The sequence below is a fragment of the Orcinus orca genome, chromosome 4 (genome assembly GCF_937001465.1).
Source record: "Orcinus orca chromosome 4, mOrcOrc1.1, whole genome shotgun sequence".
NCBI lineage: Eukaryota > Metazoa > Chordata > Mammalia > Artiodactyla > Delphinidae > Orcinus > Orcinus orca.
The window spans coordinates 54,511,591-54,583,679 of record NC_064562.1 but is presented as its reverse complement, the minus strand read 5'-3'; positions in this window follow the sequence as shown (position 1 = coordinate 54,583,679).

Here is a 72,089-nt window from a genome sequence, read left to right as displayed (position 1 = left end):
TAAGTCACACAGAAAAAGAAACACCACAAGATATCACTACTACACGGAATGTGAACTTGGTTACACAGGAACTGAATTACAAAACAGAACAGGGTCTCAAATGTAGAAAACCAACTTATGCTTTCTTAAGGGGAAAGGTGAGTTGGGGTGCTGCATAAAACCAGAGATTGAAATTAGCACAGATACCGTTCCATATGCCAAATATGTAATAGACAAGAGCTACTCCTTGCTCAACGAAGTGGACTCAACACCCCATATTAAACGCCTAAGAATATACCTGACTAGTAAGAATCTTAAAACCTATGGATTTATATGTCTCCGAAAGAGAATCAAGTGTGTGTACAGCGGCATAAACGCAGAAGTGATAGGATCGGTGAGGCTCGGTGAGCAAATGCAGACCCTTTGAAGTCATATTGCATGGTACCCATTCCATGTGTCTCAACTCTCCAAGTTTAAGGGATTCTTCCTTCAGCTAAAACATGCATGTGGAACCCAGAGTATGATGCACCGTGTGATCGGGAAACGTGTTCAAATATGTCTCAGTTTTTGTCCCCTGGTCCTCGGGTGCAAAATTCCAGACGCTTTACTAACACTCTCCCCACTTGGAGAGTCAGTGCCTTTAACGTCCTGTTTAGCCCAGTTTGCAATTTCTGCGGAAAATGAACAGGAATAGGGAGAACCCATGAGAGACTAGGTGGAGGTGTCTGGACGGGCAAATTTAACTCTCATTTCCCACCAGGTAGAGGAATTAACCAAAGGCTCAGCGTGCCATGCCGGAACCACACTAGGGCCTGAAGCAATACTGTGGTGTTTCGGCCAGCTCACAAGAAAGCGAGTTGAAGAAAGGCGCTCAGGGGCAGTGTCATTCACAAACCTGCAGAGTTATAAATGACAGCTATCGTCCAAAAATATATTGAAGTAAGGCTGCCAAGAGGACTTGAAATCAGGGCAGAATTGCAGGAAACCGATTTCAGGAGGTAGACTGGAATTGCATGTAGAGCATAGGAAAAGAGGCAGAACGTCCACATGATGCACTTGGCCAAAAAGGGCGTATGCGTTTTTTCCTGAATATATTCAGGAAAAAACGCATACGCCCTTTTTGGCCAACCAAGCAAGCTTGCAAAGGAAATCTGCACAACAGTGAAGTCTCACTGCCCCCCGGTCAAAGGGCCATCTGAAAAAAGTGTAAAATCCAGAAAGGCAGGACAGGCCATGGTGAACTGGGAGCCTTGTTATGCTGATGGGCGGGATGTTAATTGCCAACAGCCACTCTGGAGAAGTGTATGGTGTTTCCTGTAATATCCAAAAAACAAAGCAACAGAGCCTAGGGCACTTCCACTTATGGTCCTATAGCTTAGGGAAATTAAAATCAAAAAGACACAGCCACCCCAAAGTTTGGGACGGCTCTGTTTACAAGAACCTCATTTACAGTACTAGTTCAATATCGCAGAAAGCGAAAAATGGATAAAGAAGTTGTGGTACTTACGTACAATGCAATATCACTCAGCAATGAAATCTATGCCATCAGGCCCGTAGCAGCATAAGGAGTGGATTCAGGTACGATGATTCTAAGTGAATAAGTCACACAGAAAAAGAAACATCATAAGATATCACTAATACACGGAATGTAAACTTGGCTACACAGGAACTGAATTACAAAACAGAACAGGGTCTCAAATGTAGAAAACCAACTTATGCTTGCTTAAGGGGAAAGGTGAGTTGGGGTGCTGCATAAAACCAGAGATTGAAATTAGCACAGATACCGTTCCATAAGCCAAATATGTAATAGACAAGAGCTACTCCTTGCTCAACGAAGTGGACTCAACACCCCATATTAAACGCCTAAGAATATACCTGACTAGTAAGAATCTTAAAACCTATGGATTTATATGTCTCCGAAAGAGAATCAAGTGTGTGTACAGCGGCATAAAAGCAGCACTGATAGGATTGGTGAGGTTCGGAGAGCAAATGCAGACCCTTTGAAGTCATATTGCATGGTACCCATTGCATGGGTCTCAACTCTCCAGGTTTAAGGGATTCTTCCTTCAGCTAAAACATGCATGTGGAACCCAGAGTATGATCCACCGTGTGATCGGGAAACGTGTTCAAATGTGTCTCAGTTTTTGTCCACTGGTCCTCGGGTGAAAAATTCCAGACACTTTACTAACACTCTCCCCACTTGGAGAGTCAGTGCCTTTAAACTCCTGTTTGGCCCAGTTTGCAATTTCTGCGGAAAATCAACAGGAATAGGGAGAGCCAATGAGAGACTAGCTGGAGGTGTCTGGACGGGCAAATTTAACTCTCATTTCCCACCAGGTAGAGGAATTAACCAAAGGCGCGGCGTGCCATGCTGGAACCACAATAGGGCCTGAAGCAATCCTGTGGTGCTGCGGCCAGCTCACAAGAAAGCGAGTTGAAGAAAGGCGCTCAGGGGCACTGTCATTCACAAACCTGCAGAGTTATAATTGACAGCTATCTCCCAAAAATATATAGAAGTAAGGCTGCCAAGAGGACTTGAAAGCGGGGCAGAATTGCAGGAAACCGATTTCGGGAGGTGGACTGGAATTGCATGTAGAGCATTGGAAAAGAGGCAGAACGTCCACAATGATGCACTTGGCCAAAAAGGGCGTATGTGTTTTTTCCTGAATATATTCACGAAAAAACTCATACGCACTTTTTGGCCAACCAAGCAAGCTTGCAAAGGAAATCTGCACTACAATGAAGTCTCACTGCCCCCTGGTCAAAGGGGCCATCTGAAAAAAGTGTAAAATCCAGAAAGGCAGGACAGGCCATGGAGAACTGTGAGCCTTGTTATGCTGATGAGCGGGATGTAAATTGCCAACAGCCACTCTGAGGAAGTGTATGGTGTTTCCTGAAACATCTAAAAAACAAAGCAACAGAGCCTAGGGCACTTCCACTTATGGTCCTATAGCTTATGGAAATTAAAATAAAAAAGAAACAGCCACCCCAAAGTTTGGGATGGCTCTTTTTACAAGAACCTCATTTATGGTACAAGTTCAATATCACAGAAAGCAAAAAATGGATAAAGAAGTTGTGGTACTTACGTACAATGCAATATCACTCAGCAATGAAATCTATGTCATCAGGCCCGTAGCAGCATAATGAGTGGATTCAGGTACGATGATTCTAAGTGAAATAAGTCACACAGAAAAAGAAACATCATAAGATATAACTACTACACGGAATGTAAACTTGGCTACACAGTAACTGAATTACAAAACAGAACAGGGTCTCAAATGTAGAAAACCAACTTATGCTTGCTGAAGGGGAAAGGTGAGTTGGGGTGCTGCATAAAACCAGAGATTGAAATTAGCACAGATACCGTTCCATAAGCCAAATATGTAATAGACAAGAGCTACTCCTTGCTCAACGAAGTGGACTCAACACCCCATATTAAACGCCTAAGAATATACCTGACTAGTAACAATCTTAAAACCTATGGACTGATATGTCTCTGAAAGAGAATCAAGCATGTGTACAGCGGCATAAACGCAGCAGTGATAGGATTGGTGAGGTTCGGTGAGCAAATGCAGACCCTTTGAAGTCATATGGCATGGTACCCATTCCATGGGTCTCAACTCTCCTGTTTTAAGGGATTCTTCCTTCAGCTAAAACATGCATGTGGAACCCAGAGTATGATCCACCGTGTGATCGGGAAACGTGTTGAAATGTGTCTCAGTTTTTGTCCCCTGGTACTCGGGTGCAAAATTCCAGACGCTTTACTAACACTCTCCCCACTTGGAGAGTCAGTGCCTTTAACCTCCTGTTTGGCCAAGTTTGCACTTCTGCGGAAAATGAACAGAAATAGGGAGAACACATGAGAGACAAGGTGGAGGTGTCTGGACGGGCAAATTTATCTCTCATTTCCCACCAGGAAGAGGAATTAACCAAAGGCTCAGCGTGCCATGCCGGAACCACACTAGGGCCTGAAGCAATCCTGCGGTGTTGCGGCCAGCTCACAAGAAAGCGAGTTGAAGAAAGGAGCTCAGGGGCACTGTCATTCACAAACCTGCAGAGTTATAAATGACGGCTATCGTCCAAAAATATATTGAAGTAAGGCTGCCAAGAGGACTTGAAAGCGGGGCAGAATTGCAGGAAACCGATTTCAGGAGGTAGACTGGAATTGCATGTAAAGCATAGGAAAAGAGGCAGAACGTAAACAATGATGCACTTGGCCAAAAAGGGCGTATGTGTTTTCTCCTGAATATATTCAGAAAAACTGCATACGCCCTTTTTGGCCAACCAAGCAAGCTTGCAAAGGAAATCTGCACTACAATGATGTCTCACTGCCCCCCGGTCAAAAGGGCCATCTGAAAAAAGTGTAAAATCCAGAAAGGCAGGACAGGCCATGGAGAACTGGGAGCCTTGTTATGCTGATGGGTGGGATGTAAATTGCCAACAGCCACTCTGGAGAAGTGTATGGTGTTTCCTGAAACATCCAAAAAACAAAGCAACAGAGCCTAGGGCACTTCCACTTATGGTCCTATAGCTTAGGGAAATTAAAATCAAAAAGACACAGCTACCCCAAAGTTTGGGACGGCTCTGTTTACAAGAACCTCGTTTACGGTACAAGTTCAATATCACAGAAAGCGAAAAATGGACAAAGAAGTTGTGGTACATACGTACAATGCAATATCACTCAGCAATGAAATCTATGTCATCAGGCCCGTAGCAGCATAATGAGTGGATTCAGGTACGATGATTCTAAGTGAAATAAGTCACACAGAAAAAGAAACATCATAAGATATCACTAGTACACGAAATGTAAACTTGGCTACACAAGAACTGAATTACAAAACAGAACAGGGTCTCAAATGTAGAAAACCAACTTATGCTTGCTTAAGGGGAAAGGTGAATTGTGGTGCTGCATAAAACCAGAGATTGAAATTAGCACAGATACCGTTCCATAAGCCAAATATGTAATAGACAAGAGCTACTCCTTGCTCAACGAAGTGGACTCAACACCCCATATTAAACGCCTAAGAATATAGCTGACTAGTAAGAATCTTAAAACCTATGGATTTATATGTCTCCGAAAGAGAATCAAGCGTGTGTACAGCGGCATAAACGCAGCAGTGATAGGATTGTTGAGGTTCGGTGAGCAAATGCAGACCCTTTGAAGTCATATTGCATGGTACCCATTCCATGGGTCTCAACTCTCCAGGTTTAAGGGATTCTTCCTTCAGCTAAAACATGCATGTGGATCCCAGAGTATGATCCACCGTGTGATCGGCAAACGTGTTCAAATGTGTCTCAGTTTTCGTCCCCTGGTCCTCAGGAGCAACATTCCAGACACTTTACTAACACTCTCCCCACTTGGAGAGTCAGCGCCTTTAACCTCCTGTTTGGTCCAGTTTGCACTTCTGCGGAAAATGAACAGAAATAGGGAGAACACATGAGAGACAAGGTGGAGGTGTCTGGACGGGCAAATTTATCTCTCATTTTCCACCAGGAAGAGGAATTAACCAAAGGCTCAGCGTGCCATGCCGGAACCACACTAGGGCCTGAAGCAATCCTGCGGTGTTGCGGCCAGCTCACAAGAAAGCGAGTTGAAGAAAGGAGCTCAGGGGCACTGTCATTCACAAACCTGCAGAGTTATAAATGACAGCTATCGTCCAAAAATATATTGAAGTAAGGCTGCCAAGAGGACTTGAAAGCGGGGCAGAATTGCAGGAAACCAATTTCAGGAGGTAGACTGGAATTGCATGTAAAGCATAGGAAAAGAGGCAGAACGTAAACAATGATGCACTTGGCCAAAAAGGGCGTATGCGTTTTTTCCTGAATATATTCAGAAAAAACGCATACGCCCTTTTTGGCCAACCAAGCAAGCTTGCAAAGAAAATCTGCACTACAATGATGTCTCAGTGCCCCCCGGTCAAAAGGGCCATCTGAAAAAAGTGTAAAATCCAGAAAGGCAGGACAGGCCATGGAGAACTGGGAGCCTTGTTATGCTGATGGGCGGGATGTAAATTGCCAACAGCCACTCTGGAGAAGTGTATGGTGTTTCCTGAAACATCCAAAAAACAAAGCAACAGAGCCTAGGGCACTTCCACTTATGGTCCTATAGCTTAGGGAAATTAAAATCAAAAAGACACAGCCACCCCAATGTTTGGGACGGCTCTGTTTACAAGAACCTCGTTTACGGTACAAGTTCAATATCACAGAAAGCGAAAAATGGACAAAGAAGTTGTGGTACTTACGTACAATGCAATATCACTCAGCAATGAAATCTATGTCATCAGGCCCGTAGCAGCATAATGAGTGGATTCAGGTACGATGATTCTAAGTGAAATAAGTCACACAGAAAATGAAACATCATAAGATATCACTACTACATGGAATGTAAACTTGGCTACACAGGAACTGAATTACAAAACAGAACAGGGTCTCAAATGTAGAACACCAACTTATGCTTGCTTAAGGGGAAAGGTGAGTTGAGGTGCTGCATAAAACCAGACATTGAATTTAGCACAGATACCGTTCCATAAGCCAAATATGTAATAGACAAGAGCTACTTCTTGCTCAACGAAGTGGACTCAACACCCCATATTAAACGCCTAAGAATATACCTGACTAGTAAGAATCTTAAAAACCTATGGATTGATATGTCTCCGAAAGAGAATCAAGTGTGTGTACAGCGGCATAAAAGCAGCACTGATAGGATTGGTGAGGTTCGGAGAGCAAATGCAGACCCTTTGAAGTCATATTGCATGGTACCCATTGCATGGGTCTCAACTCTCCAGGTTTAAGGGATTCTTCCTTCAGCTAAAACATGCATGTGGAACCCAGAGTATGATCCACCGTGTGATCGGGAAACGTGTTCAAATGTGTCTCAGTTTTTGTCCACTGGTCCTCGGGTGAAAAATTCCAGACACTTTACTAACACTCTCCCCACTTGGAGAGTCAGTGCCTTTAAACTCCTGTTTGGCCCAGTTTGCAATTTCTGCGGAAAATCAACAGGAATAGGGAGAGCCAATGAGAGACTAGCTGGAGGTGTCTGGACGGGCAAATTTAACTCTCATTTCCCACCAGGTAGAGGAATTAACCAAAGGCGCGGCGTGCCATGCTGGAACCACAATAGGGCCTGAAGCAATCCTGTGGTGCTGCGGCCAGCTCACAAGAAAGCGAGTTGAAGAAAGGCGCTCAGGGGCACTGTCATTCACAAACCTGCAGAGTTATAATTGACAGCTATCTCCCAAAAATATATAGAAGTAAGGCTGCCAAGAGGACTTGAAAGCGGGGCAGAATTGCAGGAAACCGATTTCGGGAGGTGGACTGGAATTGCATGTAGAGCATTGGAAAAGAGGCAGAACGTCCACAATGATGCACTTGGCCAAAAAGGGCGTATGTGTTTTTTCCTGAATATATTCACGAAAAAATTCATACGCACTTTTTGGCCAACCAAGCAAGCTTGCAAAGGAAATCTGCACTACAATGAAGTCTCACTGCCCCCTGGGCAAAGGGGCCATCTGAAAAAAGTGTAAAATCCAGAAAGGCAGGACAGGCCATGGAGAACTGTGAGCCTTGTTATGCTGATGAGCAGGATGTAAATTGCCAACAGCCACTCTGAGGAAGTGTATGGTGTTTCCTGAAACATCTAAAAAACAAAGCAACAGAGCCTAGGGCACTTCCACTTATGGTCCTATAGCTTATGGAAATTAAAATAAAAAAGAAACAGCCACCCCAAAGTTTGGGACGGCTCTTTTTACAAGAACCTCATTTATGGTACAAGTTCAATATCACAGAAAGCAAAAAATGGATAAAGAAGTTGTGGTACTTACGTACAATGCAATATCACTCAGCAATGAAATCTATGTCATCAGGCCCGTAGCAGCATAATGAGTGGATTCAGGTACGATGATTCTAAGTGAAATAAGTCACACAGAAAAAGAAACATCATAAGATATAACTACTACACGGAATGTAAACTTGGCTACACAGTAACTGAATTACAAAACAGAACAGGGTCTCAAATGTAGAAAACCAACTTATGCTTGCTGAAGGGGAAAGGTGAGTTGGGGTGCTGCATAAAACCAGAGATTGAAATTAGCACAGATACCGTTCCATAAGCCAAATATGTAATAGACAAGAGCTACTCCTTGCTCAACGAAGTGGACTCAACACCCCATATTAAACGCCTAAGAATATACCTGACTAGTAACAATCTTAAAACCTATGGACTGATATGTCTCTGAAAGACAATCAAGCATGTGTACAGCGGCATAAACGCAGCAGTGATAGGATTGTTGAGGTTCGGTGAGCAAATGCAGACCCTTTGAAGTCATATTGCATGGTACCCATTCCATGGGTCTCAACTCTCCAGGTTTAAGGGATTCTTCCTTCAGCTAAAACATGCATGTGGATCCCAGAGTATGATCCACCGTGTGATCGGCAAACGTGTTCAAATGTGTCTCAGTTTTCGTCCCCTGGTCCTCAGGAGCAACATTCCAGACACTTTACTAACACTCTCCCCACTTGGAGAGTCAGCGCCTTTAACCTCCTGTTTGGTCCAGTTTGCACTTCTGCGGAAAATGAACAGAAATAGGGAGAACACATGAGAGACAAGGTGGAGGTGTCTGGACGGGCAAATTTATCTCTCATTTTCCACCAGGAAGAGGAATTAACCAAAGGCTCAGCGTGCCATGCCGGAACCACACTAGGGCCTGAAGCAATCCTGCGGTGTTGCGGCCAGCTCACAAGAAAGCGAGTTGAAGAAAGGAGCTCAGGGGCACTGTCATTCACAAACCTGCAGAGTTATAAATGACAGCTATCGTCCAAAAATATATTGAAGTAAGGCTGCCAAGAGGACTTGAAAGCGGGGCAGAATTGCAGGAAACCAATTTCAGGAGGTAGACTGGAATTGCATGTAAAGCATAGGAAAAGAGGCAGAACGTAAACAATGATGCACTTGGCCAAAAAGGGCGTATGCGTTTTTTCCTGAATATATTCAGAAAAAACGCATACGCCCTTTTTGGCCAACCAAGCAAGCTTGCAAAGAAAATCTGCACTACAATGATGTCTCAGTGCCCCCCGGTCAAAAGGGCCATCTGAAAAAAGTGTAAAATCCAGAAAGGCAGGACAGGCCATGGAGAACTGGGAGCCTTGTTATGCTGATGGGCGGGATGTAAATTGCCAACAGCCACTCTGGAGAAGTGTATGGTGTTTCCTGAAACATCCAAAAAACAAAGCAACAGAGCCTAGGGCACTTCCACTTATGGTCCTATAGCTTAGGGAAATTAAAATCAAAAAGACACAGCCACCCCAATGTTGGGGACGGCTCTGTTTACAAGAACCTCGTTTACGGTACAAGTTCAATATCACAGAAAGCGAAAAATGGACAAAGAAGTTGTGGTACTTACGTACAATGCAATATCACTCAGCAATGAAATCTATGTCATCAGGCCCGTAGCAGCATAATGAGTGGATTCAGGTACGATGATTCTAAGTGAAATAAGTCACACAGAAAATGAAACATCATAAGATATCACTACTACATGGAATGTAAACTTGGCTACACAGGAACTGAATTACAAAACAGAACAGGGTCTCAAATGTAGAACACCAACTTATGCTTGCTTAAGGGGAAAGGTGAGTTGAGGTGCTGCATAAAACCAGACATTGAATTTAGCACAGATACCGTTCCATAAGCCAAATATGTAATAGACAAGAGCTACTTCTTGCTCAACGAAGTGGACTCAACACCCCATATTAAACGCCTAAGAATATACCTGACTAGTAAGAATCTTAAAAACCTATGGATTGATATGTCTCCGAAAGAGAATCAAGTGTGTGTACAGCGGCATAAAAGCAGCACTGATAGGATTGGTGAGGTTCGGAGAGCAAATGCAGACCCTTTGAAGTCATATTGCATGGTACCCATTGCATGGGTCTCAACTCTCCAGGTTTAAGGGATTCTTCCTTCAGCTAAAACATGCATGTGGAACCCAGAGTATGATCCACCGTGTGATCGGGAAACGTGTTCAAATGTGTCTCAGTTTTTGTCCACTGGTCCTCGGGTGAAAAATTCCAGACACTTTACTAACACTCTCCCCACTTGGAGAGTCAGTGCCTTTAAACTCCTGTTTGGCCCAGTTTGCAATTTCTGCGGAAAATCAACAGGAATAGGGAGAGCCAATGAGAGACTAGCTGGAGGTGTCTGGACGGGCAAATTTAACTCTCATTTCCCACCAGGTAGAGGAATTAACCAAAGGCGCGGCGTGCCATGCTGGAACCACAATAGGGCCTGAAGCAATCCTGTGGTGCTGCGGCCAGCTCACAAGAAAGCGAGTTGAAGAAAGGCGCTCAGGGGCACTGTCATTCACAAACCTGCAGAGTTATAATTGACAGCTATCTCCCAAAAATATATAGAAGTAAGGCTGCCAAGAGGACTTGAAAGCGGGGCAGAATTGCAGGAAACCGATTTCGGGAGGTGGACTGGAATTGCATGTAGAGCATTGGAAAAGAGGCAGAACGTCCACAATGATGCACTTGGCCAAAAAGGGCGTATGTGTTTTTTCCTGAATATATTCACGAAAAAATTCATACGCACTTTTTGGCCAACCAAGCAAGCTTGCAAAGGAAATCTGCACTACAATGAAGTCTCACTGCCCCCTGGTCAAAGGGGCCATCTGAAAAAAGTGTAAAATCCAGAAAGGCAGGACAGGCCATGGAGAACTGTGAGCCTTGTTATGCTGATGAGCGGGATGTAAATTGCCAACAGCCACTCTGAGGAAGTGTATGGTGTTTCCTGAAACATCTAAAAAACAAAGCAACAGAGCCTAGGGCACTTCCACTTATGGTCCTATAGCTTATGGAAATTAAAATAAAAAAGAAACAGCCACCCCAAAGTTTGGGACGGCTCTTTTTACAAGAACCTCATTTATGGTACAAGTTCAATATCACAGAAAGCAAAAAATGGATAAAGAAGTTGTGGTACTTACGTACAATGCAATATCACTCAGCAATGAAATCTATGTCATCAGGCCCGTAGCAGCATAATGAGTGGATTCAGGTACGATGATTCTAAGTGAAATAAGTCACACAGAAAAAGAAACATCATAAGATATAACTACTACACGGAATGTAAACTTGGCTACACAGTAACTGAATTACAAAACAGAACAGGGTCTCAAATGTAGAAAACCAACTTATGCTTGCTGAAGGGGAAAGGTGAGTTGGGGTGCTGCATAAAACCAGAGATTGAAATTAGCACAGATACCGTTCCATAAGCCAAATATGTAATAGACAAGAGCTACTCCTTGCTCAACGAAGTGGACTCAACACCCCATATTAAACGCCTAAGAATATACCTGACTAGTAACAATCTTAAAACCTATGGACTGATATGTCTCTGAAAGACAATCAAGCATGTGTACAGCGGCATAAACGCAGCAGTGATAGGATTGGTGAGGTTCGGTGAGCAAATGCAGACCCTTTGAAGTCATATGGCATGGTACCCATTCCATGGGTCTCAACTCTCCTGTTTTAAGGGATTCTTCCTTCAGCTAAAACATGCATGTGGAACCCAGAGTATGATCCACCGTGTGATCGGGAAACGTGTTGAAATGTGTCTCAGTTTTTGTCCCCTGGTACTCGGGTGCAAAATTCCAGACGCTTTACTAACACTCTCCCCACTTGGAGAGTCAGTGCCTTTAACCTCCTGTTTGGCCAAGTTTGCACTTCTGCGGAAAATGAACAGAAATAGGGAGAACACATGAGAGACAAGGTGGAGGTGTCTGGACGGGCAAATTTATCTCTCATTTCCCACCAGGAAGAGGAATTAACCAAAGGCTCAGCGTGCCATGCCGGAACCACACTAGGGCCTGAAGCAATCCTGCGGTGTTGTGGCCAGCTCACAAGAAAGCGAGTTGAAGAAAGGAGCTCAGGGGCACTGTCATTCACAAACCTGCAGAGTTATAAATGACGGCTATCGTCCAAAAATATATTGAAGTAAGGCTGCCAAGAGGACTTGAAAGCGGGGCAGAATTGCAGGAAACCGATTTCAGGAGGTAGACTGGAATTGCATGTAAAGCATAGGAAAAGAGGCAGAACGTAAACAATGATGCACTTGGCCAAAAAGGGCGTATGTGTTTTCTCCTGAATATATTCAGAAAAACTGCATACGCCCTTTTTGGCCAACCAAGCAAGCTTGCAAAGGAAATCTGCACTACAATGATGTCTCACTGCCCCCCGGTCAAAAGGGCCATCTGAAAAAAGTGTAAAATCCAGAAAGGCAGGACAGGCCATGGAGAACTGGGAGCCTTGTTATGCTGATGGGTGGGATGTAAATTGCCAACAGCCACTCTGGAGAAGTGTATGGTGTTTCCTGAAACATCCAAAAAACAAAGCAACAGAGCCTAGGGCACTTCCACTTATGGTCCTATAGCTTAGGGAAATTAAAATCAAAAAGACACAGCTACCCCAAAGTTTGGGACGGCTCTGTTTACAAGAACCTCGTTTACGGTACAAGTTCAATATCACAGAAAGCGAAAAATGGACAAAGAAGTTGTGGTACATACGTACAATGCAATATCACTCAGCAATGAAATCTATGTCATCAGGCCCGTAGCAGCATAATGAGTGGATTCAGGTACGATGATTCTAAGTGAAATAAGTCACACAGAAAAAGAAACATCATAAGATATCACTAGTACACGAAATGTAAACTTGGCTACACAAGAACTGAATTACAAAACAGAACAGGGTCTCAAATGTAGAAAACCAACTTATGCTTGCTTAAGGGGAAAGGTGAATTGTGGTGCTGCATAAAACCAGAGATTGAAATTAGCACAGATACCGTTCCATAAGCCAAATATGTAATAGACAAGAGCTACTCCTTGCTCAACGAAGTGGACTCAACACCCCATATTAAACGCCTAAGAATATAGCTGACTAGTAAGAATCTTAAAACCTATGGATTTATATGTCTCCGAAAGAGAATCAAGCGTGTGTACAGCGGCATAAACGCAGCAGTGATAGGATTGTTGAGGTTCGGTGAGCAAATGCAGACCCTTTGAAGTCATATTGCATGGTACCCATTCCATGGGTCTCAACTCTCCAGGTTTAAGGGATTCTTCCTTCAGCTAAAACATGCATGTGGATCCCAGAGTATGATCCACCGTGTGATCGGCAAACGTGTTCAAATGTGTCTCAGTTTTCGTCCCCTGGTCCTCAGGAGCAACATTCCAGACACTTTACTAACACTCTCCCCACTTGGAGAGTCAGCGCCTTTAACCTCCTGTTTGGTCCAGTTTGCACTTCTGCGGAAAATGAACAGAAATAGGGAGAACACATGAGAGACAAGGTGGAGGTGTCTGGACGGGCAAATTTATCTCTCATTTTCCACCAGGAAGAGGAATTAACCAAAGGCTCAGCGTGCCATGCCGGAACCACACTAGGGCCTGAAGCAATCCTGCGGTGTTGCGGCCAGCTCACAAGAAAGCGAGTTGAAGAAAGGAGCTCAGGGGCACTGTCATTCACAAACCTGCAGAGTTATAAATGACAGCTATCGTCCAAAAATATATTGAAGTAAGGCTGCCAAGAGGACTTGAAAGCGGGCCAGAATTGCAGGAAACCAATTTCAGGAGGTAGACTGGAATTGCATGTAAAGCATAGGAAAAGAGGCAGAACGTAAACAATGATGCACTTGGCCAAAAAGGGCGTATGCGTTTTTTCCTGAATATATTCAGAAAAAACGCATACGCCCTTTTTGGCCAACCAAGCAAGCTTGCAAAGAAAATCTGCACTACAATGATGTCTCAGTGCCCCCCGGTCAAAAGGGCCATCTGAAAAAAGTGTAAAATCCAGAAAGGCAGGACAGGCCATGGAGAACTGGGAGCCTTGTTATGCTGATGGGCGGGATGTAAATTGCCAACAGCCACTCTGGAGAAGTGTATGGTGTTTCCTGAAACATCCAAAAAACAAAGCAACAGAGCCTAGGGCACTTCCACTTATGGTCCTATAGCTTAGGGAAATTAAAATCAAAAAGACACAGCCACCCCAATGTTTGGGACGGCTCTGTTTACAAGAACCTCGTTTACGGTACAAGTTCAATATCACAGAAAGCGAAAAATGGACAAAGAAGTTGTGGTACTTACGTACAATGCAATATCACTCAGCAATGAAATCTATGTCATCAGGCCCGTAGCAGCATAATGAGTGGATTCAGGTACGATGATTCTAAGTGAAATAAGTCACACAGAAAATGAAACATCATAAGATATCACTACTACATGGAATGTAAACTTGGCTACACAGGAACTGAATTACAAAACAGAACAGGGTCTCAAATGTAGAACACCAACTTATGCTTGCTTAAGGGGAAAGGTGAGTTGAGGTGCTGCATAAAACCAGACATTGAATTTAGCACAGATACCGTTCCATAAGCCAAATATGTAATAGACAAGAGCTACTTCTTGCTCAACGAAGTGGACTCAACACCCCATATTAAACGCCTAAGAATATACCTGACTAGTAAGAATCTTAAAAACCTATGGATTGATATGTCTCCGAAAGAGAATGAAGCGTGTGTACAGCGGCATAAACGCAGCAGTGATAGGATTGGTGAGGTTCGGTGATTAAATGCAGACCCTTTGAAGTCATATTGCATGGTACCCATTCCATGGGTCTCAACTCTCCAGGTTTAAGGGATTCTTCCTTCAGCTAAAACATGCATGTGGAACCCAGAGTATGATCCACCGTGTGATCGGGAAACGTGTTCAAATGTGTCTCAGTTTTCGTCCCCTGGTACTCGGGTGCAACATTCCAGACGCTTTACTAACACTCTCCCCACTTGGAGAGTCAGTGCCTTTAACCTCCTGTTTGGCCCAGTTTGCAATTTCTGCGGAAAATGAACAGGAATAGGGAGAACCAATGAGAGACTAGCTGGAGGTGTCTGGACAGGCAAATTTAACTCTCATTTCCCACCAGGAAGAGGAATTAACCAAAGGCTCAGCGTTCCATGCCGGAACCACACTAGGGCCTGAAGCAATCCTGCGGTGTTGCGGCCAGCTCACAAGAAAGCGAGTTGAAGAAAGGAGCTCAGGGGCACTGTCATTCACAAACCTGCAGAGTTATAAATGACAGCTATCGTCCAAAAATATATTGAAATAAGGCTGCCAAGAGGACTTGAAAGCTGGGCAGAATTGCAGGAAACCGATTTCAGGAGGTAGAAGGGAATTGCATGTAAAGCATAGGAAAAGAGGCAGAACGTCCACAATGATGCACTTGGCCAAAAAGGGCGTATGAGTTTGTCCTGAATATATTCAGGAAAAAAAGCATACGCCCTTTTTGGCCAACCAAGCAAGCTTGCAAAGGAAATCTGCACTACAATGAAGTCTCACATCCCAGTGGTCAAAAGGGCCATCTGAAAAAAGTGTAAAATCCAGAAAGTCAGGACAGGCCATGGAGAACTGGGAGCCTTGTTATGCTGATGGGCGGGATGTAAATTACCAAGAGCCACTCTAGAGAAGTGTATGGTGTTTCCTGAAACATCTAAAAAACAAAGCAACAGAGCCTAGGGCACTTCCACTTATGGTCCTATAGCTTAGGGAAATTAAAATGAAAAAGACACAGCCACCCCAAAGTTTGGGATGGCTCTGTTTACAAGAACCTCGTTTACGGTACAAGTTCAATATCGCAGAAAGAGAAAAATGGATAAAGAAGTTGTGGTACTTACGTACAATGCAATATCACTCAGCAATGAAATCTATGTCATCAGGCCCATAGCAGCATGAAAAGTGGATTCAGGTACGATGATTCTAAGTGAAATAAGTCACACAGAAAAAGAAACATCATAAGATATCACTAATACACGGAATGCAAACTTGGCTACACAGGAACTGAATTACAAAACAGAACAGGGTCTCAAATGTAGAAAACCAACTTATGCTTGCTTAAGGGGAAAGGTGAGTTCGGGTGCTGCATAAAACGAGAGATTGAAATTAGCACAGATACCGTTCCATAAGCCAAATATGTAATAGACAAGAGCTACTCCTTGCTCAACGAAGTGGACTGAACACCCCATATTAAACGCCTAAGAATATACCTGACTAGTAATAATCTTAAAACCTATGGATTTATATGTCTCCGAAAGAGATTCAAACGTGTGTACAGTGGCATAAACGCAGCAGTGATAGGATTGGTGAGGTTCGGTGAGCAAATGCAGACCCTTTGAAGTCATATTGCATGGTACCCATTCCATGGGTCTCAACTCTCCAGGTTTAAGGGATTCTTCCTTCAGCTAAAACATGCATGTGGAACCCAGAGTATGATCCACCGTGTGATCGGGAAACGTGTTCAAATGTGTCTCAGTTTTCATCCCCTGGTACTCGGGTGCAACATTCCAGACGCTTTACTAACACTCTCCCCACTTGGAGAGTCAGTGCCTTTAACCTCCTGTTTGGCCCAGTTTGCAATTTCTGCGGAAAATGAACAGGAATAGGGAGAACCCATGGGAGACTAGCCGGAGGTGTCTGGACGGGCAAATTTAACTCTCATTTCCCACCAGGAAGAGGAATTAACCAAAGGCTCAGCGTGCCATGCCGGAAACACACTAGGGCCTGAAGCAATCCTGCGGTGTTGCGGCCAGCTCACAAGAAAGCGAGTTGAAGAAAGGAGCTCAGGGGCACTGTCATTCACAAACCTGCAGACTTATAAATGACAGCTATCGTCCAAAAATATGTTGAAGTAAGGCTGCCAAGAGAACTTGAAAGTGGGGCAGAATTGCAGGAACCCGATTTCAGGAGGTAGACTGGAATTGCATGTAAAGCATAAGAAAAGAGGCAGAAAGTCCACAATGATGCACTTGGCCAAAAAGGGCGTATGCGTTTTTTCCTGAATATATTCAGGAAAAAACGCATACGCCCTTTTTGGCCAACCAAGCAAGCTTGCAAAGGAAATCTGCACTACAATGAAGTCTCACTGCACCCCGGTCAAAAGGGCCATCTGAAAAAAGTGTAAAATCCAGAAAGGCCGGACAGGCCATGGAGAACTGGGAGCCTTGTTATGCTGATGGGCAGGATGTAAATTGCCAACAGCCACTCTGGAGAAGTGTATGGTGTTTCCTGAAACATCCAAAAAACAAAGCAACAGAGCCTAGGGCACTTCCACTTATGGTGCTATAGCTTAGGGAAATTAAAATCAAAAAGACACAGCCACCCCAAAGTTTGGGACGGCTCTGTTTACAAGAACCTCGTTTACGGTACAAGTTCAATATCACAGAAAGCGAAAAATGGATAAAGGAGTTGTGGGACTTACGTACAATTCAATATCACTCAGCAATGAAATCTATGTCATCAGGCTCGTAACAGCATAATGAGTGGATTCAGGTACGATGATTCTAAGTGAAATAAGTCACACAGAAAATGAAACATCATAAGATATCACTAATACACGGAATGCCAACTTGGCTACACAGGAACTGAATTACAAAACAGAACAGGGTCTCAAATGTAGAAAACCAACGTATGCTTGCTTAAGGGGAAAGGTGAGTTGGGGTGCTGCATAAAACCAGAGATTGAAATTAGCACAGCTACCGTTCCATAAGCCAAATATGTAATAGACAAGAGCTACTCCTTGCTCAACAAAGTGGACTTAACACCCCATATTAAACACCTAAGAATATACCTGACTAGTAAGAATCTTAAAACCTATGGATTTATATGTCTCTGAAAGAGAATCAAGCATGTGTACAGCGGCATATACACAGCATTGATACGATTGGTGAGGATCGGTGAGGAAATGCAGACCCTTTGAAGTCATATTGCATGGTACCCATTCCATGGGTCTCAACTTCCTGGTTTAAGGGATTCTTCCTTCAGCTAAAACATGCATGTGGAACCCAGAGTATGATCCACCGTGTGATCGGGAAACGTGTTCAAATGTGTCTCAGTTATCATCCCCTGGTACTCGGGTGCAACATTCCAGACGCTTTACTAACACTCTCCCCACTTGCAGAGTCAGTGCCTTTAACCTCCTGTTGGCCCAGTTTGCAATTTCTTCGGAAGATGAACAGGAATAAGGAGAAGCAATGGGAGACTATCTGTAGGTGTCTGGACGGGCAAATTTAACTCTCATTTCCCACCAGGAAGATGAATGAACCAAAGGTTCCACGTGCCGTGCTGGAACTAGATTAGGGCCTGAAGAGATCCTGCAATTTTGCGGCCAGCTCACAAGAAAGTGAGTTGAAGAAATGAGCTGAGGGGCAGTGTAATTCACAAACCTGCAGAGTTATAAATGACAGCTATCATCAAAATTATACTGAAGTAAGGCTGCGAAGAGGACTTGAATGCGGGGCAGAATTGCTGGAAACCGATTTCAGAAAGTACACGGGAGTTGCTCTTAAAGCATAGGAAAAGAGACAGAACTTGAAAAATAATGCACTTGGCAAAAAAGGGCATATGTGTTTTATCCAGAGCTCTCATAACTGAGGGGAGGAGATTCCCAGCAGGCTGCAACTGCCACCTGTGGGCTCACATTGCCAAGGCAACGTGAGCAAGCCAGGCAGGAGTTACCTCACAGCAGAGGTCCCACCTCACAGAAGGGTGAGAAACCCAGCCAACATCAGACTCTCACCAGAGGGCCCACATCACCAAGGGGATGGGAACCAGTCAGGAGTGTCTTCACACCAGTGGGGCCACATCATTGAAAGGTGAGGTACTCAGCACATGTGTCCTCAAACCAGAGGACCCACATCACCAAGGGCCTCGGAGTGAGGCAGGCAGGAGTAGCCTCACAACACTGGGCACATAGAATAAAAAAGTGAGGAATCCAGCAGTTGGAACCTCCCAGCAGGTGGCCCAGAGCACCGAGGCTATGGGATCCAGGCCACAGTGAACTCACAGAAGAGGGCCCATGTCATGAAACTGAGCAACCCAGCCATTGGGACCTCAGAGCAGGAGACCCACATCCCCATGGGGATGGAAATCTGGTAGGAGTGTCCTCGCACCACTGAGAACGTATCAGAAAATTCTGGGCGACCAGCAGTTAGGGCCTGACGCCAGAGGACCCTCATCACCAAGGGAAGGAGGCTCCCAGCAGGCTCCAACTGCCACTAGAAGGCTGACGTCGCCAAGGCGATGTGTGCCAACCAGGCACGAATGACCTCACAGCAGAGGGCCCACATCATGAACCTGTGAGCAGCCCAGCCGTTGGGACCTCAGAACAGAAGGCCCACATCCCCATTGGGATGGGAACCTGGCAGGAGTGGCTTTGCACCACTTAGCACATATCAGAAAATGTTAGGAGCCCAGCAGTTAGGACCTGACGCCAGCGGACCCTCATAACTGAGGAGAGGAGACTCCCAGCAGGTTCCAGCTGTCAACAGAGTGCCCACGTCTACAAGGTGGCATGTGCCAGCCAGGCAGTAGTGACCTCACAGCAGAGGGCCTATCTCACAGAAGGGTGAGGAACCGAGGCAGGATGAGACTCTCACCAGAGGGCCCACAACACCAAGGGGATGGGAACCAGTCAGGACTGTCCTCCCACCAGTGAGGCCACATCATCGAAAGGTGAGGAACCCAGCACATGTGGCCTCATATCAGAGGACATACATCACAAAGGGGATGGGAGTGAGGCAGGTAGGAAGTAGCCTAAAAACAGAGGGCCCAAAGAATAAAAAAGGTGAGGAATCCAGCAGTTGGAACCTCCCAGCAGGTGGCCGAGAGCACAGAAGCTATGGGATGCAGGCAGGAGTGAACTAACACCAGAGAGCCCACATCATGAAACTGTGAGCAACCCAGGCGTTGGGACCTCAGAGCAGAAAGCCCACATCCCCATGGGGATGGGAACCTGACAGGAGTGTCCTGGCATCACTGGGCTCACATCAGAAAACGTGGGGAACCCAGCAGTTAGGGTCTGATACTAGAGGGCCATCATCACCGAGGGCAGGAGGCTCCCAGCAGGTTCCATGTGCCAACAGAGCACCCACGTCGCCAAGGTGATGTGTGCAAGTCAGGCAGGATTGACCTCACAGCAGAGGGCCTACCTCACAGAAGAGTGAGGAACCCAGCCAGGATAAGACTGTCACCAGAAGGCCCACATCACCAAGGGGATGGGAACCAGGCAGGAGTGTCCTCACACCAGTGGGGCCACATCATTGAAAGTTGCGGAACCCAGCACATGTGGCCTCAAACCAGAAGACCCACATCACGAAGGGGTTGCGAGTGAGGCAGGCAGGAGGAGCATCACAACACAGGACCCATAGAATACAAAAGCTGAGGAATCGAGAAGTTGGAACCTCCCAGCAGGCGGCCAAGAGCACAGAGGCTATGGGATCCAGGCCACAGTGAACTAACACCAGAGAGCCCACATCATGAAATTGTGATCAACCCAGCCGTTGGAACCTCAGAGCAGAAGGCCCACATCCCCATGGAGATGGGAACCTAAGAGGAGTGCCCGAGCATCACTGGGCTCACTAAGAAAAGTTGGGGAGCCCAGCAGTTAGGGCCTGACGTCAGAGGGCCCTCATCACAGAGGTGAGGAGGCTCCCAGCAGGGTCCAAGTGCCACCAGAGGGCTCATGTCAACAAGGCGAGGTGAGCAAGCCAGGCAAGAGTTACCTGATAGTAGAGGGCCCACCTCACAGATGGGTGAGGAACCCAGCCAGGATCAGACTCTCACCAGAGGGCCCACATCACAAAGGGGATGGGAACCAGTCAGGATTATCCTCACACCAGTGGGGCCTCATCATCTTAAGGTGAGGAACCCAGCACATGTGTCCTCAAACCAGAGGACCCACATCACCAAGGGCCTTGGAGTGAGGCAGGCAGGAGTAGCCTCACAACACAGGGCACATAATATAAAAAACGTGAGGATTCCAGCATTTAGACCTTCCAGCATGCGGCCCAGAACACCGAGGCTATGGGATCCAGGCCACAGTGAACTCACAGCAGAGGGCCCACATCATAAAACTGTGAGCAACCCTGGCATTGGGACCACAGCACAGAAGGCCCACATCCCCATGGGAATGGGAACCTGGCTGGAGTGTCCTCGCACCACTGGGCGCACATCAGATAATGTGGGGAGCCCACCATTTAGAGCCTGACGCCAGAGGGCCGTCATCACCGAGAGGAGGAGGCACCCTGCACGCTCCAACTGCCACCAGAGGGCTCACGTCTCCAAGGTGACGTGTGCCAGCCAGGCAGGAGTGACCTCACAGCAGAGGGCCTACCTCACAGAACGTTGAGGAACCCAGCCAGGATTAGACTCTCGCCAGAGGGCCCACCTCACCAAGGGGATGGGAACCAGGCAGGAGTGTCCTCACACGAGTGGGGCCACATCATCGAAAGGTGAGGAACGCAGCACATGTGGCCTCAAGCCATAGGACAGTCATCACCAAGGGGCTGGCAGTGAGGCAGGCAGGAGGAGCCTCACAACAGAGGGCACATAGAATAAAAAGTTGAGGAATCCAGCAGTTGGAACCTCCCAGCAGGCGGCTCAGAGCACCGATGATAAGGGATCCTTGCTGGAGTGAACTCACAGCAGAGGGCCCACATCATGGTACTGTGAGCAAGCCAGCCGTTTTGACCTCAGAGCAGAAGGCCCATATCCCCATGGGGATGGGAACCTGGCAAGAGTGTCCTCACTCACTTGGCGCACATCAGAAAATGTGGGGAGCCCAGCAGTTAGGGCCTGACGCCAGAGGGCCCTCATCACCGAGGGGAGGAGGCTCCCAGCAGGCTCCAAGTGCCACCAGAAGGCTCATGTCCACAAGGCGAGATGAGCAAGCCAGGCAGGAGTGACCTCACAGCAGACGGCCCACCTCACAGATGGGTGAGGAACCCAGCCAGGATCAGACTCTCAACAGAGGGCCCACATCACCAAGGGGATGTGAACCAGGCAGGAGTCTCCTAAGACCATTGGTCCCACATCATCGAAAGGTGAGGAACCCAGCACATGTGGCCTCAAACCAGATGACACACATCACGAAGGGGCTGGGAGTGAGGCAGGCAGGAGGATCCTCACAACAGAGGGTCCAAAAAATTAAAAAAGTGAGGAATCCAGCAATTGGAACCTCCCAGCAGGTGGCCAAGAGCACAGACGCTATGGGATCCAGGCCTCTGTGAACTAACACCAGAGAGCCCACATCATGAAAATGTGAACAACCCAGCCGTTGGGACCTCAGAGCAGAAGGCCCACATCCCCATGGAGATGGGATCCTAAGAGGAGTGCCAAAGCATCACTGGGCTCACTAAGAAAAGTTGGTGAGCCCAGCAGTTAGGGCCTGACCCAAGAGGGCCCTCATCACCGGGGGGAGCAGATTCCAGCACACTCCAACTGCCACCAAATGGCTGACTTCACCAAGGCAATGTGTTCCAGCCATGCAGGAGTGACCTATCAGCAGAGGGTCTCCCTCACAGGTGGGTGAGGAACACAGCCAGGAACAGACTCTCACAAGGTGGTCAACATAACCACGTGGATGAGAACCAGGCAGGAGTGTCCTCACACTAGTGGGGCCACATCATCGAAAGGTGAGGAACCCAGCAAAGGTGGCCACAAACCACAGGACCAACATCACCAAGGGGTTGAGAGTGAGGCAGGTGTGTGGATGGGCATATTTAACACTCATTTCCCACGAGGAAGAGGAATTAACCAAAGGCTCAGCATGCCCTGCCAGAAGCAGATTAGGGCCTGAAGCAGTCTTGCGGGTTTGCGGCCAGCTCACAAGAAAGCAAGTTGAAGAAAGGGGCTCAGGGGCCCTGTAATTCACAAACAAGCAGAGTTATAAATGAGAGCTATCGTCCAAAAATATATTGAAGTAAGGCTGCGAAGAGGACTTGAAAGAGGGGCAGAATTTCAGGAAACCGATTTCAGGAGGTAGACTGGATTTGCATTTAAAGCATAGGAAAAGAGGCAGAACATCGACAATGATGCACTTGGCAAAAAAGGGCGTATGAGTTTGTTCCTGAATATATTCAGGAAAAAACACATACGCACTTTTTGGCCAACCAAGCAAGCTTGCAAAGGAAATCTGCACTACAATGAAGTGTCACTGCCCCCTGGTCAAAAGGGCCATCTGAAAAAAGTGTAAAATAGAGAAAGGCCGGACAGACCATGGAGAACTGGGAGCCTTGTTATGCTGATGGGTGGGATGTAAATTGCCAACAGCCACAGTGGAGAAGTGTATGGTGTTTCCTGAAACATCTAAAAAACAATGCAACAGAGCCTAGGGCACTTCCACTTATGGTCCTATAGCTTACGGAAATTAAAATAAAAAAAAACACAGCCACCCGAAAGTTTGGGACGGCTCTGTTAACAAGAACCTCGTTTATGGTACAAGTTCCATATCGCAGAAGGTGAAAAATGGATAAAGAAGTTGTGGTTCTTACGTACAATGCAATATCACTCAACAATGAAATCTATATCATCAGGCCCGTAGCAGCATAATGAGTGGATTCAGGTACGATGATTCTAAGTGAAATAAGTCACACAGAAAAAGAAACATCATAAGATATCACTAATACACGGAATGTAAACTTGGCTACACAGGAACTGAATTACAAAACAGAACAGGGTCTCAAATGTAGAAAACCAACTTATGCTTGCTTAAGGGGAAAGGTGATTTGGGGTGCTGCATAAAACCAGAGATTGAAATTAGCACAGATACCATTCCATAAGCCAAATATGTAATAGACAAGAGCTACTCCTTGCTCAACGAAGTGGACTCAACACCCCATATTAAACGCCTAAGAATATACCTGACTAGTAAGAATCTTAAAACCTATGGATTTATATGTCTCCGAAAGAGAATCAAGCGTGTGTACAGCGGCATAAACGCAGCAGTGATAGGATTGGTGAGGTTCGGTGAGCAAATGCAGACCCTTTGAATTCATATTGCATGGCACCCATTCCATGGGTCTCAACTCTCCAGATTTAAGGGATTCTTCCTTCAGCTAAAACATGCATGTGGAACCCAGAGTATGATCCACCGTGTGATCGGGAAACGTGTTCAAATGTGTCTCAGTTTTCGTCCCCTGGTACTCGGGTGCAACATTCCAGATGCTTTACTAACTCTCCCCACTTGGAGAGTCAGTGCCTTTAACCTCCTGTTTGGCCCAGTTTGCAATTTCTGTGGAAAATGAACAGGAATAGGGAGAACCAATGAGAGACTAGCTGGAGGTGTCTGGACGGGCAAATTTAACTCTCATTTCCCACCAGGAAGAGGAATTAACCAAAGGCTCAGCGGGCCATGCCGGAACCAGATTAGGGACTGAAGCAATCCTGCGGTGTTGCAGCCAGCTCACAAGATAGTGAGTTGAAGAAAGGAGCTCAGGGGCACTGTAATTCACAAACCTGCAGAGTTATAAATGACAGCTATCGTCCAAAAATATATTGAAGTAAGGCTGCCAAGAGGACTTGAATGCGGGGCAGAATTGCAAGAAACCGATTTCAGGAGGTAGACTGGAATTGCATGTAAAGCATAGGAAAAGACGCAGAACGTCCACAATGATGCACTTGGCCAAAAAGCGCGTATGCGTTTTTTCCTGAATATATTCAGGAAAAAACGCATACGCCCTTTTTGGCCAACCAAGGAAGCTTGCAAAGGAAATCTGCACTACAATGAAGTCTCACTGCCCCCTGGTCAAAAGGGCCATCTGAAAAAAGTGTAAAATCCAGAAAGGCAGGACAGGCCATGGAGAACTGGGAGCCTTGTTATGCTGATGGGCGGGATGTAAATTGCCAACAGCCACTCTGGAGAAGTGTATGGTGTTCCCTGAAACATCCAAAAAACAAAGCAACAGAGCCTAGGGCACTTCCACTTATGTTCCTATAGCTTAGGGAAATTAAAATAAAAAAGACACAGCCACCCCAGAGTTTGGGATGGCTCTGATTACAACAACCTCATTTACGGTAAAAGTTCAATATCACAGAAAGCAAAAAATGGATAAAGAAGTTGTGGTACTTACGCACAATGCAATATCAGTGAGCAATGAAATCTATGTCATCAGGCCTGTAGCAGCATAATGAGTGGATTCAGGTATGATGATTCTAAGTGAAATAAGTCACACAGAAAAAGAAACATCATAAGATATCACTACTACACGGAATGTAAACTTGGCTACACAGGAACTGAATTACAAAACAGAACAGTGTATCAAATGTAGAACACCAACTTATGCTTGCTTAAGGGGAAAGGTGAGTTGGGGTGCTCCATAAAACCAGAGATTGAAATTAGCACAGATACCGTTCCATAAGACAAATATGTAATAGACAAGAGCTACTCCTTGCTCAACGAAGTGGACTCAACACCCCATATTAAACACCTAAGAATATACCTGACTAGTAAGAATCTTAAAACCTATGGACTGATATGTCTCCGAAAGAGAATCAAGCGTGTGTACAGTGGCATAAACTCAGCAGTGATTGGATTGGTGAGGTTCGGTGAGCAAATGCAGACCCTTTGAAGTCATATTGCATGGTACCCATTCCATGGGTCTCAACTCTCCAGGTTTAAGGGATTCTTCCTTCAGCTAAAACATGCATGTGGAACCCAGAGTATGATCCACCGTGTTATTGGGAAACGTGTTCAAATCTGTCACAGTTTTCGTCCCCTGGTACTCGGGTGCAACATTCCAGACGCTTTAATAACACTCTCCGCACTTGGAGAGTCAGTGCCTTTAACCTCCTGTTAGGCGCAGTATGCAATGTCTGCGGAAAATGAACAGGAATAGGTAGAACCAATGAGAGACTAGCTGGAGCTATCTGGTCGGGCAAATTTAACTCTCAATTCTCACCAGGAAGAGGGTTTAACCTAAGGCTCAGCGTGCCGTGCCAGAACCACACTAGGGCCTGAAGCAATCCTGCGGTGTTGCGGCCAGCTCACAAGAAAGCGAGTTCAAGAAAGGAGCTCAGGGGCACTCTAATTCACAAACCTGCAGAGTTATAAATGACAGCTATCGTCCAAAAATATATTGAAGTAAGGCAGCCAAGAGGACTTGAATGTGGGGCAGAATAGCAGGAAACCGATTTCAGGAGGTAGACTGGAATTGCATGTAAAGCATAGGAAAAGAGGCAGAACGTCCACAATGATGCACTTGGCCAAAAAGTGCGTATGCGTTTTTTCCTGAATATATTCAGGAAAAAACGCATACGCCCTTTTTGGCCAACCAAGCAAGCTTGCAAAGGAAATCTGCACTACAATGAAGTCTCACTGCCCCCCGGTCAAAAGGGCCATCTGAAAAAAGTGTAAAATCCAGAAATCAGGAGACGCCATGGAGAACTGGGAGCCTTGTTATGCTGATGGGCGGGATGTAAATTGCCAACAGCCACTCTGGAGAAGTGTATGGTGTTTCCTGAAACATCTACAAAACAAAACAACAGAGACTAGGGCACTTCCACTTATGGTCCTATAGCTTAGGGAAATTAAAATCAAAAAGACACAGCCACCCCAAAGTTTGGGACGGCTCTGTTTACAAGAACCTCGTTTACGGTAGAAGTTCAATATCACAGAAAGCGAAAAATGGATAAAGAAGTTGTGGTACTTACGTACAATGCAATATCACTCAGCAATGAAATCTATGTCATCAGGCCCGTAGCAGCATAATGAGTGGATTCACGTACGATGATTCTAAGTGAAATAAGTCACACAGAAAAAGAAACATCATAAGATATCACTAATACACGGAATGTGAACTTGGCTACAAAGGAACTGAATTACAAAACAGAACAGGGTCTCAAATGTGCAAAACCAACTTATGCTTGCTTAAGGGGGAAGGTGAGTTGGGATGCTGCATAAAACCAGAGATTGAAAGTAGCACAGATACCGTTCCATAAGCCAAATATGTAATAGACAAGAGCTACTCCTTGCTCAACGAAGTGGACTCCACACCCCATATTAAACGCCTAAGAATATACCTGACTAGTAAGAATCTTAAAACCTATGGATTTATATGTCTCCGAAAGAGAATCAAGCGTGTGTACAGCAGTATAAATGCAGCAGTGATAGGATTGGTGAGGTTACGTGAGCAAATGCACACCCTTTGAAGTCATATTGCATGGTACCCATTCCATGGGTCTCAACTCTCCAGGTTTAAGGGATTCTTCCTTCAGCTAAAACATGCATGTGGAACCCAGAGTATGATCCACCGGGTGATCGGGAAACGTGTTCAAATGTGTCTCAGTTTTCGTCCCCTGGTACTCGGGTGCAATATTCCAGACGCTTTACTAACACTCTCCCCACTTGGAGAGTCAGTGCCTTTAAACTCCTGTTTGGCCCAGTTTGCATTTTCTGCGGAAAATGAACAGGAATAGGGAGAACCAATGAGAGACTAGCTGGAGCTGTCTGGACGGGCAAATTTAACTCTCATTTCCCTCCAGGAAGAGGATTTAACCAAAAGCTCAGTGTGCTGTGCCGGAACCACACTAGGGCCTGAAGCAATCCTGCGGTTTTGCGGCCAGCTCACAGGAAAGCGAGTTCAAGAAAGTAGCTCAGGGGCCCTGTAATTCAAAAACCTGCAGAGTTATAAATGACAGCTATCGTCCAAAAATATATTGAAGTAAGGCTGCCAAGAGGACTTGAAAGCGGGGCAGAATTGCAGGAAACCGATTTCAGGAGGTAGACTGGAATTGCATGTAAAGCATAGGAAAAGAGGCAGAACGTCCACAATGATGCACTTGGCCAAAAAGTGCGTATGCGTTTTTTCCTGAATATATTCAGGAAAAAACGCATACGCCCTTTTTGGCCAACCAAGCAAGCTTGCAAAGGAAATCTGCACTACAATGAAGTCTCACTGCCCCCAGGTCAAAAGGGCCATCTGAAAAAAGTGTAAAATCCAGAAAGGCAGGACAGGCCATGGAGAACTGGGAGCCTTGTCATGCTGAAGGGTGGTATTAATATTGCCAACAGCCACTCTTGAGAAGTGTATGGTGTTTCCTGAAACATCCAAAAAACAAAGCAACAGAGCCTAGGGCACTTCCACTTATGGTCCTATAGCTTAGGGAAATTAAAATCAAAAAGACACAGCCACCCCAAAGTTTGGGATGGCTCTGTTTACAACAAGCTCATTTACGGTACAAGTTCAATATCACAGAAAGCGAAAAATGGATAAAGAAGTTGTGGTACTTACGTACAATGCAATATCACTCAGCAATGAAATCTATGTCATCAGGCCCGTAGCAGCATAATGAGTGGATTCAGGTACGATGATTCTAAGTGAAATAAGTCACACAGAAAAAGAAACATCATAAGATATCACTACTACACGGAATGTAAACTTGGCTACACAGGAACTGAATTACAAAACAGAACAGGGTCTCAAATGTAGAAAACCAACTTATGCTTCCTTAAGGGGAAAGGAGAGTTGGGGTGCTCCATAAAACCAGAGATTGAAATTAGCAGAGATACCATTCTATAAGCCAAATATGTAATAGACAAGAGCTACTCCTTGCTCAGCGAAGTGGACTCAACACCCCATATTAAACGCCTAAGAATATACCTGACTAGTAAGAATCTTAAAACCTATGGATTTATATGTCTACGAAAGAGAATCAAGCGTGTGTACAGCGGCATAAACGCAGCACTGATAGGATGGGTGAGGTTCAGTGAGCAAATGCAGACCCTTTGAAGTCATATTGCATGGCACCCATTCCATGGGTCTCAACTCTGCAGGTTTAAGGGATTCTTCCTTCAGCTAAAACATGCATGTGAAACCCAGAGTATGATCCACCATGTGATCGGGAAACGTGTTCAAATGTGTCTCAGTTTTCGTCCCCTGGTACTCGGGTGCAACATTCCAGACGCTTTACTAACACTCTCCCCACTTGGAGGGTCAGTGCCTTTAACCTCCTGTTTGGCCCAGTTTGCAATTTCTGCGGAAGATGAACAGGAATAGGGAGAACCCATGAGAGACTAGCTGCAGGTGTCTGGATGGGCAAATTTAACTCTAATTTCCCACCAGGAAGTGGAATTAACCAAAGGCTCAGCGTGCTGTGCCGTAACCACACTAGGGCCTGAAGCAATCCTGCGGTGTTGCGGCCAGCTCACAAGCAAGCGAGTTCAAGAAAGGAGCTCAGGGGCCCTGTAATTCACAAACCTGCAGAGTTATAAATGACAGCTACCGTCCAAAAATATATTGAAGTAAGGCTGCCAAGAGGACTTGAAAGCGGGGCAGAATTGCAGGAAACCGATTTCAGGAGGTAGCCTGGAATTGCATGTAAAGCATAGGAAAAGAGGCAGAACGTCCACAATGATGCACTTGGCCAAAAAGGGCGTATGCGTTTTTTCCTGAATATATTCAGGAAAAAACGCATACGCCCTTTTTGGCCAACCAAGCAAGCTTGCAAAGGAAATCTGCACTACAATGAAGTCTCAATGCCCCCCGGTCAAAGGGCGATCTGAAAAAAGTGTAAAATCCAGAAAAGTAGGACAGGCCATGGAGAACTGGGAGCCTTGTTATGCTGATGGGCGGGATGTAAATTGCCAACAGCCACTCTGGAGAAGTGTATGGTGTTTCCTGAAACATCTAAAAAACAAAGCAACAGAGCCTAGGGCACTTCCACTTATGGTCCTATAGCTTAGGGAAATTAAAATAAAAAAGACACAGCCACCCCAAAGTTTGGGACGGCTCTGTTTACAAGAACCTCGTTTACGGTACAAGTTCAATATCACAGAAAGCGAAAAATGGATAAAGAAGTTGTGGTACTTACGTACAATGCAATATCACTAAGCAATGAAATCTATGTCATCAGGCCCGTAGCAGCATAATGAGTGGATTCAGGTACGATGATTCTAAGTGAAATAAGTCACACAGAAAATGAATCATCATAATATATCACTACTACACGGAATATAAACTTGGCTACACAGGAACTGAATTACAAAACAGAACAGGGTCTCAAATGTAGAAAACCAACTTATGCTTGCTTAAGGGGAAAGGTGAGTTGGGGTGCTGCATAAAACCAGAGATTGAAAGTAGCACTGATACCGTTCCATAAGCCAAATATGTAACAGACAAGAGCTACTCCTTGCTCAACGAAGTGGACTCAACACCCATATTAAACGCCTAAGAATATACCTGACTAGTAACAATCTTAAAACCTATGGATTTATATGTCTCCAAAAGAGAATCAAGCGTGTGTACAGCAGCATAAACGCAGCAGTGATAGGATTGGTGAGGTTCGGTGAGCAAATGCAGACCCTTTGAAGTCATATTGCATGGTACCCATTCCATGGGTCTCAACTCTCCAGGTTTAAGGGATTCTTCCTTCAGCTAAAACATGCATGTGGAACCCTGAGTATGATCCACCGTGTGATCGGGAAACGTGTTCAAATGTGTCTCAGTTTTCATCCCCTGGTACTCGGGTGCAACATTCCAGACGCTTTAGTAACACTCTCCCCACTTGGAGAGTCAGTGCCTTTAAACTCCTGTTTGGCCCAGTTTGCAATTTCTGCGGAAGATGAACAGGAATAGGGAAAACCAATGAGAGACTAGCTGGAGGTGTCTGGACGGGCAAATTTAACTCTAATTTCCCACCAGGAAGTGGAATTAACCCAAGGCTCAGCGTGCCGTGCCGTAACCACACTATGGCCTGAAGCAATCCTGCGGTGTTTCGGCCAGCTCACAAGCAAGCGAGTTCAAGAAAAGAGCTCAGGGGCCCTGTAATTCACAAACACGCAGAGTTATAAATGACAGCTATCGTCCAAAAATATATTGAAGTAAGGCTGCCAAGAGGACTTGAAAGCGGGGCAGAATTACAAGAAACCGATTTCAGGAGGTAGACTGGAATTGCATGTAAAGCATAGGAAAAGAGGCAGAACGTCCACAATGATGCACTTGGCCAAAAAGTGCATATGCGTTTTTTCCTGAATATATTCAGGAAAAAACGCATACGCCCTTTTTGGCCAACCAAGCAAGCTTGCAAAGGAAATCTGCACTACTATGAAGTCTCACTGCCCCCTGGTCAAAAGGGCCATCTGAAAAAAGTGTAAAATCCAGAAAGGCAGGACAGGCCATGGAGGACTGGGAGCCTTGTTATGCTGATGGGCGGGATGTAAATTGACAACAGCCACTCTGGAGAAGTGTATGGTGTTTACTGAAACATCTAAAAAACATAGCAACAGAGCCTAGGGCACTTCCACTTATGGTCCTATAGCTTAGGGAAATTAAAATCAAAAAGACACAGCCACCCCAAAGTTTGGGACGGCTCTGTTTACAAGAACCTCGTTTACGGTACAAGTTCAATATCACAGAAAGCGAAAAATGGATAAAGAAGATGTGGTACTTACGTACAATGCAATATCACTCAGCAATGAAATCTATGTCATCAGGCCCGTAGCAGCATAATGAGTAGATTCAGGTACGATGATTCTAAGTGAAATAAGTCACACAGAAAAAGAAACATCATAAGATATCACTACTACACGGAATGTAAACTTGGCTAAACAGGAACTGAATTACAGAACAGAACATGGTCTCAAATGTAGAAAACCACCTTATGCTTGTTTAAGGGGAAAGGTGAGTTGGGGTGCTGCATAAAACCAGAGATTGAAAGTAGCACAGATACCGTTCCATAAGCCACATATGTAATAGACAAGAGCTACTCCTCGCTCAACGAAGTGGACTCAACACCCCATATTAAAGGCCTAAGAATATACCTGACTAGAAAGAATCTTAAAACCTATGGATTTATATGTCTCCGAAAGAGAATCAAGCATGTGTACAGCGGCATAAATGCAGCAGTGATAGGATTGGTGAGGTTCAGTGAGCAAATGCAGACCCTTTGAAGTCATATTCCATGGTACCCATTCCATGGGTCTCAACTCTCCAGGTTTAAGGGATTCTTCCTTCAGCTAAAACATGCATGTGGAACCCAGAGTATGATCCACCGTGTGATTGGGAAACGTGTTCAAATGTGTCTCAGTTTTCGTCCCCTGGTATTCGGGTATAACATTCCAGACGCTTTACTAAAACTCTCCCCACTTGGAGAGTCAGTGCCTTTAAACTACTGTTTGGCCCAGTTTGCAATTTCTGCGGAAAATGAACAGGAATAGGGACAACCAATGAGAGACTAGCTGGAGCTGTCTGGACGAGCAAATTTAACTCTCATTTCCCACCAGAAAGAGGAATTAACCAAAAGCTCAGCATGCCGTGCCGGACCACACTAGGGCCTGAAGCAATCCTGCGGTGTTGCGGCCAGCTCACAAGAAAGCGAGTTGAAGAAAGGAGCTCAGGGGCACTGTAATTCAAAAACCTGCAGAGTTATAAATGACAGCAATCATCCAAAAATATATTGAAGTAAGGCAGCCAAGAGGACCTGAATGTGGGGCAGATTGCAGGAAACCGATTTCATGAGGTAGACTGGAATTGCATGTAAAGCATAGGAAAAGAGGCAGAACGTCCACAATGATGCACTTGGCCAAAAAGGGCGTATGCATTTTATACTGAATATATTCAGGAAAAAACGCATACGCCCTTTTTGGCCAACCAAGCAAGCTTGCAAAGGAAATCTGCACTAAAATGAAGTCTCACTGCCCCCCAGTCAAAGGGTAATCTGAAAAAAGGGTAAAATCCAGAAAGGCAGGACAGGCCATGGAGAACTGGGAGCCTTGTTATGCTGATTGGGGGGATGTAAATTGCCAACAGCCACTCTGGAGAAGTGTATGGTGTTTCCTGAAACATCTAAAAACCAAAGCAACAGAGCCTAGGGCACTTCCACTTATGGTCCTATAGCTTAGGGAAATTAAAATCAAAAAGACACAGGCACCCCAAATTTTGGGATGGCGCTGTTTACATGAACCTCGTTTATGGTACAAGTTCAATATCAGAGAAAGTGAAAAATGGATAAAGAAGTTGTGGTACGTACGTACAATGCAATATCCCTCAGCAATGAACTCTATGTCATCAGGCCCGTAGCAGCATAATGAGTGGATTCAGGTACGATGATTCTAAGTGAAATAAGTCATACAGAAAAAGAAAGATCATAAGACATCACTACTACACGGAATGTAAACTTGGCTACAGAGGAACTGAATTACAAAACAGAACAGGGTCTCAAATGTAGAAAACCAACTTATGCTTCTTTAAGGGGAAAGGTGAGTTGGGGTGCTGCATAAAACCAGAGATTGAAATTAGCAGAGATACCGTTCCATAAGCCAAATATGTAATAGACAAGAGCTACTCCTTGCTCAACGAAGTGGACTCAACACCCCATATTAAACGCCTAAGAATATACCTGACTAGTAAGAATCTTAAAACCTATGGATTTATATGTCTCCGAAAGAGAATCAAGCGTGTGTACCGCGGCATAAACTCAGCAGTGATAGGATTGGTGAGGTTCGGTGAGCAAATGCAGACCCTTTGAAGTCATATTGCATGGTACCCATTCCATGGGTCTCAACTTTCCAGGTTTAAGGGATTCTTCCTTCAGCTAAAACATGCATGTGGAACCCAGAGTATGATCCACCGTGTGATCGGGAAATGTGTTCAAATGTATCTCAGTTTTCGGCCCCTGGTACTTGGATGCAACATTCCAGACGCTTTACTAACTCTCTCACCCTTGGAGAGTCAGTGCCTTTAACCTCCTGTTTGGCCCAGTTTGCAATTTCTGCGGAAAATGAACAGGAATAGGGAGAACCAATGAGAGACTAGCTGGAGGTGTCTGGACGGGCAAATTTAACTCTCATTTCCCACCAGGAAGAGGAATTAACCAAAGACTCAGCATGCCATGCCAGAACCACACTAGGGCCTGAAGCAATCCTGCGGTGTTGCGGCCAGCTCACAAGGAAGCGAGTTGAAGAAAGGAGCTCAGGGGCCCTGTAATTCACAAACCTGCAGAGTTATAAATGACAGCTATCGTCCAAAAATATATTGAAGTAAGGCTGCCAAGAGGACTTGAAAGCGGGGCAGAATTGCAGGAAACCGATTTCAGGAGGTAGACTGGAATTGCATGTAAAGCATAGGAAAAGAGGCAGAACGTCCACAATGATGCACTTGGCCAAAAAGGGCGTATGCGTTTTTTCCTGAATATATTCAGGAAAAAACGCATACGCCCTTTTTGGCCAACCAAGCAAGCTTGCAAAGGAAATCTGCACTACAATGAAGTCTCACTGCCCCCTGGTCAAAAGGGCCATCTGAAAAAAGTGTAAAATCCACAAAGGCAGGACAGGCCATAGAGAACTGGGAGCCTTGTTATGCTGATGGGCGGGATGTAAATTGCCAACAGCCACTCTGGAGAAGTGTATGGTGTTTCCTGAAACATCCAAAAAACAAAGCAACAGAGCCTAGGGCACTTCCACTTATGGTCCTATAGCTTAGGGAAATTAAAATCAAAAAGACACAGCCACCCCAGAGTTTGGGACGGCTCTGTTTACAAGAACCTCGTTTACGGTACAAGTTCAATATCACAGAAAGCGAAAAATGGATAAAGAAGTTGTGGTCCTTACGTACAATGCAATATCACTCAGCAATGAAATCTATGTCATCAGGCCTGTAGCAGCATAATGAGTGGATTCAGGTACGATGATCCTAAGTGAAATAAGTCACACAGAAAAAGAAACATCATAAGATATCACTAATACACGGAATGTAAACTTGGCTACACAGGAACTGAATTACAAAACAGAACGGGGTCTCAAATGCAGAAAACCAACTTATGCTTGCTTAAGGGGAAAGGGGAGTTGGGGTGCTGCATAAAACCAGAGATTGAAAGTAGCACAGATACCGTTCCATAAGCCAAATATGGAATAGACAAGAGCTACTCCTTGCTCAACGAAGTGGACTCAACACCCCATATTAAACGCCTAAGAATATACCTGACTAGTAAGAATCTTAAAACCTATGTATTTATATGTCTCTGAAAGAGAATCAATCGTGTGTACAGCGGCATAAACGCAGCAGTGATAGGATTGGTGAGGTTCGGTGAGCAAATGCAGACCCTTTGAAGTCATATTGCATGGTACCCATTCCATGGGTCTCAACTCTCCAGGTTTAAGGGATTCTTCCTTCAGCTAAAACATGCATGTGGAACCCAGAGTATGATCCACCGTGTGATCGGGAAATGTGTTCAAATGTGTCTCAGTTTTCGGCCCCTGGTACTTGGATGCAACATTCCAGACGCTTTACTAACTCTCTCACCCTTGGAGAGTCAGTGCCTTTAACCTCCTGTTTGGCCCAGTTTGCAATTTCTGCGGAAAATGAACAGGAATAGGGAGAACCAATGAGAGACTAGCTGGAGGTGTCTGGACGGGCAAATTTAACTCTCATTTCCCACCAGGAAGAGGAATTAACCAAAGGCTCAGCATGCCATGCCAGAACCACACTAGGGCCTGAAGCAATCCTGCGGTGTTGCGGCCAGCTCACAAGAAAGCGAGTTCAAGAAAGGAGCTCAGGGGCCCTGTAATTCACAAACCTGCAGAGTTATAAATGACAGCTATCGTCCAAAAATATATTGAAGTAAGGCTGCCAAGAGGACTTGAAAGCGGGGCAGAATTGCAGGAAACCGATTTCAGGAGGTAGACTGGAATTGCATGTAAAGCATAGGAAAAGAGGCAGAACGTCCACAATGATGCACTTGGCCAAAAAGGGCGTATGTGTTTTTTCCTGAATATATTCAGGAAAAAACGCATACGCCCTTTTTGGCCAACCAAGCAAGCTTGCAAAGGAAATCTGCACTACAATGAAGTCTCACTGCCCCCCGGTCAAAAGGGCCATCTGAAAAAAGTGTAAAATCCACAAAGGCAGGACAGGCCATAGAGAACTGGGAGCCTTGTTATGCTGATGGGCGGGATGTAAATTGCCAACAGCCACTCTGGAGAAGTGTATGGTGTTTCCTGAAACATCCAAAAAACAAAGCAACAGAGCCTAGGGCACTTCCACTTATGGTCCTATAGCTTAGGGAATTTAAAATCAAAAAGACACAGCCACCCCAAAGTTTGGGACGGCTCTGTTTACAAGAACCTCGTTTACGGTACAAGTTCAATATCGCACAAAGCGAAAAATGGATAAAGAAGTTGTGGTACTTACGTACAATGCAATATCACTCAGCAATGAAATCTACGTCATCAGGCCTGTAGCAGCATAATGAGTGGATTCAGGTACGATGATTCTAAGTGAAATAAGTCACACAGAAAAATAAACTTCATAATATATCACTACTACACGGAATGTAAACTTGGCTAAACAGGAACTGAATTACAAAACAGAACAGGGTCTCAAATGTAGAAAACCAACTTACGCTTGCTTAAGGGGAAAGGTGAGTTGGTGTGCTGCATAAAACCAGAGATTGAAATTAGCACAGATACTGTTCCATAAGCCAAATATGTAATAGACAAGAACTACTCCTTACTCAACGAAGTGGACTCAACACCCCATATTAAACGCCTAAGAATATACCTGACTAGTAGGAATCTTAAAACCTATGGATTTATATGTCTCCGAAAGAGAATCAAGCGTGTGTACAGTGGCATAAACGCAGCAGTGATAGGATTGGTGAGGTTCGGTGAGCAAATGCAGACCCTTTGAAATCATATTGCATATTAACCATTCCATGGGTCTCAAATCTCCAGGTTTAAGGGATTCTTCCTTCAGCTAAAACATGCATGTGGATCCCAGAGTATGATCCACCGTGTGATCAGGAAACGTGTTCAAATGTGTCTCAGTTTTTGTCCCCTGGTACTCGGGTGCAAAATTCTAGATGCTTTACTAACACTCTCCCCACTTGGAGAGTCAGTGCCTTTAAACTCCTGTTTGGCCCAGTTTGCAATTTCTGCGGAAAATGAACAGGAATAGGGAGAACCAATGAGAGACTAGCTGGAGGTGTCTGGACGGGCAAATTTAACTCTCATTTCCCACCAGGTAGAGGTATTAACCAAAGGCTCGGCATGCCGTGTCGGAACCACGCTAGGGCCTGAAGCAATCCTGCAGTGTTGCGGCGAGCTCACAAGAACGCGAGTTGAAGAAAGGAGCTCAGGGTCACTGTTATTCACAAACCTGCAGAGTTATAAATGACAGCTATCGTCCAAAAATATATTGAAGTAAGGCTGCCAAGAGGACTTGAAAGCGGGGCAGAATTGCAGGAAACCAATTTCAGGAGGTAGACTGGAATTGCATGTAAAGCATAGGAAAAGAGGCAGAACGTCCACAATGATGCACTTGGCCAAAAAGGGCGTATGCATTTTTTCCTGAATATATTCAGGAAAAAACGCATACGCACTTTTTGGCCAACCAAGCAAGCTTGCAAAGGAAATCTGCACTACAATGAAGTCTCACTGCCCCCCGGTCAAAAGGGCCATCTGAAAAAAGTGTAAAATCCAGAAAGGTAGGACAGGCCATGGAGAACTGAGAGCCTTTTTCTGCTGATGGGCGGGATGTAAATTGCCAACAGCCACTCTGGAGAAGTGTATGGTGTTTCCTGAAACATCTAAAATACAAAGCAACAGAGCCTAGGGCACTTCCACTTATGGTCCTATAGTTTAGGGAATTTAAAATCAAAAAGACACAGCCACACCAAAGTTTGGGACGGCTCTGTTTACAAGAACCTCGTTTACGGTACAAGTTCAATATAACAGAAAGCGAAAAATGGATAAAGAAGTTGTGGTCCTTACGTACAATGCAATATCACTCAGCAATGAAATCTATGTCATCAGGCCTGTAGCAGCATAATGAGTGGATTCAGGTACGATGATCCTAAGTGAAATAAGTCACACAGAAAAAGAAACATCATAAGATATCACTAATACACGGAATGTAAACTTGGCTACACAGGAACTGAATTACAAAACAGAACGGGGTCTCAAATGCAGAAAACCAACTTATGCTTGCTTAAGGGGAAAGGTGAGTTGCGGTGCTGCATAAAACCAGAGATTGAAAGTAGCACAGATACCGTTCCATAAGCCAAATATGGAATAGACAAGAGCTACTCCTTGCTCAACGAAGTGGACTCAACACCCCATATTAAACGCCTAAGAATATACCTGACTAGTAAGAATCTTAAAACCTATGTATTTATATGTCTCTGAAAGAGAATCAATCGTGTGTACAGCGGCATAAACGCAGCAGTGATATGATTGGTGAGGTTCGGTGAGCAAATGCAGACCCTTTGAAGTCATATTGCATGGTACCCATTCCATGGGTCTCAACTCTCCAGGTTTAAGGGATTCTTCCTTCAGATAAAACATGCATGTGGAACCCAGAGTATGATCCACCGTGTGATCGGGAAATGTGTTCAAATGTGTCTCAGTTTTCGGCCCCTGGTACTTGGATGCAACATTCCAGACGCTTTACTAACTCTCTCACCCTTGGAGAGTCAGTGCCTTTAACCTCCTGTTTGGCCCAGTTTGCAATTTCTGCGGAAAATGAACAGGAATAGGGAGAACCAATGAGAGACTAGCTGGAGGTGTCTGGACGGGCAAATTTAACTCTCATTTCCCACCAGGAAGAGGAATTAACCAAAGGCTCAGCATGCCATGCCAGAACCACACTAGGGCCTGAAGCAATCCTGCGGTGTTGCGGCCAGCTCACAAGAAAGCGAGTTCAAGAAAGGAGCTCAGGGGCCCTGTAATTCACAAACCTGCAGAGTTATAAATGACAGCTATCGTCCAAAAATATATTGAAGTAAGGCTGCCAAGAGGACTTGAAAGCGGGGCAGAATTGCAGGAAACCGATTTCAGGAGGTAGACTGGAATTGCATGTAAAGCATAGGAAAAGAGGCAGAACGTCCACAATGATGCACTTGGCCAAAAAGGGCGTATGCGTTTTTTCCTGAATATATTCAGGAAAAAACGCATACGCCCTTTTTGGCCAACCAAGCAAGCTTGCAAAGGAAATCTGCACTACAATGAAGTCTCACTGCCCCCCGGTCAAAAGGGCCATCTGAAAAAAGTGTAAAATCCACAAAGGCAGGACAGGCCATAGAGAACTGGGAGCCTTGTTATGCTGATGGGCGGGATGTAAATTGCCAACAGCCACTCTGGAGAAGTGTATGGTGTTTCCTGAAACATCCAAAAAACAAAGCAACAGAGCCTAGGGCACTTCCACTTATGGTCCTATAGCTTAGGGAATTTAAAATCAAAAAGACACAGCCACCCCAAAGTTTGGGACGGCTCTGTTTACAAGAACCTCGTTTACGGTACAAGTTCAATATCGCACAAAGCGAAAAATGGATAAAGAAGTTGTGGTACTTACGTACAATGCAATATCACTCAGCAATGAAATCTACGTCATCAGGCCTGTAGCAGCATAATGAGTGGATTCAGGTACGATGATTCTAAGTGAAATAAGTCACACAGAAAAATAAACATCATAATATATCACTACTACACGGAATGTAAACTTGGCTAAACAGGAACTGAATTACAAAACAGAACAGGGTCTCAAATGTAGAAAACCAACTTACGCTTGCTTAAGGGGAAAGGTGAGTTGGTGTGCTGCATAAAACCAGAGATTGAAATTAGCACAGATACTGTTCCATAAGCCAAATATGTAATAGACAAGAACTACTCCTTACTCAACGAAGTGGACTCAACACCCCATATTAAATGCCTAAGAATATACCTGACTAGTAGGAATCTTAAAACCTATGGATTTATATGTCTCCGAAAGAGAATCAAGCGTGTGTACAGTGGCATAAACGCAGCAGTGATAGGATTGGTGAGGTTCGGTGAGCAAATGCAGACCCTTTGAAATCATATTGCATATTAACCATTCCATGGGTCTCAAATCTCCAGGTTTAAGGGATTCTTCCTTCAGCTAAAACATGCATGTGGATCCCAGAGTATGATCCACCGTGTGATCAGGAAACGTGTTCAAATGTGTCTCAGTTTTTCTCCCCTGGTACTCGGGTGCAAAATTCTAGATGCTTTACTAACACTCTCCCCACTTGGAGAGTCAGTGCCTTTAAACTCCGGTTTGGCCCAGTTTGCAATTTCTGCGGAAAATGAACAGGAATAGGGAGAACCAATGAGAGACTAGCTGGAGGTGTCTGGACGGGCAAATTTAACTCTCATTTCCCACCAGGTAGAGGTATTAACCAAAGGCTCGGCATGTCGTGTCGGAACCACGCTAGGGCCTGAAGCAATCCTGCAGTGTTGCGGCCAGCTCACAAGAACGCGAGTTGAAGAAAGGAGCTCAGGGTCACTGTTATTCACAAACCTGCAGAGTTATAAATGACAGCTATCGTCCAAAAATATATTGAAGTAAGGCTGCCAAGAGGACTTGAATGCGGGGCAGAATTGCAGGAAACCAATTTCAGGAGGTAGACTGGAATTGCATGTAAAGCATAGGAAAAGAGGCAGAACGTCCACAATGATGCACTTGGCCAAAAAGGGCGTATGCATTTTTTCCTGAATATATTCAGGAAAAAACGCATACGCACTTTTTGGCCAACCAAGCAAGCTTGCAAAGGAAATCTGCACTACAATGAAGTCTCACTGCCCCCCGGTCAAAAGGGCCATCTGAAAAAAGTGTAAAATCCAGAAAGGTAGGACAGGCCATGGAGAACTGAGAGCCTTTTTCTGCTGATGGGCGGGATGTAAATTGCCAACAGCCACTCTGGAGAAGTGTATGGTGTTTCCTGAAACATCTAAAATACAAAGCAACAGAGCCTAGGGCACTTCCACTTATGGTCCTATAGTTTAGGGAATTTAAAATCAAAAAGACACAGCCACCCCAAAGTTTGGGACGGCTTTGTTTACAAGAACCTCGTTTACGGTACAAGTTCAATATAACAGAAAGCGAAAAATGGATAAAGAAGTTGTGGTCCTTACGTACAATGCAATATCACTCAGCAATGAAATCTATGTCATCAGGCCTGTAGCAGCATAATGAGTGGATTCAGGTACGATGATCCTAAGTGAAATAAGTCACACAGAAAAAGAAACATCATAAGATATCACTAATACACGGAATGTAAACTTGGCTACACAGGAACTGAATTACAAAACAGAACGGGGTCTCAAATGCAGAAAACCAACTTATGCTTGCTTAAGGGGAAAGGTGAGTTGGGGTGCTGCATAAAACCAGAGATTGAAAGTAGCACAGATACCGTTCCATAAGCCAAATATGGAATAGACAAGAGCTACTCCTTGCTCAACGAAGTGGACTCAACACCCCATATTAAACGCCTAAGAATATACCTGACTAGTAAGAATCTTAAAACCTATGTATTTATATGTCTCTGAAAGAGAATCAATCGTGTGTACAGCAGCATAAACGCAGCAGTGATAGGATTGGTGAGGTTCGGTGAGCAAATGCAGACCCTTTGAAGTCATATTGCATGGTACCCATTCCATGGGTTTCAACTCTCCAAGTTTAAGGGATTCTTATTTCAGCTAAAACATGCATGTGGAACCCAGAGTATGATCCACCATGTGTTCGGGAAACGTGTTCAAATGTGTCTCAGTTTTCGTCCCTGGGTACTGGGGAGCAACATTCCAGACGCTTTACTAAAACTCTCCCCACTTGGAGAGTCAGTGCCTTTAACCTCCTGTTTGGCCCAGTTTGCAATTTCTGTGGAAAATGAACAGAAATAGGGAGAACCAATGAGAGACTAGGTGGAGGTGTCTGGACGGGCAAATTTAACTCTCATTTCCCACCAGGAAGAGGAATTAACCAAAGGCTCAGCTTGCCATGCCGGAACCACACTAGGGCCTGAAGCAATCCTGCGGTGTTGCGGCCAGCTCACAAGAAAGCGAGTTGAAGAAAGGAGCTCAGGGGCACTGTAATTCAAAAACCTGCAGAGTTATAAATGACAGCTATCGTCCAAAAATATATTGAAGTAAGGCTGCCAAGAGGACTTGAAAGCGGGCCAGAATTGCAGGAAACCGATTTCAGGAGGTAGACTGGAATTGCATGTAAAGCATAGGAAAAGAGGCAGAACGTCCACAATGATGCACTTGGCCAAAAAGGGCGTATGCGTTTTTTCCTGAATATATTCAGGAAAAAACGCATACGCACTTTTTGGCCAACCAAGCAAGCTTGCAAAGGAAATCTGCACTACAATGAAGTCTCACTGCACCCCGGTCAAAAGGGCCATCTGAAAAAAGTGTAAAATCCAGAAAGGTAGGACAGGCAATAGAGAACTGAGAGCCTTGTTATGCTGATGGGCGGGATGTAAATTGCCAACAGCCACTCTGGAGAAGTGTATGGTGTTTTCTGAAACATCCAAAAAACAAAGCAACAGAGCCTAGGGCACGTCCACTTATGGTCCTATAGCTTAGGGAATTTAAAATCAAAAAGACACAGCCACCCCAAAGTTTGGGACGGCTCTGTTTACAAGAACCTCGTTTACGGTACAAGTTCAATATCGCAGAAAGAGAAAAATGGATAAAGAAGTTGTGGTACTTACGTACAATGCAATATCACTCAGCAATGAAATCTATGTCATCAGGCCCGTCGCAGCATAATGAGTGGATTCAGGTACGATGATTCTAAGTGAAATAAGTCACACAGAAAAAGAAACATCATAAGATATCACTACAACACGGAATGTAAACTTGGCTACAGAGGAACTGAATTACAAAACAGAACAGTGTGTCAAATGTAGAAAACCAACTTATGCTTGCTTAAGGGGAAAGGTGAGTTTGTGTGCTGCATAAAATGAGAGATTGAAATTAGCACAGATACCGTTCCATAAGCCAAATATGTAATAGACAAGAACTACTCCTTGCTCAATGAAGTGGACTGAACACCCCATATTAAACGCCTAAGAATATACCTGACTAGTAAGAATCTTAAAACCTATGGATTTATATGTCTCTGAAAGAGAATCAAGCGTGTGTACAGTGGCATAAACGCAGCAGTGATAGGATTGGAGAGGTTCGGTGAGCAAATGCAGACCCTTTGAAGTCATATTGCATGGTACCCATTCCATGGGTCTCAACTCTCCAGGTTTAAGGGATTCTTCCTTCAGCTAAAACATGCATGTGGAACCCAGAGTATGATCCACCGTGTGATCGGGAAATGTGTTCAAATGTGTCTCAGTTTTCGGCCCCTGGTACTTGGATGCAACATTCCAGACGCTTTACTAAATCTCTCCCCCTTGGAGAGTCAGTGCCTTTAACCTCCTGTTTGGCCCAGTTTGCAATTTCTGCGGAAAATGAACAGGAATAGGGAGAACCCATGAGAGACTAGCTGGAGGTGTCTGGACGGGCAAATTTAACTCTCATTTCCCACCAGGAAGAGGAATTAACCAAAGGCTCAGCATGCCATGCCAGAACCACACTAGGGCCTGAAGCAATCCTGCGGTGTTGCGGCCAGCTCACAAGAAAGCGAGTTCAAGAAAGGAGCTCAGTGGCCCTGTAATTCACAAACCTGCAGAGTTATAAATGACAGCTATCGTCCAAAAATATATTGAAGTAAGGCTGCCAAGAGGAATTGAAAGTGGGGCAGAATTGCAGGAAACCGATTTCAGGAGGTAGACTGGAATTGCATGTAAAGCATAGGAAAAGAGGCAGAACGTCCACAATGATGCACTTGGCCAAAAAGGGCGTATGCGTTTTTTCCTGAATATATTCAGGAAAAAACGCATACGCCCTTTTTGGCCAACCAAGCAAGCTTGCAAAGGAAATCTGCACTACAATGAAGTCTCACTGCCCCCCGGTCAAAAGGGCCATCTGAAAAAAGTGTAAAATCCACAAAGGCAGGACAGGCCATAGAGAACTGGGAGCCTTGTTATGCTGATGGGCGGGATGTAAATTGCCAACAGCCACTCTGGAGAAGTGTATGGTGTTTCCTGAAACATCCAAAAAACAAAGCAACAGAGCCTAGGGCACTTCCACTTATGGTCCTATAGCTTAGGGAATTTAAAATCAAAAAGACACAGCCACCCCAAAGTTTGGGACGGCTCTGTTTACAGGAACCTCATTTACGGTACAAGTTCAATATCGCACACAGCGAAAAATGGATAAAGAAGTTGTGGTACTTACGTACAATGCAATATCACTCAGCAATGAAATCTATGTCATCAGGCCTGTAGCAGCATAATGAGTGGATTCAGGTACGATGATTCTAAGTGAAATAAGTCACACAGAAAAATAAACATCATAATATATCACTACTACACGGAATGTAAACTTGGCTACACAGGAACTGAATTACAAAACAGAACAGGGTCTCAAATGTAGAAAACCAACTTACGCTTGCTTAAGGGGAAATGTGAGTTGGTGTGCTGCATAAAACCAGAGATTGAAATTAGCACAGATACTGTTCCATAAGCCAAATATGTAATAGACAAGAACTACTCCTTGCTCAACGAAGTGGACTCAACACCCCATATTAAACGCCTAAGAATATACCTGACTAGTAGGAATCTTAAAACCTATGGATTTATATGTCTCTGAAAGAGAATCAAGCGTGTGTACAGTGGCATAAACACTGCAGTGATAGGATTGGTAAGGTTCGGTGAGCAAATGCAGACCCTTTGAAGTCATATTGCATGGTACCCATTCCATGGGTCTCAACTCTCCAGGTTTAAGGGATTCTTCCTTCAGCTAAAACATGCATGTGGATCCCAGAGTATGATCCACCGTGTGATCAGGAAACGTGTTCAAATGTGTCTCAGTTTTTGTCCCCTGGTACTCGGGTGCAAAATTCCAGATGCTTTACTAACACTCTCCCCACTTGGAGAGTCAGTGCCTTTAAACTCCTGTTTGGCCCAGTTTGCAATTTCTGCGGAAAATGAACAGGAATAGGGAGAACCCATGAGAGACTAGCTGGAGGTGTCTGGACGGGCAAATTTAACTCTCATTTCCCACCAGGAAGAGGAATTAACCAAAGGCTCAGCGTTCCGTGGCGGAACCACGCTAGGGCCTGAAGCAATCCTGCAGTGTTGCGGCCAGCTCACAAGAGCGCGAGTTGAAGAAATGAGCTCAGGGGCACTGTCATTCACAAACCTGCAGAGTTATAAATGACAGCTATCATCCAAAAATATATTGAAGTAAGGCTGCCTAGAGGACTTGAAAGCGGGGCAGAATTGCAGGAAACCGATTTCAGGAGGTAGACTGGAATTGCATGTAAAGCATAGGAAAAGAGGCAGAACGTCCACAATGATGCACTTGGCCTAAAAGGGCGTATGCGTTTTTTCCTGAATATATTCAGGAAAAAACGCATACGCCCTTTTTTCCAACCAAGCAAGCTTCCAAAGGAAATCTGCACTACAATTAAGTCTCACTGCTCCCCAGTCGAAAGGGCCATCTGAAAAAAGTGTAAAATCCAGAAAGGTAGGACAGGCCATGGAGAACTGAGAGCCTTTTTCTGCTGATGGGCGGGATGTAAATTGCCAACAGCCACTCTGGAGAAGTGTATGGTGTTTCCTGAAACATCTACAAAACAAAGCAACAGAGCCTAGGGCACTTCCACTTATGGTCCTATAGCTTAGGGAAATTAAAATAAAAAAGACACAGCCACCCCAAAGTTTGGGATGGCTCTGTTTACAAGAACCTCGTTTACGGTACAAGTTCAATATCACAGAATGCGAAAAATGGATAAAGAAGTTGTGGTACTTGCGTACCATGCAATATCACTCAGCATTGAAATCTATGTCATCAGGCACATAGCAGCATAATGAGTGGATTCAGGTACGATGATTCTAAGTGAAATAAGTCACACAGAAAAAGAAACATCATAAGATATCACTACCACACGGAATGTAAACTTGGCTACACAGGAACTGAATTACAAAACATAAATGTGTCTCAAATGTAGAAAACCAACTTATGCTTGCTTAATGGGAAAGGTGAGTTGGGGTGCTGCATAAAACCAGAGATTGAAATTAGCACAGATACCGTTCCATAAGCCAAATGTGTAATAGAGAAGAGCTACTCCTTGCTCAACGAAGTGGACTCAACACCCCATATTAAATGCCTAAGAATACACCTGACTAGTAAAAATCTTAAAACCTATGGATTTGTATGTCTCCGAAAGAGAATCAAGTGTGTGTACAGCAGCATAAACGCAGCAGTGATAGGATTGGTGAGGTTCGGTGAGCAAATGCAGACCCTTTGAAGTCATATTGCATGGTACCCATTCCATGGGTCTGAACTCTGCAGGTTTAAGTGATTCTTCCTTCAGCTAAAACATGCATGTGGAACCCAGAGTATGATCCACCGTGTGATCGGGAAACGTGTTCAAATGTGTCTTAGTGTTCGACCCCTGGTACTCGGGTGCAACCTTTCAGAAGCTTTACTAACACTCTCCACACTTGCAGAGTCAGTGCCTTTAAACTGCTGTTTGGCCCAGTTTGCAATTTCTGCGGAAAATGAACAGGAATAGAGAGAACCAATGAGAGAATAGCTGGAGGTGTCTGGACGGGCAAATTTAACTCTCATTTCCCACAAGGAAGAGGATTTAACCAAAGGCTCAGCATGCCGTGCCGGAAACACACTAGGGCCTGAAGCAATCCTGCGGTGTTGCGGCCAGCTCACAAGAAAGCGAGTTGAAGAAAGGAGCTCAGGGGCACTGTAATTCACAAACCTGCAGAGTTATAAATGACAGTTATCGTCCAAAAATATATTGAAGTAAGGCTGCCAAGAGGACTTGAAGGTGGGGCAGAATTTCAGGAAACTGATTTCAGGAGGTAGACTGGAATTGCATGTAAAGCATAGGAAAAGAGGCAGAACGTCCACAATGATGCCCTTGGCCAAAAAGAGCGTATGCATTTTTTCCTGAATATATTCAGAAAAAAACGCATACGCACTTTTTGGCCAACCAAGCAAGCTTGCAAAGGAAATCTGCACTACAATGAAGTCTCACTGCCCCCCGGTCAAAAGGGCCATCTGAAAAAAGTGTAAAATCCAGAAAGGCAGGACAGGCCGTGGAGAACTGGGAGCCTTGTCATGCTGAACACAGGATGAAAATTGCCAACAGCCACTCTGGAGAAGTGTACGGTGTTTCCCGAAACATCTACAAAACAAAGCAACAGAGCCTAGGGCACTTCCACTTATGGTCCTATAGCTTAGGGAAATTAAAATCAAAAAGACACAGCCACCCCAAAGTTTGGGAGGGCTCTGTTTACAAGAACCTCGTTTATGGTACAAGTTCAATATCACAGAAAGCGAAAAATGGATAAAGAAGTTGTGGTACTTACGTACAATGCAATATCACTCAGCAATGAAATGTATGTCATCAGGCCCGAAGCAGCATAATGAGTGGATTCAGGTTCGATGATTCTAAGTGAAATAAGTCACACAGAAAAAGAAACATCATAAGATATCACTAATACACGGAATGTAAACTTGGCTACACAGGAACTGAATTACAAAACAGAACAAGGTCTCAAATGTAGAAAACCAACTTATGCTTGCTTAAGGGGAAAGGTGAATTTGGGTGCTGCATAAAACCAGAGATTTAAATTAGCACAGATACCGTTCCATAAGCGAAATATGTAATAGACAAGAGCTACTCCTTGCTCAACGAAGTGGACTCAACACCCCATATTAAACGCCTAAGAATACACCTGACTAGTAAGAATCTTAAAACCTATGTATTTATATGTCTCTGAAAGAGAATCAAGCGTGTGTACAGCGACATAAACGCAGCAGTGATAGGATTGGTGAGGTTCGGTGAGCAAATGCAGACCCTTTGAAGTCATATTGCATGGTGCCTATTCCATGGGTCTCAACTCTCCAGGTTTAAGGGATTCTTCCTTCAGCTAAAACATGCATGTGGAACCCAGAGTATGATCCACCATGTGATCGGGAAACGTGTTCAAATGTGTCTCAGTTTTCGTCCCCTGGTACTCGGGTGCAACATTTCAGATGCTTTACTAACACTCTCCCCACTTGGAGAGTCAGTACCTTTAATGTCCTGTTTGGCCCAGTTTGCAATTTCTGCGGAAAATGAACAGGAATAGGGAGAACACATGAGGGACTAGCTGGAGGTGTCTGGACGGGCAAATTTAACACTCATTTCCCACCAGGAAGAGGAATTAACCAAAGGCTCAGTGTGCCGTTCCAGAACCACACTAGGGTCTGAAGCAATCCTGCGGTGTCGGGGCCAGCTCACAAGAAAGCGAGTTGAAGAAAGGAGCTCAGGGGCACTGTAATTCACAAACTTGCAGAGTTATAAATGACACCTATCGTCCAAAAATATATTGAAGTAAGGCTGCCAAGAGGACTTGAATGCGTGGCAGAATTGCAGGAAACCGATTTCAGGAGGTAGACAGGAATTGCATGTAAAGCATAGGAAAAGAGGCAGAACGTCCACAATGATGCACTTGGCCAAAAAGGGCGTATGCGTTTTTTCCTGAATATATTCAGGAAATAACGCATACGCCCTTTTTGGCCAACCAAGCAAGCTTACAAAGGAAATCTGCACTACAATGAAGTCTCACTGCCCCCCGGTCAAAAGGGCCATCTGAAAAAAGTGTAAAATCCAGAAAGGCAGGACAGGCCATGGAGATCTGGGAGCCTTGTTATGCTGATGGGCGGGATGTACATTGCCAACAGCCACTCTGGAGAAGTGTATGGTGTTTCCTGAAACATCTAAAAAACAAAGCAACAGAGCCTAGGGCACTTCCACTTATGGTCCTATAGCTTAGGGAAATTAAAATCAAAACGACACAGCCACCCCAAAGTTTGGGACGGCTCTGTTTACAAGAACCTCGTTTACGGTACAAGTTCAATATCACAGAAAGCGTAAAATGGATAAAGAAGTTGAGGTACTTACGTACAATGCAATATCACTCAGCAATGAAATCTATGTCATCAGGCCCGTCGCAGCATAGTGAGTGGATTCAGGTACGATGATTCTAAGTGAAATAAGTCACACAGAAAAAGAAACATCATAAGATATCACTACTACACGGAATGTAAGCTTGGCTACACAGGAACTGAATTAAAAAACAGAACAGGGTCTCAAATGTAGAAAACCAACTTATGCTTGCTTAAGGGGAAAGGTGAGTTGGGGTGCTGCATAAAACCAGAGATTGAAATTAGCACAGATACAGTTCCATAAGTCAAATATGTAATAGACAAGAGCTACTCCTTGCTCAACGAAGTGGACTCAACACCCCATATTAAACGCCTAAGAATATACCTGACTAGTAAGAATCTTAAAACCTATGGATTTATATGTCTCCGAAAGAGAACCAAGCGTGTGTACAGCGGCATAAACGCAGCAGTGATAGGATTGGTGAGGTTCGGTGAGCAAATGCAGACCCTTTGAAGTCATATTGCATGGTACCCATTCCATGGGTCTCAACTCTCCAGGTTTAAGGGATTCTACCTTCAGATAAAACATGCATGTGGAACCCAGAGTATGATCCACCGTGTGATCGGGAAACGTGTTCAAATGTGTCTCAGTTTTTGTCCCCTGGTACTCGGGTGCAACATTCCAGACGCTTTACTAACACTCTCCCCACTTGGAGAGTCAGTGCCTTTAACCTCCTGTTTGGCCCAGTTTGCAATTTCTGCGGAAAATGAACAGGAATAGGGAGAACCCATGAGAGACTAGCTGGAGGTGTCTGGACGGGCAAATTTAACTCTCATTTCCCACCAGGTAGAGGAATTAACCAAAGGCTCAGTGTGCCATGCCGTAACCACACTAGGGCCTGAAGCAAACCTGCGATGTTGCGGCCAGCTCACAAGAAAGCGAGTTGAAGAAAGGAGCTCAGGGGCACTGTCATTCACAAACCTGCAGAGTTATAAATGACAGCTATCGTCCAAAAATATATTGAAGTAAGGCTGCCAAGAGGACTTGAAAGCGGGGCAGAATTGCAGGAAACCGATTTCAGGAGGTAGACTGGAATTGCATGTAAAGCATAGGAAAAGAGGCAGAACGTCCACAATATATTCAGGAAAAATCGCATACGCACTTTTTGGCCAAGCAAGCAAGCTTGCAAAGGAAATCTGCACCACAATGAAGTCTCACTGCCCCCCGGTCAAAAGGGCCATTTGAAAAATGTGTAAAATCCAGAAAGGCAGGACAGGCCATGGAGAACTGGGAGCCTTGTCATGCTGAAGGGCCGGATGAAAATTGCCAACAGCCACTCTGGAGAAGTGTATGGTGTTTCCTGAGACATCTACAAAACAAAGCAACAGAGCCTACGGCACTTCCACTTATGGTCCTATAGCTTAGGGAAATTAAAATCACAAAGACACAGCCACCCCAAAGTTTGGGACGGCTCTGTTTACAAGAACCTCGTTTACGGTACAAGTTCAATATCACAGAAAGCGAAAAATGGATAAAGAAGTTGTGGTACTTACGTACAATGCAATATCACTCAGCAATGAAATCTATGTCATCAGGCCCATAGCAGCATAATGAGTGGATTCAGGTACGATGATTCTAAGTGAAATAAGTCACACAGAAAAAGAAACATCATAAGATATCACTAATACACAGAATGTAAACTTGGCTACACAGGAACTGAATTACAAAACAGAACAGTGTCTCAAATGTAGGGAACCAACCTATGCTTGCTTAAGGGGAAAGGTGAGTTGGGGTGCTCCATAAAACCAGAGATTGAAATTAGCACAGATATCGTTCCATAAGCCAAATATATAATAGACAAGAGCTACTCCTTGGTCAACGAAGTGGACTCAACACCTCATATTAAACACCTAAGAATATAACTGACTAGTAAGAATCTTAAAACCTATGGATTTATATGTCTCCGAAAGAGAATCAAGCGTGTGTACAGCGGCATAAACACAGCAGTGATAGGTTTGGTGAGGTTCAGTGAGCAAATGCAGACCCTTTGAAGTCATATTGCATGGTACCCATTCCATGGGTCTGAACTCTGCAGGTTTAAGGGATTCTTCCTTCAGCTAAAGCATGCATGTGGAACCCAGAGTATGATCCACCGTGTGATCGGGAAACGTGTTCAAATGTGTCTCAGTTTTCGTCCCCTGGTACTCGGGTGCAACATTGCAGACGCTTTACTAACACTCTCCCCACTTGGAGAGTCAGTGCCTTTAAATTCCTCTTTGGCCCAGTTTGCAATTTCTGCGGAAAATGAACAGGAATAAGGAGAACCAATGAGAGACTAGCTGGAGGTGTCTGGACGGGCAAATTTAACTCTCATTTCCCACCAGGAAGAGGAATTAGCCAAAGGCTCAGCTTGCCATGCCAGAACCGCACTGGGGCCTGAAGCCATCCTGCAGTGTTGCGGCCAGCTCACAAGAAATTGAGTTGAAGAAAGGAGCTCAGGGGCACTGTAATTCACAAACATGCAGAGTTATAAATGACAGCTATCGTCCAAAAATATATTGAAGTAAGGCTGCCAAGAGGACTTGAAAGAGGAGCAGAATTGCAGGAAACCGATTTCAGGAGGTAGACTGGAATTGCATGTAAAGCATAGGAAAAGAGGCAGAACGTCCACAATGATACACTTGGCCAAAAAGGGCGTATGCGTTTTTTCCTGAATATATTCAGGAAAAAACGCATACGCCCTTTTTGGCCAACCAAGCAAGCTTGCAAAGGAAATCTGCACTACAATGAAGTCTCACTGCCCCCCGGTCAAAAGGGCCATCTGAAAAAAGTGTAAAATCCAGAAAGGCAGGACAGGCCATGGAGAACTGGGAGCCTTGTTATGCTGATGGGCGGGATGTAAATTGCCAACAACCACACTGGAGAAGTGTATGGTGTTTCCTGAAACATCTAAAAAACAAAGCAACAGAGCCTAGGGCACTTCCACTTATGGTCCTATAGCTTAGGGAAGTAAAAGTCAAAAAGACACAACCACCCCAAATTTTGTGAGGGCTCTGTTTACAAGAACCTCGTTTACGGTACAAGTTCAATATCACAGAAAACGAAAAATGGATAAAGAAGTTGTGGTACTTACGAACAATGCAATATAACTCAGCAATGAAATCAATGTCATCTGGCCCGAAGCAGCATAATGAGTGGATTCAGGTACGATGATTCTAAGTGAAATAAGTCACACAGAAAAAGAAACATCATAAGATATCACTAATACACGGAATGAAAACTTAGCTACACAGGAACTGAATTACAAAACAGAACAGGGTCTCAAATGTAGAAAACCAACTTATGCTTGCTTAAGGGGAAAGGTGAGTTGGGGTGCTCCATAAAACCAGAGATTGAAATTAGCACAGATACCATTTCATAAGCCAAATATGTAATAGGCAAGAGCTACTCCTTGCTCAACGAAGTGGACTCAAGACGCCATATTACATGCCTAAGAATATACCTGACTAGTAAGAATCTTAAAACCTATGGGTTTATATGTCTCTGAAAGAGAATCAAGCGTGTGTACAGTGGCATGAATGCAGCAGTGATAGGATTGGTGAGATTCAGTGAGAAAATGCAGACCCTTTGAAATCATATTGCATGGTACCCATTCCAATGGTCTCAACTCTCCAGGTTTAAGGGATTCTTCCTTCAGCTAAAACATGCATGTGGAACCCAGAGTATGATCCACCGTGTGATCGGGAAACGTGTTCAAATGTGTCTCAGTTTTCGTCCCCTGGTACTCGGGTGCAACATTCCAGATGCTTTACTAACACTCTCCCCACTTGGAGAGTCAGTGCCTTTAACCTCCTGTTTGGCCCAGTTTGCAATTTCTGCGGAAAATGAACAGGAATAGGGAGAACCCATGAGAGACTAGCTGGAGGTGTCTGGACGGGCAAATTTAACTCTCATTTCCCACCAGGAAGAGGAATTAACCAAAGGCTCAGCATGCCATGCCAGAACCACACTAGGGCCTGAAGCAATCCTGCGGTGTTGCGGCCAGCTCACAAGAAAGCGAGTTGAAGAAAGGAGCTCAGGGGCACTGTAATTCACAAACCTGCAGAGTTATAAATGACAGCTATCGTCCAAAAATATATTGAAGTAAGGCTGCCAAGAGGACTTGAAAGCGGGGCCGAATTGCAGGAAACCGATTTCAGGAGGTAGAATGGAATTGCATGTAAAGCGTAGGAAAAGAGGCAGAACGTCCACAATGATGCACTTGGCCAAAAATGGCGTATGTGTTTTTTCCTGAATATATTCAGGAAAAAACGCATACACAATTTTTGGCCAACCAAGCAAGCTTGCAAAGGAAATCTGCACTACAATGAAGTCTCACTGCCCCCCGGTCAAAAGGGCCATCTGAAAAAAGTGTAAAATCCAGAAAGGCAGGACAGGCCATGGAGAACTGGGAGCCTTGTTATGCTGATGGGTGGGATGTAAATTGCCAACATCCACTCTGGAGAAGTGTATGGTGTTTCCTGAAACATCTAAAAAACAAAGCAACAGAGCCTAGGGCACTTCCACTTATGGTCCTATAGCTTAGGGAAATTAAAATCAAAAAGACACAGCCACACCAAAGTTTGGGACGGCTCTGTTTACAAGAACCTCGTGTACGGTACAAGTTCAATATCGCAGAAAGCGAAAATGGATAAAGAAGTTGTGGTACCTACGTACAATGCAATATCACTCAGCAATTAAATCTGTGTCATCAGGCCCGTAGCAGCATAATGAGTGGATTCAGGTAGGATGATTCTAAGTGAAATAAATCACACAGAAAAAGAAACATCGTAAGATATCACTAATACACTGAATGTAAACTTGGCTACACAGGAACAGAATTACAGAACAGAACAGGGTCTCAAATGTAGAAAACCAACTTATGCTTGCTTAAGGGGAAAGGTGAGTTGGGGTGCTCCATAAAACCAGAGATTGAAATTAGCACAGATACCATTTCATAAGCCAAATATGTAATAGTCAAGAGCTACTCCTTGCTCAACGAAGTGGACTCAAGACGCCATATTACACGCCTAAGAATATACCTGACTAGTAAGAATCTTAAAACCTATGGGTTTATATGTCTCTGAAAGAAAATCAAGCGTGTGTACAGTGGCATGAACGCAGCAGTGATAGGATTCGTGAGATTCAGTGAGAAAATGCAGACACTTTGAAATCATATTGCATGCTACCCATTCCATGTGTCTCAACTCTCCAGGTTTAAGGGATTCTTCCTTCAGTTAAAACATGCATGTGGTACCCAGAGTATGATCCACCGTGTGATTGGGAAACGTGTTCTAATGTGTCTCAGTTTTCGTCCCCTGGTACTCGGGTGCAACATTCCAGACGCTTTACTAACACTCTCCCCACTTGGAGAGTCAGTGCCTTTAACCTCCTGTTTGGCACAGTTTGCAATTTCTGCGGAAAATGAACAGGAATAGGGAGAACCAATGAGAGACTAGCTGGAGGTGTCTGGACGGGCAAATTTAACTCTCATTTCCCACCAGGAAGAGGAATTAACCAAAGTCTCACCGTGCCGTGCCGAAACCACACTAGGGCCTGAAGCAATCCTGCGGTGTTGCGGCCAGCTCACAAGAAAGCGAGTTGAAGAAAGGAGCTCAGGGGCACTGTCATTCACAAACCTGCAGAGTTATAAATGACAGCTATCGTCCAAAAATATATTGAAGTAAGGCTGCCTAGAGGACTTGAAAGCGGGGCAGAATTGCAGGAAACCGATTTCAGGAGGTAGACTGGAATTGCATGTAAAGCATAGGAAAAGAGGCAGAATGTCCACAATGATGCACTTGGCCAAAAAGGGCGTATGCGTTTTTTCCTGAATATATTCAGAAAAAAACGCATTCGCACTTTTTGGCCAACCAAGCAAGCTTGCAAAGGAAATCTGCACTACAATGACGTCTCACTGCCCCCCAGTCAAAAGGGCCATCTGAAAAAAGTGTAAAATCCAGAAAGGCAGGACAGGCCATGGAGAACTGGGAGCCTTGTTATGCTGATGGGCGGGATGTAAATTGCCAACAGCCACTCTGGAGAAGTGTATGGTGTTTCCTGAAACATCTAAAAAACAAAGCAACAGAGCCTAGGGCACTTCCACTTATGGTCCTATAGCTTAGGGAAATTATAATCAAAAAGACACAGCCACCCCAAAGTTTGGGACGGCTCTGTTTACAGGAACCTCGTTTACGGTACAAGTTCAATATCACAGAAAGCAAAAAATGGATAAAGAAGTGGTCGTACTTACGTACAATGCAATATCACTCAGCAATGAAATCTATGACATCAGGCCCGTAGCAGCATAATGAGTGGATTCAGGTACGATGATTCTAAGTGAAATAGGTCACACAGAAAAAGAAACATCATAAGATATCACTAATACACGGAATGTAAACTTGGCTACACAGGAACTGAATTACAAAACAGAACGGGGTCTCAAATGTAGAAAACCAACTTACGCTTGCTTAAGGGAAAGGTGAGTTTGGGTGCTGCATAAAACCAGAGATTGAAATTAGCACAGATACCGTTCCATAAGCCAAATATGTAATAGACAAGAGCTACTCCTTGCTCAATGAAGTGGACTCAACACCCCATATTAAACGCCTAAGACTATACCTGAGTAGTAGGAATCTTAAAACTTATGGATTTATAAGTCTCCGAAAGAGAATCAAGCATGTGTACAATGGCATAAACGCAGCAGTGATAGGATTGGTGAGGTTTGGTGAGCAAATGCAGACCCTTTGAAGTCATATTGCATGGTACCCATTCCATGGGTCTCAACTCTCCAGGTTTAAGGGATTCTTCCTTCAGCTAAAACATGCATGTGGAACCCAGAGTATGATCCACCGTGTGATCGGGAAACGTGTTCAAATGTGTCTCAGTTTTCGTCCCCTGGTACTCGGGTGCAACATTCCAGACGCTTTACTAACACTCTCCCCACTTGGAGAGTCAGTGCCTTTAAGCTCCTGTTTGGCCCATTTTGCAATTTCTGCGGAATATGAACAGGAATAGGGAGAACCAATGAGAGACTAGCTGGAGGTGTCTGGACGGGCAAATTTAACTCTCATTTCCCACCAGGAAGAGGATTTAACCAAATTCTCAGCATGCCATGCTGGAACCACACTAGGGCCTGAAGCAATCCTGCTGTGTTGCAGCCAGCTCACAAGAAAGCGAGTTGAAGAAAGGAGTTCAGGGGCACTGTCATTCACAAACATGCAGAGTTATAAATGACAGCTATCATCCAAAAATATATTGAAGTAAGGCTGCCAAGAGGACTTGAAAGCGGGGCAGAATTGCAGGAAACCGATTTCAGGATGTAGACTGGAATTGCATGTAAAGCATAGGAAAAGAGGCAGAACGTCCACAATGATGCACTTGGCCAAAAAGGGCGTATGCGTTTTATCCTGAATATACTCAGGAAAAAACGCATACGCCCTTTTTGGCCAACCAAGCAAGCTTGCAAAGGAAATCTGCACTACAATGAAGTCTCACTGCCCCCCGATCAAAAGGGCCATATGAAAAATGTGTAAAATCCAGAAAGGCAGGACAGGCCATGGAGAACTGGGAGCCTTGTTATGCTGATGGGCGGGATTTATATTGCCAACAGCCACTCTGGAGATGCCTATGGTGTTTCCTGAAACATGTAAATAACAAAGCAACAGAGCCTAGGGCACTTCCACTTATGGTCCTATAGCTTAGGGAAATTAAAATCAAAAAGACACAGCCACCCCAAAGTTTGGGACGGCTCTGTTTACAAGAACCTCGTTTACGGTCCAATTTCAATATCACAGAAAGCGAAAAATAGATAAAGAAGTTGTGGTACTTATGTACAATGCAATACAACTCAGCAATGAAATCTATGTCATCAGGCCCGTAGCAGCATAATGAGTGGATTCAGGTACGATGATTCTAAGTGAAATAAGTCACACAGAAAAAGAAACATCATAAGATATCACTAGTACACGAAATGTAAACTTGGCTACACAGGAACTGAATTACAAAAGAGAACAGGGTCTCAAATGTAGAAAACCATCTTATGCTTGCTTAAGGGAAAGGTGAGTTCGGGTGCTGCATAAAACCAGAGATTGAAATTAGCACAGATACCATTCCATAAGCCAAATATGTAATAGACAAGAGTTACACTTTGTTCAATGAAGTGGACTGAACACCCCATATTAAACGCCTAAGAATATACCTGACTGGTAAGAATCTTAATACCTATGGATTTATATATCTCCGAAATAGAATCAAGCGTGTGTACAGCAGCATAAACGCAGCAGTGATAGGAATGGTGAGGTTCGGTGAGCAAATGCAGACCCTTTGAAGTCGTATTGCATGGTACCCATTCCATGGGTCTCAACTCTCCAGGTTTAAGGGATTCTTCCTTCAGCTAAAACATGCATGTGGAACCCAGAGTATGATCCACCGTGTGATCGGGCAACGTGTTCAAATGTGTCTCAGTTTTCGTCCCCTGGTACTCAGGGGCAACATTCCAGATGCTTTACTAACACTCTCTCCACGTGGAGGGTCAGTGCCTTTAACCTCCTGTTTGGCCCAGTTCGCAATTTCTGCGGAAAATGAACAGGAATAGGGACAACCTATGAGAGACTAGCTGGAGGTGTCTGGATGGGCAAATTTAACTCTCATTTCCCACCAGGAAGAGGAATTAACCAAAGGCTCAGCGTGCCATGCCGGAACCACACTAGGTCCTGAAGCCATCCAGCGGTGTTGCGGCCAGCTCAGAAGAAAAAGAGTTGAAGAAGGGAGCTCAGGGGCACTGTAATTCACAAACCTGCAGAATTATAAATGACAGCTATCGTCCAACAATATACTGAAGTAAGGCTGCCAAGAGGACTTGAAAGCGGGGCAGAATTGCAGGAAACCGATTTCAGGAGGTAGACTGGAATTGCATGTAAAGCATAGGAAAAAAGGCAGAACGTCCACAATGATGCACTTGGCCAAAAAGGGCATATGCGTTTTTTCCTGAATATATTCAGGAAAAAACGCATATGCCCTTTTTGGCCAACCAAGCAAGCTTGCAAAGGAAATCTGCACTACAATGAAGTCTCACTGCCCCCCGGTCAAACGGGCCATCTGAAAAAAGTGTAAAATCCAGAAAGGCAGGACAGGCCATGGAGAACTGGGAGCCTTGTTATGCTGATGGGCGGGATGTAAATTGCCAACAACCACTCTGGAGAAGTGTATGGTGTTTCTTCAAACATCCAAAAAACAAAGCAACAGAGCCTAGGGCACTTCCATTTATGGTCCTATAGCTTAGGGAAATTATAATCAAAAAGACACAGCCACCCCAAAGTTTGGGATGGCTCTGTTTACAAGAATCTCGTTTACGGTACAAGTTCAATATCACAGAAAGTGAAAAATGGATAAAGAAGTTGTGGTACTTATGTACAATGCAGTATCACTCAGCAATGAAATCTATGTCATCAGGCCCGTAGCAGCATAATGAGTGGATTCAGGTACGATGAGTCTAAGTGAAATAAGTCACACAGAAATAGAAACATCATAAGATATCTCTAATACACGGAATCTAAACTTGGCTACACAGGATCTGAATTACAAAACAGAACAGGGACTCAAATGCAGAAAACCAACTTATGCTTGCTTAAGGGGAAAGGTGAGTTGGGGTGCTGCATAAAACCAGAGATTGAAATTAGCACAGATACCATTCCTTTAGCCAAATATGTAATAGACAAGAGCTACTCCTTGCTCAACGAAGTGGACTCAACACACCATATTAAACGCCTAAGAATATACCTGACTAGTAGGAATCTTAAAACCTATGGATTTATAAGTCTCCGAAAGACAATCAAGCGTGTGTACAGTGGCATAAACGGAGCAGTGATAGGATTGGTGAGGTTCGGTGAGCAAATGCAGACCCTTTGAAGTCATATTGCATGTTACCCATTCGATGGGTCTCAATTCTCCAGGTTTAAGTATTCTTACTTCAGCTAAAACATGCATGTGTTACCCAGAGTATGATCCACCGTGTGATCGGGCAACGTGTTCAAATGTGTCTCAGTTTTCGTCCCCTGGTACTCGGGGGCAACATTCCAGATGCTTTACTAACACTCTCTCCACGTGGAGGGTCAGTGCCTTTAACCTCCTGTTTGGCCCAGTTTGCAATTTCTGCGGAAAATGAACAGGAATAGGGTGAACCAATGAGAGACTAGCTGGAGGTGTCTGGACGGTAAAATTTAACTCTCATTTCCCACAAGGAAGAGGAATTAACCAAAGGCTCAGCGTGCCATGCTGGAACCACACTAGGGCCTGAAGCAATCGTATGGTGTTGTGGCTAGCACACAAGAAAGCGAGTTGAAGAAAGGAGCTCAGGGGCACTGTAATTCACAAACCTGCAGAGTTATAAATGACAGCTATCGTCCAAAAATATATTGAAGTAATGCTGCCAAGAGGACTTGAAAGCGGGGCAGAATTGCAGGAAACCGATTTCAGGAGGTAGACTGGAATTGCATGTAAAGCATAGGAAAACAGGCAGAACGTCCACAATGATGCACTTGGCCAAAAAGGGCGTATGAGTTTCTTCCTGAATATATTCAGGAAAAAACGCATACGCACTTTTTGGCCAACCAAGCAAGCTTGCAAAGGAAATCTGCACTACAATGAAGTCTCACTGCCCCCCGGTCAAAAGGGCCATCTGAAAAAAGTGTAAAATCCAGAAAGGTAGGACAGGCCATGGAGAACTGGGAGCATTGTTATGCTGATGGGCGGGTTGTAAATTGCCAACAGCCACTCTGGAGAAGTGTATGGTGTTTCCTGAAACATCTAAAAAACAAAGAAAAACAGAGCCTAGGGCACTTCCACTTATGGTCCTATAGCTTAGGGAAATTAAAATCAAAAAGACACAGCCACCCCAAAATTTGGGAATGCGCTGTTTACAAGAACCTAGTTTATGGTACAAGTTCAATATCACAGAAAGCGAGAAATGGATAAAGAAGTTGTGGTACTTACGTACAATGCAATATCACTCAGCAATGAAATCTATGTCATCAGGCCCGTAGCAGCATAATGAGTAGATTCAGGTACGATGATTCTAAGTGAAATAAGTCACACAGAAAAAGAAACATCATAAGATATCACTACTACTCGGAATGTAAACTTGGCTACACAGGAACTGAATTACAAAACAGAACAGGGGCTCAAATGTAGAAAACCAACTTATGCTTGCTTAAGGGGAAAGGTGAGTTGGGGTGCTGCATAAAAGCAGAGATTGAAATTAGCACAGATACCGTTCCATAAGCCAAATATGTAATAGACAAGAGCTACTCCTTGCTCAACGAAGTGGACTCAGCACCCCATATTACACGCCTAAGACTATACCTGACTAGTAAGAATCTTAAAACCTATGGATTTATATGTCTCTGAAAGAGAATCAAGCGTGTGTACAGCGGCATACTCGCAGCAGTGATAGGATTGGTGAGAATCGGTGATCAAATGCAGACCCTTTGAAGTCATATTGCATGGTACCCATTCCATGGGTCTCAACTCTCCAGGTTTAAGGGATTCTTCCTTCAGCTAAAACATGCATGTTGAACCCAGAGTATGATCCACTGTGTGATCAGGAAATGTGTTCAAATGTGTCTCAGTTTTCGTCCCCTGGTACTCAGGTGCAACATTCCAGACGCTTTACTAACACTCTCCCCACTTGGAGAGTCAGTGTCTTTAACCTCCTGCTTGGCCCAGTTTGCAATTTCTGCATAAGATATACAGGAATAGGGAGAAAGAGTGAGAGACTAGCTGGAGGTGTCTGGACGGGCAAATTTAACTCTCATTTCCCACCAGGAAGAGGAATTAACCAAAGGCTCACCGTGCCGTGCCGGAACCACACTAGGGCCTGAAGCAATCCTGCGGTGTTGTGGCCAGCTCACAAGAAAGCGAGTTGAAGAAAGGAGCTCAGGGGCACTGTAATTCACAAACCTGCAGAGTTATAAATGACAGCTATCGTCCAAAAATATATTGAAGTAAGGTTGCCAAGAGGACTTGAAAGCGGGGCAGAATTGCAGGAAACCGATTTCAGGAGGTAGAGTGGAATTGCATGTAAAGCATAGGAAAAGAGGCAGAACGTCCACAATGATGCACTTGGCCAAATAGGGCGTATGCGTTTTATCCTGAATATACTCAGGAAAAAACGCATACGCCATTTTTGGCCAACCAAGCAAGCTTGCAAAGGAAATCTGCACTACAATGAAGTCTCACTGCCCTCCGGTCAAAAGGGCCATCTGAAAAAAGTGTAAAATCCAGAAAGGCAGGACAGGCCATGGAGAACTGGGAGCCTTGTTATGCTGATGTGTGGGATGTAAATTGCCAACAGCCACTCTGGAGAAGTGTATGGTGTTTCCTGAAACATCTAAAAAACAAAGAAAAACAGAGCCTAGGGCACTTCCACTTATGGTCCTATAGCTTAGGGATATGAAAATCAAAAAGACACAGCCACCCCAAAATTTGGGAATGCGCTGTTTACAAGAACCTCGTTTACGGTACAAGTTCAATATCACAGAAAGCGAAAAATGGATAAAGAAGTTGTGGTACTTACGTACAATGCAATATCACTCAGCAATGAAATCTATGTCATCAGACCTGTAGCAGCATAATGAGTAGATTCAGGTACGATGATTCTAAGTGAAATAAGTCACACAGAAAAAGAAACATCATAAGATATCACTAATACACGGAATGTAAACTTGGCTACAGAGGAACTGAATTACAAAGCAGAACAGGGACTCAAATGTAGAAAACCAACTTATGCTTGCTTAAGGGGAAAGGTGAGTTGGGGTGCTGCATAAAACCAGAGATTGAAATTAGCACAGATACCATTCCATAAGCCAAATATGTAATAGACAAGAGCAACACCTTGCTCAACGAAGTGGACTCAACACCCCATATTAAACGCCTAAGAATATACCTGACTAGTAAGAATCTTAAAACCTATGGATTGATATGTCTCCAAAAGAGAATCAAGCGTGTGTACAGCAGAATACTCGCAGCAGTGATAGGATTGGTGAGAATCGGTGAGCAAATGCAGACCCTTTGAAGTCATATTGCATGGTACCCATTCCATGGGTCTCAACTCTCCAGGTTTAAGGGATTCTTCCTTCAGCTAAAACATGCATGTGGAAGCCAGAGTATGATCCACTGTGTGATCAGGAAACGTGTTCAAATGTGTCTCAGGTTTCGTCCCCTGGTACTCGGGTGCAACATTCCAGACGCTTTACTAACACTCTCCCCACTTGGAGAGTCAGTGCCTTTAACCTCCTGTTTGGCCCAGTTTGCAATTTCTGCGGAAAATGAACAGGAATAGGGAGAACCCATGAGAGACTAGCTGGAGGTGTCTGAACGGGCAAATTTAACCCTCATTTCCCACCAGGAAGAGGAATTAACCAAAGGCTCTGCGTGCCATTCCGGAACCACACTAGGGCCTGAAGCAATCTTGCAGTGTTGCGGCCAGCTCACAAGAAAGCGAGTTGAAGAAAGGAGCTCAGGGGCACTGTAATTCACAAACCTGCAGAGTTATAAATGACAGCTATCGTCCAAAAATATATTGAAGTAAGGCTGCCAAGAGGACTTGAAAGCGGGGCAGAATTGCAGGAAACCGATTTCAGGAGGTAGACTGGAATTGCATGTAAAGCATAGGAAAAGAGGCAGAACGTCCACCATGATGCACTTGGCCAAAAAGTGCGTATGCGTTTTTTCCTGAATATATTCAGGAAAAAACGCATACGCACTTTTTGGCCAGCAAAGCAAGCTTGCAAAGGAAATCTGCACTACAATGAAGTCTCACTGCCCAGCGGTCAAAAGGGTCATCTGAAAAAAGTGTAAAATCCAGAAAGGCAGGACAGGCCATGGAGAACTGGGAGCCTTGTTATGCTGAAGGGCAGGATGTAAATTGCCAACAGCCACTCTGGAGAAGTGTATGGTGTTTCCTGAAACATCTAAAAAACAAAGCAACAGAGCCTAGGGCACTTCCACTTATTGTCCTATAGCTTAGGGAAATTAAAATCAAAAAGACACAGCCACCGCAAAGTTTGGGATGGCTCTGTTGACAAGAAACTCGTTTACAGTACAAGTTCAATATCGCAGAAATCAAAAAATGGATAAAGAAGTTGTGGTACTTACGTACAATGCAATATCACTCAGCAATGAAATCTATGTCATCAGGCCCGTAGCTCAAAAATGAGTGGATTCAGGTATGATGATTCTAAGTGAAATAAGTCACACAGAAAAAGAAACATCATAAGATATCACTACTACACGGAATGTAAACTTCGCTACACAGGAACTGAATTACAAAACAGAACAGGGGCTCAAATGTAGAAAACCAACTTATGCTTGCTTAAGGGGAAAGGTGAGTTGTGGTGCTGCATAAAACCAGAGATTGAAATTAGCACAGATACCGTTCCATAAGCCAAATATATAATAGACAAGAGCTACTCCTTGCTCAAGGAAGTGGACTCAGCACCCCATATTACACGCCTAAGAATATACCTGACTAGTAAGAATCTTAAAACCTATGGATTTATATGTCTCTGAAAGAGAATCAAGCATGTGTACAGTGGCATAAACGCAGCAGTGATAGGATTGGTGAGGTTGGGTGAGCAAATGCAGACCCTTTGAAGTCATATTTCATGGTACCCATTCCATGGGTCTCAACTCTCTAGGTTTAAGGGATTCTTCCTTCAGCTAAAACATGCATGTGGAATCCAGAGTATGATCCACCATGTGATCGGGAAATGTGTTCAAAAGGGTCTCAGTTTTCGTCCCCTGGTACTTGGGTGCAACATTCCAGACGCTTTACTAACACTCTCCCCACTTGGAGAGTCAGTGCCTTTAACCTCCTGTTTGGCCCAGTTTGCAATTTCTGCGTAAGATGAACAGGAATAGGGAGAACCAGTGAGAGACTAGCTGGAGGTGTCTGGACGGGCAAAATTATCTTTCATTTCCCACCAGGAAGAGGAATTAACCAAAGGCTCAGCGTGCCGTGCCAGAACTACACTAGGGCCTGAAGCAATCCTGTGGTGTTGTGGCCAGCTCACAAGAAAGTGAGTTGAAGAAAGGAGCTCAGGGGCACTCTCATTCACACAGCTGCAGAGTTAAAAACGACAGCTTTCGTCCAAAAATATATTGAAGTAAGGCTGCCAAGAGGACTTGAAAGTGGGGCAGAATTGCAGGAAACTGATTTCAGGGGGTAGACAGGAATTGCATTTCAAGCATGGGAAAAGAGGGAGACCGGCCACAATGATGCACTTGGCAAAAAAGTGCGTATGCGTTTGTCCTGAATATATACAGGAAAAAAAGCATACGCCGTTTTTGGCCAACCAAGCAAGCTTGCAAAGGAAATCTGCACTACAATGAAGTCTCACATCCAACTGGTCAAAAGGGCCATCTGAAAAATGTGTAAAATCCAGAAAGGCAGGACAGGCCATGGAGAACTGGGAGCCTTGTTATGCTGATGGGCGGGATGTAAATTGCCAACAGCCACTCTGGAGAAGTGTATGGTGTTACCTAAAACATCCAAAACACAAAGCAACAGAGACTAGGGCACTTCCACTTATGGTCCTATAGCTTAGGGAAATTAAAATCAAAAAGACACAGCCACCCCAAAGTTTGGGCCGGCTCTCTTTACAAGAACCTCGTTTACGGTACAAGTTCAATATCACAGAATCCGAAAAATGGATAAAGAAGTTGTGGTACTTACGTACAGTGCAATATCACTCAGCAATGAAATCTATGTCATCAGGCCCGTAGCAGCATAATGAGTGGATACAGGTACGATGATTCTAAGTGAAATAAGTCACAAAGGAAAACAAACATCATAAGATATTACTAATACACGGAATGTAAACTTGGCTACACAGGAACTGAATTACAAAACAGAACAGGGACTCAAATGTAGAAAACCAACTTATGCTTGCTTAAGGGGAAAGATCAGTTGGGGTGCTGCATAAAACCAGAGATTGAAATTAGCACAGATACCGTTCCATAAGCCAAATATGTAATAGACAAGAGCTACTCCTTGCTCAACGAAGTGGACTCAACACCCCATATTAAACGCCTAAGAATATACCTGACTAGTAAGAATCTTAAAACCTATGGATTTATATGTCTCCGAAAGAGAATGAAGCGTGTGTACAGCGGCATAAATGCAGCAGTGATAGGATTGGTGAGGTTCGGTGAGCAAATGCAGACCCTTTGAAGTCATATTGCATGGTACCCATTCCATGGGTCTCAACTCTCCAGGTTTAAGGGATTCTTCCTTCAGCTAAAACATGCATGTTGAACCCAGAGTATGATCCACTGTGTGATCAGGAAATGTGTTCAAATGTGTCTCAGTTTTCGTCCCCTGGTACTCAGGTGCAACATTCCAGACGCTTTACTAACACTCTCCCCACTTGGAGAGTCAGTGTCTTTAACCTCCTGCTTGGCCCAGTTTGCAATTTCTGCATAAGATATACAGGAATAGGGAGAAAGAGTGAGAGACTAGCTGGAGGTGTCTGGACGGGCAAATTTAACTCTCATTTCCCACCAGGAAGAGGAATTAACCAAAGGCTCACCGTGCCGTGCCGGAACCACACTAGGGCCTGAAGCAATCCTGCGGTGTTGTGGCCAGCTCACAAGAAAGCGAGTTGAAGAAAGGAGCTCAGGGGCACTGTAATTCACAAACCTGCAGAGTTATAAATGACAGCTATCGTCCAAAAATATATTGAAGTAAGGTTGCCAAGAGGACTTGAAAGCGGGGCAGAATTGCAGGAAACCGATTTCAGGAGGTAGAGTGGAATTGCATGTAAAGCATAGGAAAAGAGGCAGAACGTCCACAATGATGCACTTGGCCAAATAGGGCGTATGCGTTTTATCCTGAATATACTCAGGAAAAAACGCATACGCCATTTTTGGCCAACCAAGCAAGCTTGCAAAGGAAATCTGCACTACAATGAAGTCTCACTGCCCTCCGGTCAAAAGGGCCATCTGAAAAAAGTGTAAAATCCAGAAAGGCAGGACAGGCCATGGAGAACTGGGAGCCTTGTTATGCTGATGTGTGGGATGTAAATTGCCAACAGCCACTCTGGAGAAGTGTATGGTGTTTCCTGAAACATCTAAAAAACAAAGAAAAACAGAGCCTAGGGCACTTCCACTTATGGTCCTATAGCTTAGGGATATGAAAATCAAAAAGACACAGCCACCCCAAAATTTGGGAATGCGCTGTTTACAAGAACCTCGTTTACGGTACAAGTTCAATATCACAGAAAGCGAAAAATGGATAAAGAAGTTGTGGTACTTACGTACAATGCAATATCACTCAGCAATGAAATCTATGTCATCAGACCTGTAGCAGCATAATGAGTAGATTCAGGTACGATGATTCTAAGTGAAATAAGTCACACAGAAAAAGAAACATCATAAGATATCACTAATACACGGAATGTAAACTTGGCTACAGAGGAACTGAATTACAAAGCAGAACAGGGACTCAAATGTAGAAAACCAACTTATGCTTGCTTAAGGGGAAAGGTGAGTTGGGGTGCTGCATAAAACCAGAGATTGAAATTAGCACAGATACCATTCCATAAGCCAAATATGTAATAGACAAGAGCAACACCTTGCTCAACGAAGTGGACTCAACACCCCATATTAAACGCCTAAGAATATACCTGACTAGTAAGAATCTTAAAACCTATGGATTGATATGTCTCCAAAAGAGAATCAAGCGTGTGTACAGCAGAATACTCGCAGCAGTGATAGGATTGGTGAGAATCGGTGAGCAAATGCAGACCCTTTGAAGTCATATTGCATGGTACCCATTCCATGGGTCTCAACTCTCCAGGTTTAAGGGATTCTTCCTTCAGCTAAAACATGCATGTGGAATCCAGAGTATGATCCACCATGTGATCGGGAAATGTGTTCAAAAGGGTCTCAGTTTTCGTCCCCTGGTACTTGGGTGCAACATTCCAGACGCTTTACTAACACTTTCCCCACTTGGAGAGTCAGTGCCTTTAACCTCCTGTTTGGCCCAGTTTGCAATTTCTGCGTAAGATGAACAGGAATAGGGAGAACCAGTGAGAGACTAGCTGGAGGTGTCTGGACGGGCAAAATTATCTTTCATTTCCCACCAGGAAGAGGAATTAACCAAAGGCTCAGCGTGCCGTGCCAGAACTACACTAGGGCCTGAAGCAATCCTGTGGTGTTGTGGCCAGCTCACAAGAAAGTGAGTTGAAGAAAGGAGCTCAGGGGCACTCTCATTCACACAGCTGCAGAGTTAAAAACGACAGCTTTCGTCCAAAAATATATTGAAGTAAGGCTGCCAAGAGGACTTGAAAGTGGGGCAGAATTGCAGGAAACTGATTTCAGGGGGTAGACAGGAATTGCATTTCAAGCATGGGAAAAGAGGGAGACCGGCCACAATGATGCACTTGGCAAAAAAGTGCGTATGCGTTTGTCCTGAATATATACAGGAAAAAAAGCATACGCCGTTTTTGGCCAACCAAGCAAGCTTGCAAAGGAAATCTGCACTACAATGAAGTCTCACATCCAACTGGTCAAAAGGGCCATCTGAAAAATGTGTAAAATCCAGAAAGGCAGGACAGGCCATGGAGAACTGGGAGCCTTGTTATGCTGATGGGCGGGATGTAAATTGCCAACAGCCACTCTGGAGAAGTGTATGGTGTTACCTAAAACATCCAAAACACAAAGCAACAGAGACTAGGGCACTTCCACTTATGGTCCTATAGCTTAGGGAAATTAAAATCAAAAAGACACAGCCACCCCAAAGTTTGGGCCGGCTCTCTTTACAAGAACCTCGTTTACGGTACAAGTTCAATATCACAGAATCCGAAAAATGGATAAAGAAGTTGTGGTACTTACGTACAGTGCAATATCACTCAGCAATGAAATCTATGTCATCAGGCCCGTAGCACCATAATGAGTGGATACAGGTACGATGATTCTAAGTGAAATAAGTCACAAAGGAAAACAAACATCATAAGATATTACTAATACACGGAATGTAAACTTGGCTACACAGGAACTGAATTACAAAACAGAACAGGGACTCAAATGTAGAAAACCAACTTATGCTTGCTTAAGGGGAAAGATCAGTTGGGGTGCTGCATAAAACCAGAGATTGAAATTAGCACAGATACCGTTCCATAAGCCAAATATGTAATAGACAAGAGCTACTCCTTGCTCAACGAAGTGGACTCAACACCCCATATTAAACGCCTAAGAATATACCTGACTAGTAAGAATCTTAAAACCTATGGATTTATATGTCTCCGAAAGAGAATGAAGCGTGTGTACAGCGGCATAAATGCAGCAGTGATAGGATTGGTGAGGTTCGGTGAGCAAATGCAGACCCTTTGAAGTCATATTGCATGGTACCCATTCCATGGGTCTCAACTCTCCAGGTTTAAGGGATTCTTCCTTCAGCTAAAACATGCATGTTGAACCCAGAGTATGATCCACTGTGTGATCAGGAAATGTGTTCAAATGTGTCTCAGTTTTCGTCCCCTGGTACTCAGGTGCAACATTCCAGACGCTTTACTAACACTCTCCCCACTTGGAGAGTCAGTGTCTTTAACCTCCTGCTTGGCCCAGTTTGCAATTTCTGCATAAGATATACAGGAATAGGGAGAAAGAGTGAGAGACTAGCTGGAGGTGTCTGGACGGGCAAATTTAACTCTCATTTCCCACCAGGAAGAGGAATTAACCAAAGGCTCACCGTGCCGTGCCGGAACCACACTAGGGCCTGAAGCAATCCTGCGGTGTTGTGGCCAGCTCACAAGAAAGCGAGTTGAAGAAAGGAGCTCAGGGGCACTGTAATTCACAAACCTGCAGAGTTATAAATGACAGCTATCGTCCAAAAATATATTGAAGTAAGGTTGCCAAGAGGACTTGAAAGCGGGGCAGAATTGCAGGAAACCGATTTCAGGAGGTAGAGTGGAATTGCATGTAAAGCATAGGAAAAGAGGCAGAACGTCCACAATGATGCACTTGGCCAAATAGGGCGTATGCGTTTTATCCTGAATATACTCAGGAAAAAACGCATACGCCATTTTTGGCCAACCAAGCAAGCTTGCAAAGGAAATCTGCACTACAATGAAGTCTCACTGCCCTCCGGTCAAAAGGGCCATCTGAAAAAAGTGTAAAATCCAGAAAGGCAGGACAGGCCATGGAGAACTGGGAGCCTTGTTATGCTGATGTGTGGGATGTAAATTGCCAACAGCCACTCTGGAGAAGTGTATGGTGTTTCCTGAAACATCTAAAAAACAAAGAAAAACAGAGCCTAGGGCACTTCCACTTATGGTCCTATAGCTTAGGGATATGAAAATCAAAAAGACACAGCCACCCCAAAATTTGGGAATGCGCTGTTTACAAGAACCTCGTTTACGGTACAAGTTCAATATCACAGAAAGCGAAAAATGGATAAAGAAGTTGTGGTACTTACGTACAATGCAATATCACTCAGCAATGAAATCTATGTCATCAGACCTGTAGCAGCATAATGAGTAGATTCAGGTACGATGATTCTAAGTGAAATAAGTCACACAGAAAAAGAAACATCATAAGATATCACTAATACACGGAATGTAAACTTGGCTACAGAGGAACTGAATTACAAAGCAGAACAGGGACTCAAATGTAGAAAACCAACTTATGCTTGCTTAAGGGGAAAGGTGAGTTGGGGTGCTGCATAAAACCAGAGATTGAAATTAGCACAGATACCATTCCATAAGCCAAATATGTAATAGACAAGAGCAACACCTTGCTCAACGAAGTGGACTCAACACCCCATATTAAACGCCTAAGAATATACCTGACTAGTAAGAATCTTAAAACCTATGGATTGATATGTCTCCAAAAGAGAATCAAGCGTGTGTACAGCAGAATACTCGCAGCAGTGATAGGATTGGTGAGAATCGGTGAGCAAATGCAGACCCTTTGAAGTCATATTGCATGGTACCCATTCCATGGGTCTCAACTCTCCAGGTTTAAGGGATTCTTCCTTCAGCTAAAACATGCATGTGGAAGCCAGAGTATGATCCACTGTGTGATCAGGAAACGTGTTCAAATGTGTCTCAGGTTTCGTCCCCTGGTACTCGGGTGCAACATTCCAGACGCTTTACTAACACTCTCCCCACTTGGAGAGTCAGTGCCTTTAACCTCCTGTTTGGCCCAGTTTGCAATTTCTGCGGAAAATGAACAGGAATAGGGAGAACCCATGAGAGACTAGCTGGAGGTGTCTGGACGGGCAAATTTAACCCTCATTTCCCACCAGGAAGAGGAATTAACCAAAGGCTCTGCGTGCCATTCCGGAACCACACTAGGGCCTGAAGCAATCTTGCAGTGTTGCGGCCAGCTCACAAGAAAGCGAGTTGAAGAAAGGAGCTCAGGGGCACTGTAATTCACAAACCTGCAGAGTTATAAATGACAGCTATCGTCCAAAAATATATTGAAGTAAGGCTGCCAAGAGGACTTGAAAGCGGGGCAGAATTGCAGGAAACCGATTTCAGGAGGTAGACTGGAATTGCATGTAAAGCATAGGAAAAGAGGCAGAACGTCCACCATGATGCACTTGGCCAAAAAGTGCGTATGCGTTTTTTCCTGAATATATTCAGGAAAAAACGCATACGCACTTTTTGGCCAGCAAAGCAAGCTTGCAAAGGAAATCTGCACTACAATGAAGTCTCACTGCCCAGCGGTCAAAAGGGTCATCTGAAAAAAGTGTAAAATCCAGAAAGGCAGGACAGGCCATGGAGAACTGGGAGCCTTGTTATGCTGAAGGGCAGGATGTAAATTGCCAACAGCCACTCTGGAGAAGTGTATGGTGTTTCCTGAAACATCTAAAAAACAAAGCAACAGAGCCTAGGGCACTTCCACTTATTGTCCTATAGCTTAGGGAAATTAAAATCAAAAAGACACAGCCACCGCAAAGTTTGGGATGGCTCTGTTGACAAGAAACTCGTTTACAGTACAAGTTCAATATCGCAGAAATCAAAAAATGGATAAAGAAGTTGTGGTACTTACGTACAATGCAATATCACTCAGCAATGAAATCTATGTCATCAGGCCCGTAGCACAAAAATGAGTGGATTCAGGTATGATGATTCTAAGTGAAATAAGTCACACAGAAAAAGAAACATCATAAGATATCACTACTACACGGAATGTAAACTTCGCTACACAGGAACTGAATTACAAAACAGAACAGGGGCTCAAATGTAGAAAACCAACTTATGCTTGCTTAAGGGGAAAGGTGAGTTGTGGTGCTGCATAAAACCAGAGATTGAAATTAGCACAGATACCGTTCCATAAGCCAAATATATAATAGACAAGAGCTACTCCTTGCTCAAGGAAGTGGACTCAGCACCCCATATTACACGCCTAAGAATATACCTGACTAGTAAGAATCTTAAAACCTATGGATTTATATGTCTCTGAAAGAGAATCAAGCATGTGTACAGTGGCATAAACGCAGCAGTGATAGGATTGGTGAGGTTGGGTGAGCAAATGCAGACCCTTTGAAGTCATATTTCATGGTACCCATTCCATGGGTCTCAACTCTCTAGGTTTAAGGGATTCTTCCTTCAGCTAAAACATGCATGTGGAATCCAGAGTATGATCCACCATGTGATCGGGAAATGTGTTCAAAAGGGTCTCAGTTTTCGTCCCCTGGTACTTGGGTGCAACATTCCAGACGCTTTACTAACACTCTCCCCACTTGGAGAGTCAGTGCCTTTAACCTCCTGTTTGGCCCAGTTTGCAATTTCTGCGTAAGATGAACAGGAATAGGGAGAACCAGTGAGAGACTAGCTGGAGGTGTCTGGACGGGCAAAATTATCTTTCATTTCCCACCAGGAAGAGGAATTAACCAAAGGCTCAGCGTGCCGTGCCAGAACTACACTAGGGCCTGAAGCAATCCTGTGGTGTTGTGGCCAGCTCACAAGAAAGTGAGTTGAAGAAAGGAGCTCAGGGGCACTCTCATTCACACAGCTGCAGAGTTAAAAACGACAGCTTTCGTCCAAAAATATATTGAAGTAAGGCTGCCAAGAGGACTTGAAAGTGGGGCAGAATTGCAGGAAACTGATTTCAGGGGGTAGACAGGAATTGCATTTCAAGCATGGGAAAAGAGGGAGACCGGCCACAATGATGCACTTGGCAAAAAAGTGCGTATGCGTTTGTCCTGAATATATACAGGAAAAAAAGCATACGCCGTTTTTGGCCAACCAAGCAAGCTTGCAAAGGAAATCTGCACTACAATGAAGTCTCACATCCAACTGGTCAAAAGGGCCATCTGAAAAATGTGTAAAATCCAGAAAGGCAGGACAGGCCATGGAGAACTGGGAGCCTTGTTATGCTGATGGGCGGGATGTAAATTGCCAACAGCCACTCTGGAGAAGTGTATGGTGTTACCTAAAACATC